General features: G+C 44.0%; 1 protein-coding gene across 1 annotated transcript; it reads left to right on the forward strand.

Moving 5' to 3' along the window:
* The first annotated feature begins 27,749 nt into the window (after positions 1-27,749).
* On the forward strand, positions 27,750-55,084 carry SDR16C5 (short chain dehydrogenase/reductase family 16C member 5). Its single transcript, XM_065399788.1, has 6 exons — positions 27,750-28,079; positions 36,688-36,819; positions 47,040-47,139; positions 49,202-49,346; positions 54,179-54,301; positions 54,955-55,084. The coding sequence occupies exons 1-6, from the start codon at positions 27,750-27,752 to the stop codon at positions 55,082-55,084; spliced, it is 960 nt and encodes a 319-aa protein (XP_065255860.1).
* Positions 55,085-72,089: the final 17,005 nt, after the last annotated feature.

Genomic DNA, 72,089 nt, shown 5'->3' on the forward strand with positions numbered 1-72,089 from the left:
TGTCTGCATGAGTTTTTCTTATTAACTCAGAAGTCTTTTCTTATCAAGGGTTAAATCACTCTCCCTTAGCAGGCATTCTGTAATTTTGGGTTAACTTCTTTACATGTGTCTGAATACAAATTACTTTGCCACCTACCCTATCTGCCTGCACATAGAGTCTTATTTGTGCCAATGGTACTATAGGCTATACAGAAATCTCAGAATCAATCCTCTATAAGGAGTGTAAAGGCATTTTTTGTTAAAAGTTGGTAACAACTTTTTCTAACATAAGTTGAACCTGCTGAATGTTGATGATTAAACCCTCAAACGTGTAAATAATATGGCTGCCAAAATTCGCCATAAATGTTTGATATACCAACAGCGTGTGCATGAACTTGTCAGCAAAATCAAATGGATTGGCATAATTCCTTTTCAGTCTACTAAGAATAGAAATGAGAAGTATTAAACCCATGATGTGCATCTTATTGTACCCTAATATTCAATTTTTATAGCATTTAGTCATTCATATATTGTAATATTAGAAATAAATTAATCATACACAAGTTATTTTTCCTGCAATATGTGAAATCATTTTCTTGCATGCTTAGTATTTTATAGTACATAATGCAATGCTAAAATTGAAGTAATGGTGATGGTATTTTTTGCAAATAGAGCAACTTTAGAGGAGATGGGGGTTTATGACACTCCTATTGGTTACAGTTGTAGGAAAACTATGGAACCAGTAATAAGTCTCAAGAGATCCACACCAGTTTCCTAGAGTGCCTGCAATATTTAAAATAAAGATGTGTGTGAAGCAGGTGAACAGGAATTGCATAGAATAAGGGAAGGAACAGCCATTAGAAAGAAACTGCAACATGTGAAATACAGAGAGGTCATTGACAGAATTGAGTCCATCTTTCATTCAGAACAGAAAGTATCACTCATTTGACACAGAAACTGCTATGCCCAATACACTGACAAAGGCAAAAATCCAGAGGTTATAGAAAGCAAGAGCATCTGCAATTGATGTACCACATATGGCAAGCTGCAGTCATCCCAGTATAGAGACCAGTGTCCATAATACAAGACAGTCCAGTTCTGTGAAACCTATGGACTGGAGATGCTGCATGTTTTGTGCATGCGAAACAGAGACTCATCTCTGTAATTACATTGAAGATGAGTGAACAGCTAATGAAGTCAGCTGTATTTGACCACAAAATGAATGTTTATTTAGCTGGAATAAATGACCTCATCGCTGCTGAAGGCAAGTACCACCTGACTTGTTACATCCTGTTTATGAGATCTATGACCAAAAAGAATGAGAGCACCAAAATTACTGACACAGCAATGCTTTGGCTCCAAAATGAGTTTCAGCATACAGCCAATCAAGGCCATGTTTGGAGCTCTCTGATGTTTGGGATTGTAACTGCAATCATGCAAAGGAAACTGGCACTGAAATTCCACACTCCTACATCAGTCATAGATTGTCATACAAGGAAAAACTCCAAACTCATATTGGGGATTTATTTCATTTCATTGTCTGATCAGTCTCCCGCTGAGAGACAAATACTTTTAGTTCTAGCCAAGTCATCTCACAAATGACTGATTCTTGCCAAGATGATGTGATGGCCATCCGCACTTACCCTCCCCAAGAAGACATGTTTCTGTCACTGCTACATGTATTGAAAATTTGGGGAGACATAGTGTCACACTCTGTCAAAAAGGTTTCAATGTCAGTGAGGATGATACAACTGCTTGCATTCCAGATGGCCTGTACCTGTTCCTCCACTTGCTATATGAAGGTCAGACTTTTCTTGTGGGTGATGCTGATGAAGAGAACCTTGAAAAACAAGAATCAGTGAAATTCAAGGTGTTTAGTGTAGCTCAAGACATTGTATTTGGTGTGAGTGGTGGACACCACAACTTATTGGTCTTGGGCAGGGCCGCCAAGAGCGAGTTCGGGCCCCGGTAATTTGTACCAGCTTCCCCCCCCCCACCTCATCGGCCCTGGTCTTGGGTGCACACTCCATAAGGCAATAAGGTCAAAACAACTTGTTCAGCTTTTCCATAAGGCTGGCCACTGCACTAATTACCAAGGAATCCCACAGGTGGACAGCCTTAGCAAACTATGGATGCTGAGAATGGTGCTGTTATTCCTCGCAACCTGGCTCCCAGGAAGTTTGTTCACTATGCAGTCAACAATGCTGACCTAAATAATGCTTCTCAGGATGTCAGTTCGTACTTCACAAAGATTTCAAAAGACTTCAAAAGTGAAGGTGGTGTGAACTTCACGTTGTGGTGGCAGTACAGGGAAATGGTGACCCTACTGCTCATATTCAACCATACCCAGAGAGAAGGATATTGGAAGCTGCATCTCTTCACCTTCAGATGTATGCTGTCATTCTCCACGAGATCTGACCACACAAACTATGCAAGGTGGGCTGCATCGCAGAAATGCATCAACTACTGTCTGAAACTACTGTCAAGGTATTCCAGCAAGGGAACTTTGTTGTCAAGAGATCATGTCAGAGCTTTCAACCAAGTGGACCCTGATCAGAGCAAGAGTGACTTAATGGCACAGGAAAGAAAGGAGATGAAATTGTAGGTATTACCAAGACTTGCTCAGCCCTTAGCAGCAGATTGTCTTTCAATGGGCTGGAAACTGACCAATAGGAGGTACGGGGGCAGCGCTTGCAGGCATGGGCAGCACAAGAAGACATGCTGTTCCCCTCCTCCCAGGGGCTGCAGAGACGTACTAGGAGCCAGCCACTTCCAGGAGCAGCTTGGGGCTATGGCAGGCAGGCAGCCTGCCTAAGCCCTGCTGCGCTGCTGGCCGGGAGCCACCTGTGGTAAGCGCCTCCCAGATGGAGCCTATACCTCACATCCCCTCCTCCATCCCAACCTCCTGCCCCAGATCAGAATCCCCCTCCTGCACCCAAACTCCCTCCCAGACCCCAATTCCCCTGCCCCAGCCCCCTCCTGCACCAAACTCCCTCCCAGGAAAAAGACTTGTATACAGGGGTCCCACAAAATCTAATAGCCCCAGGCCCACAGGAGAATTAATCCGGCCCAGCAAGTGATACTCTTTTCTTCCACATACAGGAAACTTATTTCCAGGCACTAGTTTGAAGACAGGCCCACTGCCCAAATCCAATACTTCCTCTTCTAAATACAATAGGCTGGAAACAGGAGGATGGAAGTCTGGTACCACAGCTCATATCATTGCCACTAATACCAGCAGACTGCACGGAGGCAATAGTCTATGGCTGCAAAACAGGGTGCAGAAGTCAGCGGTGCAGGTGCAGGACAGTACGAGTTATTTGCACAGGAGCATGCAAATACAGAGAACTGGAACAAGGTGGTGTCAATGTACCTGAAACTTAGTACTTAAGGACAGTATTATCAAATAAGTAGATGTGTTGTCCTAGTAAAAAGATGATTCAATCTGCAACTGTATACCAAAGTTTCTTGAAATAGTACAACATGTGTTCTTAACTTGTGTGCATTAAAATGTTTAAATAATGTTTTGTAAAGACAGTATTTTCACTTGTTTTAAAAACAGGTATTTTCAGATTGTGTTTTATTTCTGATAGGTCAATCAGCTTGTATACTTTTGTTTCAAGGTGCTAATGCTTGTTATAAGAGCCATGCTCTTTCATGGCTGTATAACACATTAAAATACCTCTTGCAAATAAGAAATTGAAATTCAATAATTTTATAAAAGGCTGTGCATATTATTTGATCACTTTTATTACATCCTATAGCTCATTAAGATCACACCGAAATATGTTAATCCTAAACAAAAAGGAAATAAAGATTTACACTTCAGCGATTTCCTTTTGTTACTTTGTTCTCTTTGTAGAGGCCTTTAGACATGACATGCAGATTGGTAACAACCATATTTGGATTCAGCACACTCTAATTATCTTTAAAAGACCTGTTCCCAACTTCTAACTAAAAATGCCTCTAATAGTTAACTTTTCTGCAAACCTGACTAGTCTATTACATTTCGTACTTATGAATTCATTCTAGAATTCATTCTCCAATGCAAACAATATTCCACAAAAAATTAATCAGAGAGCTAAAGTGCTTGTCATTTTCAAAGTCTGTATAATCAGGTGGCACATCTAGTTTAGTAGATAAGTTCCAAAAGCCTCCCATATATTAGGTGCCTCGGTGTTTCGCAAATCTCACTAGGTGCTTGTCTGCATCGTTAGGTGCTTAAATACTATTGAAAAATTGACTTGTCTGCATTGTAATGGCATTTCCTTGTCAATGATACTTTTCATGAGGCCATCACTTAGATCCCACCAGCAATGCTGACTGATTAATGCATAAGGAATCCAGAATATGCTTTAAAAAGGCAGACCAGATTTTCGTTGCCAAATAATGTTGCATTTGACTGAACTAAGGCCTTATCTACATAGCAAAGCTTTTTCCCCCCCCAATATTTTTTTCTGTGATTATACAGAAGTAACTAAACTGAGAATGTATCCACACTGATTTGTTTAAAGCAGTTTGAGCTACTTCCCATGTGAATCACAGAATCCACATACCACTTTACTTTAAAAAAAAAAATGCACACAGCAACCTGGGCAGGTATTCCAGGATGCAATATTGTGCCACTGGACTCAAATGCATATGGGTTGATGGCCTGTAGGGTACTTACTGGAATTCTAGGGTTTGGGGTCAAAGTTTCATGATTCTTTCCAAAGTTTCATGATTTCCACTAGCCAGTACCATTTTGAAACTGTTTCAGTTTCAAATAAATCTTTAAAATACTATCAGGTAGCATGGTGGTACCACGGATGAGCACTACAGTCTTGACTATCATTAATATGAACAGGGTGTGCCAAACATACTGGTGACCACACAGACTGGTGCCTTTTAGGAGATGGACTATTGCCAACCATCATAACCACATGATAGGATGCTGTTACTGCCAAGGAGGATGAAAACAGGCAGCTCTGGAAAGTTCCCAGACCCCAAGTCCATTACAAACCCTGAGTCCATTACAACCACCATGTTCTGTGCTTTCCTATGGTTGAGATCATGGATTTCCTTGATCTCTGGAGAGGAGCACATTCAGTCTCATCTTTTCAGTAGTTGCTGGAATATGATCTAGCAGCTGCTAGAGGAGCAAATGCAGAAGAAGAGAAACTCCTGGGACATATACTAGTGCCATGCCAAAGCCAAGGAGCTGTGGCAGAATTACAGAAATGCCAAAGACAAAACTATCACCTCTGGTAATGATCCCATGACACATGCACACTATAAAGACCTGGATGGGATTTTCTCCCAAGAGAAAATTTGGCCAGTTTGGCCACAGCTCAACATGAGGCAGAGACACCTCCAGAAACCACACAAGCAATCACTGACCCTAAACTGGAGGAAATTCCCCCAGACTGCCAAGTTCCTTGGCACACCATACAACTAGCCAGAGACCCAGTTGGAGGTTACACCACAGACGTTCCTAAGACCCCGCCAGAGCGCTAGAGTGGCACTGCTGCAAAGGGGATCTCATCCAAAAACTATTAATGCTGTATTACAATTATCTTTCCCATTAGTACCTGCTCCAGGGAATTTGGAATGGCCTGGGATCTGATAGTACCTTGCAGTTGAAAGTGAAAGGTAGGCTCCCAGGATACATGGGACAAATGTAAGACCTGGGAGTTCAAAAGACTATATTGACAATGTGCCAGATAAGTACAGACTTCTGGGACAATAAGTGTTAAGTGGATTTCCTGGGGAAGTCCTAGGAAGAGATTAATTCAAATTACCCAATTCTGATTATGCAAGAACCCAGCCTTTTGAAGCTATGCCCTGAGGAGATGGTGATTGTCTGCTGATTATCTCTTAGAGAAGGCCATACATAAATCTGTGGGGGACATAAATCCTGTGCATGCGCAGTGGCGCAGAATCCTCCCAGGAGTAGTAGCAATACAAGAGAATGTTAGTCCTGTGTCAGGTCTTCCTTTCCACAAGGAGGCTCTGGCAGGCAGCAGTCCTTGACATGTTCCTGGCACCAGCAAGGCCTCTATCACCGAATCCCTCCTGACTCAAGCAGAGAGAAGATTTGAATCCATCTCACCTATCTTCCCAGGTAAGTGCCTTAATCAGCAGACTATGGAGTCATTCTCACTCATTTGCTTTTTGTCCCAAAGAATACTTGCATAGTTATACAAAGTGAAACAGTTTCAACAGGAGAGAGTGAGAGAGCTCTTGCCTCAGAATAACCTATAGTGTAGCAGTCAGGCTGCTCACCTGGGACGGGGAAGAGCTGAATTCAAGTCCTTACTCCCAAGCGGGGATTCAAACATGGGTCTCCCATATCTCAGGAGAGTGGGCTAAAAGGACTCTGTCTCTCTCTGAGCTGGTCCTGAACTGATTTTTTCCAATTAGCTGACAAATTATAAACATTTTCAGAACTGATTTTTTTCAGTTTGATGGGTGAACCAAAAAAGTCAGTTATCAGCTCAGCTCTACCTATGAACTCTGACAAGCTGGGCTTAAATTCTGCAGAAAAGTCCCTGGATTCTGTGGAATGCCAGTGCAGCAAGCGAGTCCTGAAGGCTGAGGTGCACCTCCTTGCAGAGTCAGGTTCTAGAGATGGAGAGAACAGATCAATAAGACAGATTTATGCAGGACTATTTCTAAAAGGGCTAATACTTTGGAGGCCCCTGAGCTGCTGGCAGTAGCTGAGGATGGAGCTGTGTGCCCTGAAAAGGAGTATAGCATTGTGCTGGGTGATAGCTCCATGCCTGAAGCTCCCAGTGGGATACTGCCTCCCTTGTGGTACGATAAGCCCTCAAGCCCCTGAGCCTGTATGCTGCACTGATGGTGCTGGGTCCAGCCTGGCGCTGCACTGTCCACCACTCTTGGGGAAATAGCTAAGCCAGCTGCTCCCACTGAATCTCTCCCCTTTGTGAATGATGAGAGTACAATAGCAGGTTAGTGTTCTTCAGTGTGGGTGAAGTCTGAGGGAGATGAAAAAGATGATGATGATCTCTCTGACTCCTCACTGGTTCCTGATGTCCCAGCCAATCACCTAAGTAGGAAGGGTGGATACAGTGCAAAGGAGATCACTGACTTTTTGGATAGCACTACAGGGAAGCGGGGAGTTGAGGTGATTTCGCCTTCCAGTGGCTCATTTTGTTCAAAGTACTTCCACTTTCCATTGTTTCTCTCTGCTGCTTGGCTCTGTCCTTCTAGTCTCTATGATGCTACTGCTTGACTTTGGCTCTCTAAACATTAATGGATGCCTGAGTGGTCATAAAGGGCACAACTCTTTGAATTTCTCAGACAAAAACAGGCTGATGTTGTCCTTTTAGAAGAGATGCACTTAGACCCTAATAATGAGGAGAATTGGTTGAAGGAATGAGAAGGTGAAGCTTTCTTGAGCCATGACTACAATGTCATTGCTGGTTAGCTGTTATTTTTTTTTTTTTTGGCACGGTGCAGGAGCACAGATTTTTTTACTGGCACCTGGTCGATTACAGTCTAGATTTACCTTCATTCTATAATGGTCTCTTCAATGTCTGGCAATTTCTGCAAAGTGTGCAGCCAGACCAGTGTAACCTTTATTTAAATTGAATTGATATAGTAATCATTAGTTCTGTGTTAAACCCTGTGTCTCTAGTGAGTGAATCAGTCGCCGGTTTTGCTACAGTTTCAAGATCAACAGGGGGAGAGTCACCCTGAGGGACTTCCTTAGGTCAGGAGACTTTAGGCATACATGAAGAATGAATACAGTGACCACAAAACGCCATAAACTGTGGGGTGTCCTCCTTTTCATAGGTTGTCCTCGTAGTTCCCCTTATTCTCATTAATATCTACATATGCACCTCCCCATGGTAACCTGGGGTTACAGCAGAATTTCCCACGATGTTACAATTGGGTGTCTTGTGGTCTAGATGGGCACACTGTGGCAGCTTTCCCAAGCATTACCCACTGGCACATTTTTTACAGTAATCTTGTAACTTTACCGGTACAGAGTTATTGCTGGGTCACCTATTTATGTCAACCCTCCTGAGGTCTAGTATGGCTAAGCTGAAATCTTACAGGCCTCAGCCTGTAGGCCTTGTATTACAGCCTTACTTTACATATGTACTAAATACACATTCATCACACATTAATTGATTATTCTTAACTACAACAATAAATCCTCTCAAAATAATTGGCTACACCAGGCTTTTTCCAGTTTATGGCTCTTGGAAGAGCTGATGTTTTTTAACCCACTTTTTCCTGTTGAGGCGCTCTCTCCTCCAGAAGCCTGTTTTCTGCTTTTACCCAGGCCAGGTTGACTAAGCTGTCCCACCTGACTGTTCCTAGTTGATCAAGGTGGAAGTCGGTGATGGCTCTTGCTGTTCAGACCAGAATCCAGTCTGTGCATCTTTTTTTATGGAAAAGATCCTCACTGAATTCCAGGCAGCACTCCCTCAGTAGGCTACTTAGTATTTGCAGAAAGTTTTTGTAGGTAATGTCCTTCCAGGAGGAAATCCTCAGTTCCTCTCACTAGCTGTCTCCCCTTCAGTGGAGGAGATCCTTGTGCAGCAAGGAAGATTGTTGTCCTGGAAGGATTTGGTAAATGTTCCTTTTGCAATCATGAGCAAGAAGTAACTCTATAGTATGCATGTCAAGGTGCGACCTTATGCCACCCTCTCTAATCTCCCTGATATAGCCTGGAGTATGCCTCTGCCACTGGGTGACTCTACGTCCCCAGCTTGGAAGATGTTGCACAAACCTCTTCTTCCTAGGTACTCTGGTGACTTGCAGTGGAGGGTCCTGCATAGCATTGGAGCAACCAATCATTTTGTGAACCATATAACTTCTGAGGTGTCTTTATAGTGCTTTTTTCTGTTCGGCTATGGACACAGTTTTTATTTTTTCCTACATTGCCCCTGTTTCATTCCTCTGTTTGTAGCAGCTCTTCAGGTTCCAGATTCATGGTTCCAGGAGACCCTCTACAACCATGCAGATGACTCCATAATCAGTGATGCTCAGACCTCAGTGGTTCAGGAACCAAATTAGCAATCAGCATTACCCAAAAGTGTAAATTCATTGTTTCATTTATATATATATACACACACACACACACACTATGTATATATATATATATATATATATATATATATACACATACATACACACATACACACACCATATATTTTTTCTCACAGCAAAATGACTGACCAAGTAGTATTATTTTATCAACTACAATTGATTAACAACATAGTAAAAGCATCCTGATTGGTTAATAACCTAGACTGGTTAATAATTAATTCACACAGTGTTTTAATATCATGTGACGTAAAGAGTGGAAGGAGAGACATTAAAGAGCCACTTGTGGCTTGTGAGCTTCAGTCTGAGTATTACTACCATAGATGCAACAGCAGAAAACCTCCTATCTGATTTCTCCACCTTTGGTTTCACATAGGTGATCTCTGGACATACTCTGGGCTGCATCCTCAACCTGAATGTAGCTATGAGAAGTGTAAAATCTTTTTCACTGAGGCCACAGGCCACTTTCTCCTTTACATAGTGATCAGAAGATGCACTATCATGGTAAACCCCCAAAATTCCTAAGGCCTGACAAATTCCAAAACTCACTCATACACTCAATCAAGAAACAGGGGTGTAGAAGAATTAGTGCTCCATTAAAGCTGCTTCCTGATTGCGAAACAGTACATTCGGGTACAGCAGTGATCCTTCACTCCTGACTACCCACACAGAACTCTTTGAGATTCAGGCAACATGCAACAGAAAACAAGCTCAGCTCAAACAGTGTTGGAATAAAATGTGTTCTGGTGTAAAGAGGAAATATTATTAACCCAGTAACATGCCTAAACCACTGCCCGCAGCTGGAATACCAATTGTTATGCTTATTGCTGAAAGCAGCTATAAGGCCTTTGTAACAGCCTTAGCACAACTAACAGACCAGGAGGGGAGGGGGAAATGAATGGAGGAAACATATTCTGTGCCCTCCTGACTTGAGCTTTTTGCCGAAGCAAGATGGAAAGTCTGGCGATAATTTACTGTTGCTATGTGAAATACAACTGATTAACTGATGGAAAACTACAGGCTGGAAAATTCCACACTTAGCTTCTACTCAGCAGTTTTGTTGATGAACAAGTTATGTAATACTAACAAATTGAATATACATAGAGGAAGAAATCTGAGCTCAGTGGACACTTGGATACCTCTCAAGTCCCCCTGCAGATGGAAGGCTGGGCATCGGACATCTACAGTTATCCACTTGAGATCTCCTTAAGACCCTGGGTAAATATGAATCTGGAGGTAATTTGGGGTGCTCTACTAACCTGTTGTGGACATGTGTAAGTGCTGGAGACTAAATGAAGTAGAAGCTTTAAGTGAAAGCACTTTTGTTTGCCTGCTTGCATCAACTATCTATTGGCTGGATGGCTGTGTCCCCATTGATTTGTTTCCTGCTACCACCTTGCAAAGAGTAAAGTTACCAAGAGCTTTGGTTTCAGCAAAACTCCAGGTAACGCTGGCACACAGACTTCCTCTAAAACTATACCACCACAGTGCTGGACGCTACAAGAGCTTGCGTCTCATCTGCCGTAGAGGCAGGTAAGTCTTTGCCTTCATTCAACACCTAAACCTAACATCTCTCACACTAAGGAATTATCCAAGATGATCCAACGAAACTCCAAAAGTAGCAAATCAAATCCAGTGCTAGAAACACAATGCCACCTTCCCATGAATTCAGCCTGTTCACAAAAAGTAATGACAGAAGCATTGACAAATGCAAAGTACAACACTTAAAAATTAAAAATCAAATGTACAACTACAAAATGGGGAGTAACTGGCTAGGTGATAGTACTGTTGAACAGGATCTGGTGGATCACAAACTGAACATGAGTTATACAATATGATGCAGTTGCAAAAAAGGCTAATATAATTCTGCAGTGTATTAACAGGAGTGTTGTATGTAAGACATAGGTGGTAATTGTCCCACTCTCCTCGGCTCTGGTGAGTCCTCAGCTGGAGTACTGTGTCCAATTCTGAGCACCACACTTTAGCAAAAATGTAGACAAATTGGAGAGAATCCAGAGGAAGGCAACAAAAATTATAAAAGCTGACCTTTAAGGAAAGGTTAAAAAAAATGAGCATGTTTAGTCTTGAGAAAAGAAAACTGAGGGGGGACTCTCAAATATATTAAGGGCTCTTATAAAGAGGACAGTGATCAATTGTTCTCCATATCCACTGATGTGTTTGCTTTTGAGCTGCCAGGGGGTCATGAATAGTTGCGAGGGAGCTGCGACCATCTTGCCCTTCCCATGTTGCTAAATGGGAAGTTTTGAAGAGGCTAAGATTCCGGTAAGGGGGTCCTGGTGTGGAAAAGGATGAGAAACTATGATTATTCACAACCACTGGCAGTATGATTATTCCCACATTCTCGATTTCTTAACTATAGAAACTATGTTCAGAAAGTGGCCTCATCTCAGTTTACGCTGGGATCTTCAGTGATGATGATACTGTTTCCTCACCCTTCACGTGTTGCATAACTGTTCTATAAAATCGATATCTAGGTTTTCACATTGCACTTTCTGCCAATGCATCTTCAAATCTTAGAAAGCTAACAAGACAAGTTTTACAAATGTCTTAGAGTTTGTTTTTCTCTTGTCCCCTCCTACCACACAGGAATTTTTATTACCTTCATCATGGGAAAGCAATGCAGATATGTTCGTTTTATTCTGAGGGCAGTGAGTCATGAAGATTTTAACATATTTAGGGTGTGACCTCCACAGTTACGGGTCAGCTGCCAAAAAAGCTCTGCACTTCCTACTTGCAAGTCTCCAACTATTCAGGCTCAAAGTTACCAACATACCATCTTCCTAGTGAAGAACAAGGTCTGAGAAAGGTAAGGCATTGTGGAGTTCCCCTTGCCCCAGTTCCTGTGATAAAGTGTAGCCCTGAGATCCTTCCCTGCGACTCTGGGATTTTCCATTTCCTACTTCTGGGGACAATTGATATGTAAAGCTCCTTGTCTCTGCAATGAACTTTGATATGGAGTAAGGACTGGTTGCCTCCCACTGCACTCTTCGCAGCCCATTGACTACTTGCTTTCCTCCTCCACACGGACCCTCCCTACTGAAGGTGTAGATGCTAGGAGGAGAAGGGAGATGACAGTTGAGGGGCAGCAAAATGTGCTCAGGATGCCCCCACCCCCGAGGTGCTTCTCAGTCATGATGTGGTATATCTTGACTTTAGTAAGGCTTTTGATACTGTCCCACATGACCTTCTCATAAACAAACTGGGGAAATGCAACCTAGATGGAGCTACTATAAGGTGGGTGCAGAACTGGTTGGAAAATCATACCAAGAGTAGTTATCAGTTGCTCACAGTCATGCTGGAAGGGCATATTGAGTGGGGTCCCGCAGGGACTGGTTCTGGGTCCGGCTCTGTTCAATATCTTCATCAATGATTTAGATAATGACATAGAGAATACACTTACAAAGTTTGCGGACGATACCAAGCTGGGAGGGGTTGCAAGTGCTTTGGAGGATAGAATTAAAATTCAAAATGATCTGGACAAACTGGAGAAATGGTCTGAAGTAAACAGGATGAAATTCAATAAGGACAAATGCAAAGTACTCCACTTAGGAAGGAACAATCAGTTGCACACATACAAAACGGGAAATGACTGCCTAGTAAGGAGTACTGCAGAAAGGGATCTGGGGGTCATAGTGGATCACAAGCTAAATATGAGTGAACGGTGTAATGCTGTTGCAAAAAAAAGCAAACATCATTCTGGGATGTATTAGCAGGAGTATTGTAAGCAAGACAAGAAGTAATTCTTTCCTCATTGGAGGGAAGAGAGGAGTGGTAACTTCCCTACTCCGCACTGATTAGGCCTCAACTGGAGTATTGTGTCCAGTTCTGGGCGCCATATTTCAGGAAGGATGTGGACAAATTGGAGAAAGTCCAGAGAAGAGCAACAAAAATGATTAAAGGTCTAGAAAACATGACCTATGAGGGAAGGTTGAAAAAACTGGGTTTGTTTAGTCTGGAGAAGAGAAGACCGAGAGGGGACATGATAACAGTTTTCAAGTACATAAAAGGTTGTTACAAGGAGGAGGGAGAAAAATTGTTCTTCTTAACCTCTGAGGATAGGACAAGAAGCAATGGGCTTAAATTGCAGCAAGGGCAGTTTAGGTTGGACATTAGGAAAAACTTCCTAACTGTCAGAGTGGTTAAGCACTAGAATAAATTGCCTAGAGAGGTTGTGGAATCTCCATCATTGGTGATTTTTAAGAGCAGGTTGGACAAACACCTGTCAGGGATGGTCTAGATAATACTTAGTCCTGCCTTGAGTGCAGGGGACTAGACTAGATGACCTCTCGAGGTCCCTTCCAGGTCTATGATTCTATGATCGCCTTCTTACCACCAGTTTCTCAAAAGACAAGGGAAAAATCACTAACAAAGCTTTGTTCAGGGGAGCTAAGGTTGCTTAGTAGTGCCTAATACCCTTCCATAACATGAAAGTGGACAGCCAAAACCAGCAACCACTGAGGACCAGGAAACACTGATCCACAAAATACACAAACATTAGAAACCAGGAAATGCACAGTCACGGTCATGTTTTCCCACCCCATGCCTCCACACATGCAAAGTCTGTCTTTTGAAATGTTTTCATCTTGCAAAATGCAAGGATTTGCTATAGGTATTTCAAAATTTTCCAGGGAAGAAATTCCAGACCCTGCCCCCCATTTTTAACTCCCCCCTCCCCCAAAATCAACACAGATTCTCCATTCATGCCAAGTCTGAAAGATGCTGGGTGCAATTTTCAGGAGGCCAAAAAATAAGGGTGGAATCCATGAAGACTCTTAGGTGCTGTGATGCTAAGTGTTTCAACAATAATTTTTAAGCATCTAGTAAGTCACAGGAACAATACTGCAATCCACAAAGCCAAGTTAGACAGCTAGGATCCTTATACAGTGAATGGGAAGAGAGGGGGATTTTCTTGTCCTCACCACAATGGACGACGTGAGGGCACAAATACAGTTCACAGTGGCCCAATAGGAGGCCACCCAGGCCCAGATGACAGCCCAGCAGGAATCAATGTGGTTGTAGCACAAGACCAACCAATTACTGATGAGTCAGGCGACCCAGGACTGAGCCCTCCTGCAAGAGGTGATGGACCAGCTGAAAGCCCTGACCACCCTAGCCCATGGGCCCAATGGGACGCGAGCCCTGAGGGCCACCAGTTATCTACTAAAGATGACTGTGGAAGACGATGTGGAGGCATACCTCTTTTGACAGGACCACATTGCATGAGGCCTGGCCCTAGGACCAGTGGGCCAGCATCCTTGCCCCCTTTTTGTGTGGGGAGCCCCAGAAGGCTTACCATGACATGCCTGCAGAAGTTGCGGCTGACTACCCCCAGTTGAAAGCGGAAATCCTGGCCCGATCGGGGGTGTTGGCAGCGGTGCAGGCCCAGAAGTATCATGAGTGGAGGTACCAAAAGAGCAAGCCTCCCTGGTCCCAACTATTCGACCTCACCCACCTCACGTGGAAGTGGCTGCGACCTGAGGCCCATAGTCCAGAGGAAATTCTGGTCATTGACCAGTACATGACGGGACTGCCACCAGACCTCTGCAAATCGGTAGACTAGAACGACCCCTCCTCCTACGACTAGGTGGTCACACTGGTGGAGAGATGGATGATGGCCAGGGAACTTTCCCAACCACCCAGGGAAGATTCACTCCAAATCAAACGATCAGCCCCGATCTTGGGAGTTTGGACGACCGACCACCCAGGAAGGTCTAAGTGGGAGAAGAGGGGAGCCAAGGACCAGCCAGGGGCCAGGAAGGGATGGCGTGACCTGGGCAAAGAGGACCGTGGATTAATTAGGACATCTGGAGCCAATCAAGGGCCTGCCAGAACCTGTTAAAAGCCTCCCCTCCAGCTGGATAGGGGCACGCAATAGGAGCTGAGGGAGGAAGGCAAGCTACTGGAGAGCTTGGCAGTGCAGACACTGACAAGTATTAGGAGAGAAGCAACGCAGGTACAGAGGCAAAGGGCAGGAGAATCCCTGCCCAACAGGGCAGACAGCCCTTCCATGCCCCGGATGTCTGAGAGAGGAGATCCTGCCAGAGGAGAGAGACTGAACTGGGTGTCTGGTCTGTTGTCACCATACCCAGAGGGGCTACCAGAGACTGAGAGGCTTCCCTCCCCGTCCCCCTGTCAGGGAGGTTGAGAGGAACCCTGCTCCGACAGGGTGTGGACTGTAAACTCAGGGGTATGGGGAAAATTCTGAGGGAAAAGAGGAATACCCCAGCCCGCTGCTAAACAGAAACAAGGGACCCACTGAGGCGGAGAGGAAGCTCTGTCACAGTACCTAAGGCACATCTTGTGGGACTGAGTTAGGTACACCACACAAAATGAGAGTGGGGGGAGGAGGAGGAGGTGGTGGTGCCGTCAACCTTATAACTTTTAGTCCAGTGGTTACAGCTCTCACCTGGAATGTGGGAGTCTATATACTGGTGGTTCTAGTCACCAGCTGGGAATAGATAATCAGCCACACCCAGGTTAGTCCCTGTGACGTTATTGATATAATCTGGGACCATATAGATCATTGTTGCAACCAAGGTCCTGTAGTGGCACCCAAATCTTGTATAAAGGGGGTCAAATGGGGTGTCTAAGACAAGGTATTGGTTTACTGGTTATGATTAGGCTGTCTATATGTGTGTATCAATTTTGTAGTTGAAGTTATGAATATTGGCTCTATACTGTCTGTATTTCAAACTTATGCTATGCTGCTGGGTGACATCCCAGACAAACTGGTGTTAGCTCTGCCTAGCCTGCTTGATGGCCCATTAAGGACCATCAGCTATACAATGGACCCATTGAGAGAAGGTAAATATGCCTTGAGACTCAGCAAAGTATGCAGGAACTTGCCCATGTGACTCCAGACTCCATTTTGCTGTAATTTTCCACAGTAAGGACAAAGAGGTGTTCTTACACCTGGAAAAGACTATATAAGGCTGATGCCTCATCTCCATCTTGTCTTCAATCCTGCTTCTTACCTCTGGAGGAACTTTGCTACAAGCTGAAGCTTTGAACAAAGGACTGAGGACCCATCCCAGCGGGGGATGTATTCCAGAGACTTGATTTGAACCTGCAGTTTATTCTATCGCTGCTGCAAGCCTGAACCAAGAACTTTGCCATTACTGTATGTAATTGATTCCATTTAACCAATTCTAGCTCTCATCTCTATCTTTTTCCTTTTATGAATAAACCTTTAGTTTTTAGATTCTAAAGGATTGGCAACAGCGTGATTTGTGGGTAAGATCTGATTTGTATATTGACCTGGGTCTGGGGCTTGGTCCTTTGGGATCAGGAGAACCTTTTTCTTTTACTGGGGTCTTGGTTTTCATAACCATTTGTCCCCATAACAAGTGGCACTGGTGGTGATACTGGGAAACTGGAGTGTCTAAGGAGATTGCTTGTGAGACTTGCGGTTAGCCAGTGGGGTAAGACCGAAGTCCTCTTAGTCTGGCTGGTTTGGTTTGCCTTAGAGGTGGAAAAACCCCTGCCTTGGGCTGTAACTGCCCCGTTTGAGCAATTTGTCCTGAGTTGGCACTCTCAGTTGGGTTCCGCCAGAACCGCATTGTCACAGTCCCTTTCTTCAGGGTTGTGCTTATTGCCTCCACAAACAAGAAAAGCAAAGCATGCTACTTTTTGTACAAACAACAGTCTGGTTAGCGGTTCAGATTGGGGTCCTCTGATATCTATTGGGTAGGGCCCTCTCTGACCTTGCAGTGGGCTCCAAGTAGTTACCACTCCTCTCTCCTGGTTTTCCCCCTTTATACTGCCCAGCTGAGAGTGTGGGCCAATCATATGATGATGATCACCTGGGTCACCTAACTCCCAGTACCTGCCTGCTACAATTCTCTCTGATTGCTCTTCCCTCTTCCCCACCCCTCAGGCTATTAAAGGGGCAGATCTTCCTGTTACAGAGACCCACATTCAATTCCCCCCTCTCTGCCAGAAGCAGGAGAAAGGATTTAAACAGGGGCCTCCCATGAGCATGCTCTAGCCACTGAGCTATGGTATATTCTGTTGTGCAGGCTCCCTCAATCTCACTTGTTGAAACTGTTGCACTCTAGATAAGTAATGAAAGAGTGATTGGAGCAGGGGAACTGGACCCTGGGTCTCCCAGCTCCCAGATAGGTGCCCAAACCACTAGACTACAAAGTCATTCTCTATCTTCCTCCCTAACAATGATTGTTTCACTATGGATAAATACTTAAATAGTCATTAGGCCACAGCAAGAGAGAATACAATTCTGTAGTCCATTGGGTAGGGAACATGGTGCTTATGGATGATTTTCTTTCCTGCAAAGTACCATGCTACATTCGATTTTAGCATTAATTTTCTCATGTGTTTGTACCATGTCCTGTGTTTCCTTCTACCTAACCATTGCACTGGCTCCTGCTGCTGCATCACAGCATTTACATTGTCAAATATCCATTAACCCAGATTTTCAAGAGTAACAAGCGAGTTTGGGTGCCCTGATTTTTTTTGGATTCCCACCCTGAGATAGTTTAATGGGGCCTGACTTTCATCCACTCATCCTCCTGGACCTCTCTGCAACATTTGACACTGTTGATCATGAGAGTCTGCTGCTTACTTGAGAGAGATGGCAGAGGTCCAAGGTAATGTGCTAAAATGGTTTGAGTCCTTCCTGGAGGGATGCAACACACAGTGATGGGAAACTGCATCTCCTCCACTAGACCTCTTGCTTGTGGAATCACATAATGATAAATTCTCTCTCCAATCTTTTTCAACACCTACATGCAACCACCAGGTGATCTGGTCAGATGATGTGGACTCAAATGCCAGCAATATGCAGATGATACACTGCTCTACCTATCTTTCATCACGTACAATCACATCACTACCACCAACCTGGCCCAAGGCGCAGTTGAGATCAGCTCTTGGATGAAGAACAGCTGACTTAAGCTGAACCCAGGCAACACAGAGGTGATGCTGGTGGGCAGAAGAAAGTACTCTGAAGAGCTTTCAGCCACAGTGAAGTCTCTGTTGATTATACACAGCCACAAATGGTCCATTCAGTCTATAGTCTAGGAGCACTCCTGGATTACTCACGGACACTGAGCTCCTATGATGCTTTCTGCCATCTCCACTTCGCTAGAAAACTCAGTTAGTCATGCTCAGTCACCTCTCGGCTGGATCACCTGCGCATGAAGCCTTCAGCCCTTAAACTCCAACTAGTTCAGGATGCTGCAGCGTGTCTCCTCAGCAACACAGGCTACTGAAAACATATCAGACCTGTCCTCTGCTCCCTACCCTGGCTTCCTATAGAATATTGAATCTCAAGTTCAAGGTCTCAGTCCTCATCTTCAAAGCTTTCCATGGCTTGGGCCCAGGATATTTAAAAGAACATCTCAAGCTCCAGGACAAAAACCATGGTCGACAGCTATGCTCCTCTGGCACAACAGAACTCTCAACAGTAAGAGTAAATCTTGGCTGCGTGGGAGACAGAACTTTCTCCAGGGACAATCCAAGACTGTGGAATGAACTCCCCCAGGAATTAAGACCATCACAAACCTCACCACTTTCCACTCCAAATGTAAGGTGCATTTCTTTGACCTTGCCTTCTCTTACATAAATACACGGCAATATTTACATTAAATTAAACCTCCACTGCACACACTTCACTCTTTGTGGAGAGGTTGAGAGATGACACAACATGTGATAACTGTGCAATAACATCGCTTAATGCACCACTGGAAGGTGCTGAGATGCTATGGTGATGAGCAAAGGATAAGAACCTGAATAGAACAGAAAAGACATGCCTGCCTTCTGCCACAGTAAGCAGATAGGATGTAGGTGGAATGTAGAGTGTTTATTTGTAAATCTCATTAAATACCCCCTATGCAAATATGCTATCAATGCTTAGAGAGCAGAATTTGCCCTTACATTTTCAAACTTCAATTACATCAAAACCCATTTGATTTAAATATTTAAATATTTGAAATGAAAAATATCCAATGATACTGCATAGAAAAGGCATATTATGGAATTCAACTTAATTTTAGCACTTTTTTTAAATCCACTCCCTCTATGGCCTTCCTCATGACTGTGTAGGGAACCAGAGCACTTTTATTCAAAAATGGAAATCTAGAGATTGAAATAACCTTACTTACCGCTTTAAATAAACACAAAAGGTGTAAACATTAATTTATACCGTGGAAGCTGTTAAAATGATCATGAGGTAAATAGGCAGGAAGCACATGTGTGGACAGAAGTTACTAATGTTCTACACAGTAAAATTGGAGAAGTTTAGGTGGGTCTATCCACCATATGTTTGATCTTCTTGCATACAAATACTAATTAAAGTGAATTAAACTAGTTTTAAAAGGACTGCTGGCTAGGGCAAGGTATGTAAAATGCTAAATTAAATTAAATGTCATAGAAGCATTCACATAATTACTAAGCAAAAAGGAATAGTTTTAATTAGGATGCAAGGAAAACTGACTGCTATGGGTGTCTCCTTAAAGATCTGAAACAAGGGCAAGCTAGTTGCTTTGCTTTAGATGTATCTTTCAGTGTTGCAAAACCATTAGCATACCCTTTATTGTGTTTAGCAAGTTCAACTGTAATAGTTACTTTACAGATCTCTCCATGGTTGTCCTTGAACCACTGTGTCAATGGTGACTGGCAGTTTCCCTCCTTATTTAAAAATATATGGTTCCCTCTCCCCTGCAGATCTGAATGCAGCAGACCAATATACAACTCTACCCCAATATAACACAACCCAATCTAATACGGGTTCGCATACAACGTGGTAAAGTTCTGACACGCTGCTCTGAGCAGCGTGTTAAGGGTGCCGGGCCGGGGCCAAGGGGTTGGATAAGGGGCAGAGGGTCTCGGGGGCGGTCAGGGGCTCCCCCCCCCCTCCAGGGTCTAGGAAGCAGGAGCTTTGGGGGGGGCAATTTTGGGGGCCCCAGTCCCAGAGTGGCCCGGGAGATTAGCGGGGGGCCGGGAGCAGCCCGCTCCGCTTCCCTCACCCTGGCCGTGTCTCTCGGGGGAGGGGACTTGGGGGAAGGGATCCCCCCGCACTCACCGGCAGCGGTGAAAGCGGAGCAGCCCGGCCCCAGCCAGCTCTACTCCGCCAGTTCCCAGCCACGGTGTTCCGCTTCCCGCCGCAGATGAGTACAGGGGGCCTCCTTTCTCCAACCTCCCCGCACTCACCGGCAGCAGGAAGCGGAGCTCTGCAGCTGGGAGGTGGCAGAGTGGAGCGGGCTGGGGCCATGTTGCTCCACTTCCCGCCGCAGGTGAGCGTGGAGGACGTCCTTCCCCCAACCTCCTCGCACTCATCGGCAGTGGGAAGCGGAGCAGCCTGACCCCAGCCCGCTCCACTCCACCAGCTCCCAGCCGCGGCGCTCTGCTTCCCGCCACAGGTGAGCGTGGGACCTTTCCCCAACCACCCCACCAGCGACACGGCCGGGGCCGGGGCAAGGAAAGCGGAGCAGGCTGGGGCCGCGTTGCTCTGCTTCCCGCCGCAGGTGAGTGCGGGGGGCGTCCTTTCCCCAACCTCCCCGCATTCACCGGCTGCAGGAAGCGGAGCAGCCCGGCCCCAGCCCGCTCTACTCCGCCAGCTCACAGCTGCGGTGCTCCGCTTCCTGCCACAGGTGAGTACGGGGGGCATCCTTTCCCCAACCTCCCCGCACTCACCGGCGGCAGGAAGCGGAGCGCCGCGGCTGGGAGGTGGCGGAGTGGAGCGGGCTGGGGCCACGTTGCTCCACTTCCTGCCGCTGACGGTGAGTGCCTGTCAGGGGGCGAAGGGTGTGGATAGGGGTCGGAGCAGTCAGGGGACAGGGAGCAGGGGGGTTGGGTAGGGGGTGGGGTCCCCCTGGGGGTGATTAGGGATGGGGGTCTCTGGAGGGGGCAGTCAGGGAACAAGGAACGGGGGATCCAAAGCAAGTTCAATATAACGCGGTCTCACCTATAACGCAGTGAGATTTTTTGTCTCCCGAGGACCGCGTTATATTGGGGTAGAGGTGTAGTTCTGTTGCATGGGGACAAGCTGTACAATAGGGGTCAAAGTGGGGGAGAGGATGATAGTGGTATTCTTTCAAGTTCTGTCCACTTATGATGCCAAAATGAGACTCCTCTCACTGCTCTGGTGTTCAGAATACAAACATGTACTTTCCAAGCTCTGCTGGGCACCTCAGTCTTGGCTTCCCCAGGGTGTAACCAGGGTGTCATCTTTGACTTGGACCTCTCTCGATGGCCTCACATCCAGGCTCTTTTTAAAACTTGCTGATTCTTTCTGAATAATATCTCTAAAATACAGCCTTTGCGATCCATCCACACAGCTAAAATTCTCATCAAAGCTCTCATCTTCTGCAGTCTCAATTACTGCAATATCCTTCTCTCTAGCTTTAATCAATGTAGTCTCGCCCCACTCATATCCATTCAGAATGCTGCTGCAAAGATAATTTTCCTATCCCATCACTTTGACCATATCAATCTTCCCTTTGAATCCCTCCATTGGCTCCTCCTTCTCTATCACATCTAATACAAACTCCTTATTTTCACTTTCACGGCCCTTCATAGTCTCCACCTTACCTATCATCTCTCATTCGCTACCAAACTGTCGATTCTCACCTCCAATCAGCACATGATGCCAGCTTCCACTGCCAGCTTGTTAAATTTTCAAACCAACATCTTCATACTTTCTCCCATGCTGCCCCATGTGCTTGGGAAGTGCTCCCCATAAACATCCACAAAACTAACTCATTACACTCCTTCAAAACCCTCCAGAAAACTCTCCTTTGCTGTGATGCCTAAAAACAATTGGCATTGGTTAAGCTGTGGGTGTGCTGATACCACTGCCTGTCATGCTGACCAATATCATGCTGACCTCATTGTTTCCGTGTTCTCCCCAGTCTGTCTGTATCTATGTCTCTTGTTTTATATTTAAATTGTAGGCTCCTAGGAACAGGAACCATGTTTTCGTTCTGTTTGTACAGGGCCTAATGCGGTGGCGCCCTGATCCACGGTTAGGGCCCCTAGGTGCTGTGGTAATACAAATCAACAAATAAATAAATTTGCAAGTGGCTACTCTCTATTCCAACTTGATCTCAGAGCTGGGGTGATGTGCAGGTGCACTGTACTCACTCACTGTGGCAGTAGGCAGCCTTGTTACAGAAAGGCGGGCCTCCTATCATATACCAAGAAGATGGACAGGCCAGTAACCAGTACACCAGAGCTCACACTGCATTAGAGAGGGCTCCAAAGTGCTCACTCGTAGCTCCAGCAGCCAGACGCAGTCTGAAAGGACACAGGAGGTCTCCAGACAATATTATATAATGCAACTGCAAGACACAGGTCATCACAAATGCTGAGGAAATTAAGCAAACTCAGGGTTCACAACCTATTGCAGGCAGCCACTCCATGTAATGAACGGCATCCTTGTCATCGGATTAAGCATAACAACCATGTCGGCAGATTCATGTGGAAATAACTGGGTGAACTGGCAAAGGATGCCAGGTTTGCTCACTGCCCCACCACAAAACTATACTCTGCCAATAACATGGTCAGGAGCGCAAGCCTGTGACACACTCACCCTGCAGCAGTGACTCCTGTCTTGCGGGGCTGGACGTGGTTCCCCTCTCTGAGCATTGGGACCGGGCACACAGGGTCACAGCACCACTCAGGTTTGGCCAAGAAGGCCCTCCAGCATCACTGAGCCCATGTGAGTGGCACTGCAACCCCATGCACCAGGTCGCAGCACCTCGAGAGGACAGCCTGGCCCAGACCCACAGAACAGGAGCTCTTACTGTACAGTGAGTGTGAGGCATACTTGTTCTCCAGTCCTACTCCATCCACCCCAAGGCCTCCCCTCCATCCAGGGATTAAGGGCAGGTGGTCAGAGCCCCCTCAGCAGTTTTGTAGAGTGCACCCATTGACTCAGGAGACTTTGTCTACCCCAGTGAGAGCCCGGATGCAGCAAGATAGCATAGGAGGACTCTGCACCTCTGCTCGGGGTACCTCTTTGCAGAGCAGTGTGGAGGGTGGGATGAGGGCAGGGGCAATGTCTTGGCCCTGTCTGCCTTAAATGCAAAGCTGGGGCTAGCACAGTGTTGGCTAATACAACTCCTCAGACCCACCGTCCAGCCCGCTGTAACTTTCTAATGGTAGCAAGACCCTGATGACCCTAAGGCCCCTTGCTGAGGAACCCTCTCGTTACTACTCTTTTCAGGCACTATGCAGCCACCTGGGACAATTGCCAGGCACACAGCTGCCTCCTCAGGGTATGTCTACACTGCAACATAAGCCCATGCTTGAGTCCAGGCTCAAGCCTACCCCCCCTTGTGTCTACACTGCAATTACGCTAACCCAGGACTCAGACCCAAAGTCCCAGAACCCTGCAGGGCTGGACAGGGGTGGCAGGTTTGTATAATTTTTGGTGGTGGCCAGAACGGGTCCAAGTCTCCCTACCCCCACCTGCCTAAGGCTCTGGGAGGGAGTTTGGGTGCGGGAGGGGGGAAGGGTCGGGCTCTGGGAGGGAGTTTGGGTACAGGCTCCGGGCTGGGGCAGGCAACTGGGGTGCAGGAGAGGGTGCAGGGGATGGGCTCTGGGAGGGAGTTTGGGTGCGGGGTCTGGGCTGGGGCAGGGGGTTGGGGTGCAGGAGTAGGTGCACGGGGTGGGCTCTGGGCTGGGCCGGTGGTTGGGATGCGGGAGAAGGGCTCTGGGAGGGAGTTTGGGTGCGGGAGTGGGGAAGGGTCGGGCTCTGGGAGGGAGTTTGGGTACAGGCTCTGGGCTGGAGCAGGTGGTTGGGGTGCAGGAGTGGGCTCTAGGCTGGGGCAGGTGGTTGGGGTGCGGGAGACGGGCTCTGAGAGGGAGTTTCAGTGCAGGCTCTGGGCTGGGGCAGAGGGATGGGGCGCAGGAGAGGGTGAGGGGTGCAGCGCTTACCTCAGGCAGTTCCCGAAAATGACCCGCACCCCCCTCTGGCAGCAGCTCCTAGGCGGGGGGCCGGAGAGGTCTCCTCGTGCCACTGCCCGCATGCAACGCCCCCACAGCTCCCATTGGCGGCAGCTCAGGGCAGGGGCAGTGTGCAGAGACACCCCCTACCCCCCCCCCAGGGGCCACAGGAACGTGCGGCCACTTCCAGAAGCGGAGCAGGTGGGCAAGCAGAAAACCACCTTAGCCCCGTTGCGCTGCTCGGGGTGGCGGTGGGGGCCCCAGGCTCTTTTAAATTGCCTGGGGACAGCAGGCCGGGCCAGGGGGAAGACCTGGCTCTGAACTTTGGTGGAGCCAGGCCCCCGTACTCTCATATTGGTGGAGCTTGGGCACATACGACTCACCGCCCCTGGGGCTAGAGACTCTGAGCTTGAGTTAAGCCATGACATAGGGTCCAAGCCCTATTGCTTTGCAGTGTAGATGCAGCCCCACCTGACTGAGGCCCCAGGAGTCAGTCAGAAGTATCCCACAATTCCATAGGGCAACTTCCTTAGTCCTCTTTATCCCAACAATATTCAATCCACTCTATTTAAAACAGAGGCCACCCTTTGCAAACAGCACCAGCTCAGGTCAGCATTAACCCAGGCTCTTCTGATCACTGATCTGCAAGCACACTGTCAGAGAGTCTCCTGGGTTTACAATGGGAATGAACTGAACAAGCCTTTTACAAAGCAGGCTACTTCCTGGTAATGTGCTTGGCAAGCAGTAAAATTTTCCTACAGTGCACCACAGTCCTAGGGCTAGAGCAGCCATATTCTGGGGGGCACTAGGGACACTGGGATATGGTTACTTTTTTTGACTCACATCTGGGCACTGCAGTTTAGACACCAGAGCTCTAGGTTTGAGCATGGGTTAGAAAAGTGTTAACGTAGGGTTAAAAGACAATGTAGATGCTTAAGCCCAGGTAGAGTGATCAAATAGCACGTGTAAAAAATCGGGACACTTTTTTTGTGGGGTTGGGTGGAGAATAATTGCCTATATAAGACAAAGCTCCTAATATTGGGACCTTTGGTCAGCCTAAGCCCAGGGCTCCCTAACACAGCTCAGCTGACTCAAGTCCCATTAACCCTGCACTTAAACTGCGGTGCAGACTCACCCAAAGTGGCCACTGACTCTCCCGCCTGGTTTTATAACACCCCCACCCCCGCTGCGGGCGATAGTTGGGGGGAGGGGGGCACACTGGAAACTGCCCCACATCGATGCACCACCCGCTCCTGCTCTCTGGCGCAGACCCCTCGGTGCCCGCCCGCTGCAGGCTGCAATCCCCGGCCAAGCGCCCTCGTTGGGTCAGGGCTGCTGGCGGGCAGCGGCCCGGGCGGGGCGGCCGCGTGGGGGCGGCGTGGCGGGGGCCGGGGAGCTATTTACCCCGCTGGCGCGCTCGCTCCGCCCGACACTGGACGAAGCCCGCGCGCCGCAGGGAGCTGTCCGCGCGGTGAGTGGGGAGCGGAGCTACGCAGTCTGCGGGACCGGGAGGTGCCGGGGCCCCCTCCAGCCGCCCGGAGCCAGGCGGCGGCGGCGGCTCCCCCAGTGGCGCTGCGCTGCAGCTTCGGGGCGGGCTTCTCCCCGGCTCGCGGCGCTTCCCGGGATGGCCGGAGCCCGGGGCGTCGCTCTCCGGCGCTGTGCGCCGCGCGCGGGGCAGGGCAAGGGGGAGCCACCCGCCGAGGCTGCCGCCGCCGAGCGAGCGCTCCCGCGGGGAAGACTACACGCTGGCGGGTGGAAATCAGCCCCTCCCGTCTGTCGGCAAGGGGGGTGGAGGAGCGGGTTGTGGGGAGTTGTCTGCTGCGGATCTGAAAGGAGGAGGCAGGAAAACTTGATCTTTCCAATTGTGCATGCAGTTGGTGCCCACAGTTGGTGCAAACGTGTGTCTTGTGGGATCTCCTGGGCTGGGAGGAAAACTGGCTGCAGGCTCTGTGAAATACAATAGCTACAGCAGCTGCGATTCTGTCAGAAGACAGTTAAAAGTGTGCAGAGAACTAACAAACACCTTGTAGCTTTCAGTGGTACCTTAAAATCGCGTGTTTCGCTGCCTTGTACAAGGGAGATCTTCCGTCCACCCCCCCCCCCCCCCCATCCCATAAAGTACAGGTCTTAGAAATGCAAAATCTGAAAAGTGCTTTTAGCCTTAGGCATAGTAGCGAGCAGTCCCCCTTAGATCTAGCTTTGGACTACTATTTTTCATATATATCCTCTATCTGTCATTATAACATTGTAAACTAAATCCGCATAAGCCTTGGAGGGTTGAAAATTATTCACAAAAACGTTTGTACATATTTAATGGCCACTACAACAAATAAAAGAAAGAGGGGGATCAATACTGTACTTTTCTTATATATGTGGTTGCTGCTTAGGTCTTGTCGATTGTTTTAAAAAAATATTGTTAGTACTCCTTTTTACTGTATAGTGTCACAGTAACTCATAACTTGCTATACCGAGATTTTTAACTGGATTTAAAGGGACAGAGACAAGTAATTTTTTCTTAGTTCATAATTCCCATTCAAAATAATTCACAGGTTTTCACAGTAAGGGTAATTAACTATTGGAATAATTTACCTAGGGACTCGGTGGATTCTCTATCACTTAGTCTTTACATCTTGATGGGATATTTTTTAAAAACATATGCTATAACTCAAACAGAAATTATCTGCTGGATGCAGTAATTGCTAGGTAAAATAGGGCTTGTCTTATGCAGGTCAAATTGGAAGATCATGATATTATGATGATCCTTTCGGGCCTTGTCATCTCTGGGGGGAAAAAACTTATTTCCCAAATTACTGCTTTGTTCCATTTGGCAAACATTATTTTCCATCACATCTTGACTGATGCTGGAAAGGGTGAGATTTCACCCATTTGTTCAAAGTAACTACAAAAATCCAAGATAGTTTTATCACAAACTAACTATATAGCACTGTCTGTTTAAACACGGCAACTTCAGAAGTGAAATGTGCCAAATTTATAACAGGTCCCTAGAATTAAGAGCCTACAATTTAAAGGCACAATAGATATGTACAACAGAGAACAATATAAAGGAAACAGAATGATGTGATGTCATAATAAAATTGTAAGATTGTAATTCTATGCTGCTCAGGAGCATTGGTGCACCTTACCATAACATAAAACACTGGGTGTGATTTTTTTAAATCTAGGGCTCCTGGGTACTATGAAAATACAAATAATAATATCAATGGAAAATTTGCAGTGTTTGGACAAATCATTATCTCCTGTGCTTTGAAACTGTGATGCACATTTTCTCTTGGGAGAAGGAAACTTTTTTAGCAGTCTATCTTCTGAGGTTATTGCATTCTGAGTGTTCTGGTGGCTTTCACTCCATTTAAACAAACTACTACAAAAACAATCTATTATTTGGCAGAAATGTGAACAATTACACAAAATGTGTGTATACAAAAGTCCACTTATATATATTTTATAATGTCATTTAATATACATTAAATGACATTATAGCCAATGGAAAATAGAGTGTTGGAACGAAGTGAATAGGAGACTTGTGGGATCTTGCTCCTCTGGCCTAAGCAATCTTTAGCAACTGGCACTATACCATGACTTCCTAGGAAAATCTAAGAAAAATATGTAGCGATAAAATGCATTTTTGCAGAAAAGAATTGTGACCTATTAACTAACTAGATCCTTAGAATTAGCTTGTACCCTTTTTTTTAACTCTAATATCTCTGAAGTTTCAATGCAGCATTTTTGTTTTATCTTTTTAATTAGAAAAATATCTGAAAATCATGTGCAAGTTAAACAGCATCTTGGAGACTCTCGAATTCCTGATTTTAGTAGGATATTACTACTTTGAGGCTTTCATTCTGTTTATTTGTCCTCCATGTAAAAAGAATGTTGCTGGTGAAATAGTGCTTATTACAGGAGCTGCAAATGGGATTGGAAGGCAGATTGCCTTAAATTTTGCTCGTCTTGGGGCTACCCTGGTTTTCTGGGACATTGATGAAGATGGTAACAAAGAGACGATTAAACTGGCCAAAGAAAATGGAGCCAAAGGAGTTTATGCCTACAGGTGTGACTGCAGCAATAGGGAAGAAGTCTACAGAGTGGCAGATCAGGTAATATTTTTACATTGCTTTTCTTTCCAGTTTAATACTGTATCTGATTAAAAGATATCTCTTTCAAAGAATTAGTTTTAGAAGCAGTAATGTTTGGTAAAGGGGATTTACCACTTATATCCATTTATTGCAATTTAACAAAAAAATTGAAGGTATTTGTAAATGCTTAATCTGTTTTTTGTAATAAAATAATTGGGTTTGATCTAATGTACTGTGGAGACTGAAATACTGTGAGTTTTCCCTCTAAAGGAAAATAGTTGCTTCAAATCAAGACCAGGGTAAAGCATATGGTTGTAGTTGACTTCACACGTTCATTGCTGAGCCTCAAAATTTGCAAATGTTACTGAGAAACAGTAAAACACAGTAAAGAGCTTTTTCTGCTATTTGTCCATGTGATCAGTGAATTATAGTTAAGTAAGGATGCCTTGGGATATAACCATTTCAAAAAAGCAATCAGGAGGGTCTCATCCTAGTTTCCCTTATGTACAATTTGGACTTATCCTTCACTCAGCATAAGCTGGAAAATAAGACATCATAGGATCTCACTACAAACTTAACTTTTGTTGCCCTATCTTAAGTAAACCTGTCAACAAAAGTCAGGTTTCGTCAACAAAACAGTGGAGGTGTACACACTGGAATGTTCCTTCTTCCAACAAAACTCTCCTGCTTGGCCAACAAAATAAAACTACCTCGACGAGAGGCATAGAGCTTTTTGCGGCAAAATTATATTGACAAAGTGTCAATGTAGACACCACACTTGATGACGTCACTGTAAATGGCCTCCAGGAGATGTCCCACAATGCCCATCCTGATCACTCTGGTCAGCAGTTTGAACTCCGCTGCCCTGCACCCAGGTACACAGGCTTCTGTCCCTCCCCCTTTAAAGTCCCAGGAATTTTTGAAATTCCACTTCCTGTTTGTTTAGTGTGGAGAGCTCACATTGCATCTGCCCAGCTGACCATTGCAGCTCCATGCAGCAAACACTTTCCTGCTTGGAGCACACCTGAGTTGTTGGATCTGCTGACACTGTGGGAAGAGGAGGCTGTGCAGTCCAGCTCCGCTCTAGCTGTAGGAACTTCAATACCTACGGTCAGATTTCTCATGGCTTGTTGGATAAAGTCTATGCAGCTGTGCTGTGTGAAGATAAAGGAGCTGAGGCAGGTGTACCAGAAGGCAAGGGAGGCAAACCATCACTCTGATGCTGTGCCAAAGACCTGCCACTTCTATAAAGAGCTGGATGCTATCCTTGCTATCCACCACCAGGAGCCGTGTGGATACTCAGGATGGGCTGGAGGCAGTGGGCAGTGGCCTCAACCCCAAGGATGAAGTTGTGGATGAGGAGGTCAAGTTGGAGGACAATGTGGCGAACACGGCAGGATCGTCCAGTGGCGTGGCGAGTCAGGACCTCTTTTCCACTCCAGAGGGATCTAGCCAGTCCCAGCAGTCCATCTCTGGCGTGCATGATGCAGGAGAGGAGAGCCCTGGTAAGTGATGTTTTTGAATTGATGCTGCTCGGTTATATGAGGTCAAACTGTCCTTTGCTCTGTATAATCTAGAAGTGGGTGAAAGGATAGCAACATACAAGATTAGCTGTGTTTGAGTGTGCTCCACATTCCCCTGTGCAGCTAAGCAGTGCGGCGGAACAGTGTGTTAATGCACACAGAGATTTCATGGGAATCTTCCAGAGAGATCTCTAGGAAACTTTCCTGGAGGCACTTGACAATCCTCTGCCGAAGATTCCTTGGCAGAGTTGCTTTGTTCCTTCCCCCATTGTAGGAAATTTTCCCTTGGCAATCACTTATGCAGGGACCAAAGCGGCACACAGGCGAGCAGCATAGGGCCTGGGTCTGAAGTTGCACTCCTGCAGAATTTACAATATTGTCCCTAGTCGCGTGCACTGATCCCCTTAAAAAACCACCTAGACCCTGTGCTCCATCTTGAATGCCCAACTCCCACCCAGGCTGAACTCACCATTTTTAGGGTATTCGTCAAGATGTGTGCTTGCCAAGGGACGTGAGAAAGTGATTCATATGTTAAGAGGTGTATTTTACTGTAATGATTCAATGCTGGGCATGAACTAACCATCATGCTTCTGTGTATTGTTTCTTGTGCTTCTGCAGATGTGGACTTCAGGGGAACCCACTGTACACCAGCGGAGTCCCTCTGCCATATAAGGAAGCGACCAAAGCAGAGCAAGGAGGACATGTTCCGAGAGGTGCTCCAATCCTCAGAGGCCAAAAAAAGAGAACGCAGGGAGTGGAGAGAGACTCTGAAGGAAAAATTTAAAATAGAAAGGCAGGACAGAAAGGAGAGCGAGGAGCGCATTGTAACGGGCCAGGAGTGGCTGATAAAAGTGATGGAGGATGAAACAGAGAAGTTCCTAATCACGCTTGAGATCGAACACATGTGTGTTCGCCCCGCCTGCAGCCAATACAGAACTGCTTCCCATACTTTCCAAACTCCTCCCACACATTCTTTGCAACTTTCTGGAACGTCTCAGTACCCCGTTCACTCCACCCCTTCGGACAGCTTCCAAAATGACAGCTGGACTTACACACAGCTATGAGAGCCTACACTGCCCTGCACTGTTATCTCCCTTCCCATCAATCCTTTTGTGTGTGTTGTTAATTGGTATTTCATAAAAACAAACTCTCTGAAAGATAGCCAATCTTTATTTGTCTCCTACACAGGTGGTTTCTACTGGTCATAATACATAGTGGCTGTTTGATCATATGCTGACTACAAATCCCAGTTTGGAATCATCACAGTTTTCATGCAAGGCAGCAAGTTAACAAAGCATGGCAGAGTGCTGTATAGAAAGACACATTACTGGTGTTCATTATCAAAATGTTGCCTCCAAAGTCTCCCTGATTTGAATAGCCCCCCATTGTGCCCCTCTAGTAGCCCTGGTATCTGGCTGCTCAATTAAGCTGCAAGGCAATCCACCTCTGCGCCCCGGGGGGAACTTTTCACCCTTCGCCTCACAACTATTATGGAGCACGCAGCAGGTTGCTATGACCATGGAAATGTTTTCCTCATTTAGGCCTAACCTGCCATAAAGGAAGCGTCAGCGCACTTTTAATCTGCCAAAGGCACATTCCACTGTCATTCTGCACCTGTTCAGCCTATTGTTGAAGCACTCCTTGCTGCTGTCCAGTTTTCCCATGTAAGGCTTCATGAGCCATGGAAGTAAGGGGTTCGCTGGGTCTCCCAGGATCACTATGTCCTTTCAACATCCCCCACTGGAATCTTCTGGTCTGGGAAAAAAAGTCCCTGCTTGGAGCTTTCTGTACAGGCCAACGTTCTTGAAGATTCGTGCATCATGCACCTTCTTGGACCATCCCGCGTTAATGTCAGTGAAACGCCCATGGTGATCTACAAGCGCCTGCAATACCATAGAGAAGTACCCCATCTATTGATGTACTCTGTCACAAGATGGTCCGGGTCCAAAATTGGAATGTGTGCGCCATCTATCACCCCTCTGCAGTTAGTGGATGGCTTTGTGACAATGGGATTCCCTGTTTCATGCACATTGCCAAGAGTCGCAGTCCTTCATTGCCGGATGCAATTAATGGCCCTGCACTCTTACGTTGGCACAGCCCCAATGGTCAACTTTCCGACTCCAAACTGATTCGTGACCGACCAGTAGTAGTCTGGAGTTGCCAGCTTCCACACAGCGATCGTCACGCACTTCTCTACCAAGAGGGCAGCTCTCATTTTTGAGTCCTTGTGCCACAGTGCTGGGGCGAGCACCTCATACAGTTCCTGGAAAGTGGCTTTCCACATCCAAAAGTTCTGCAGCCACTACTTGTCATCTCAAATCTGTGTGATCCCAATGATGCGATCCCACCACTTAGTGCTTGTTTCCCGAGCCTAGAAGTGACGGTCCACCATGCTCAACTGCTCCGTGAATGCCAGAAGTAATCTGGTATTGTTTCTTTCCATGGCAGCAGGTCAGGCAACTCTGATTCCTGTTCAGAGTGGGAGCTCCTGATATATTGCATGACCATCTGCAATGTGTTCATAACAGTGATGTCAACAATAGAGAGCAGTGCGGGATCCATCCTTTCAGACAGAGAAATGCCACAAAACACAGTCAGCCCCATTCATCTCACATCAAGTTGTTGATAAACAACTACTCTCAACTATGCACATCATAACTAGGACAATTTGACCAGCCCCAGTACCATGGCTTCCTGTGTTAAGTAACATCGCTTCTCCTCACATCCATTGTGAGGATGCTACGTACAGAATGGTTGCGAAGATCAGGCAAACCCAAGCCTATCACTTTACACAGACCTCTTCCAGTGCCCAAGAGTGTGCTTATTGAGGTACCTGTTGTGGGCCTACTTGACACTATTTTCTCTGTGATCTCAGTGTGGAATGAAGAATGGTCTGCCATTGACGTCAGAAACCAGTCTCTTATAACTAACTTGACCACGTGTGTATCTGGCTTTGATTTGCCATTCTGCTCATGGGCCCTTCTGAACCAATTTTGAATAAGCCTGGGTCAATGTGCAGCTAGCCTTCACACCTGAGGCCAACGAGAGGATCCCACACGTGTCTGTGGCTAAAGACAGACAACATCACTGATGACTGGATTTGATGGTGGTCTGAGGGTTCTGCACTTCACTGATGAGGGCTGCTGCAAATTGGCTTGGCAAGCTCCACATACAATAAGATCATTGGAATAAAATGAAGTAATCAATTAATTAGAGGATTTAACGAAGTACAAATAATCAATCCTTAGAAATTCTAGAGAGTTTTTAAGAAGGTGGCTGTCTATTTGGTTATAAATCCCAACTAAAGAATTTTACCAACTTTAGTCAAATTTACTACTTGGTACCTGCTGGAATCTTAATACTGAAACCAATGTTTTATCTGTCTGAACTACATCCTCAAAGCCAATTGTAAAGATTTCTTTTTAGAATTCTGTTGCTATGGGGTGGATAATGCTTTCCTCCTTCCATGCCCTAAAGAGACATCATAGTACAGACTTTAACAGAACACTCTTCATAAGCAGAAGTTTGAGAACACTTGCTTACCCGAAATTACAGAATACAATTTCAAGCCAATGTAAGCCAGGACATTTAAACATAGAACACACTTTAATGAGGTTTTATGAGACAACTTTTAGGGCTGTTTAGACCTGAGGAACTTACTTTCTGGTGTCTTCTCTGTTCAGACTTTTTGGGTATTTATACACAGGTGCATGCACACAGCCACATTTTCACACTCTAAAATGAAAATGTAAAAAAAGCTGGACTTTCATAGAGTATGCAGTGTTGTTCTAGCCATGTTGATCCCAGGATATGAGAACAACAAGGTGGATAAGGTAATGTCTTTTAATGGACCAACTTCTGTTGGTGGAAAAGACAAGCTTTTGAACAGCACAGAGCTCTTTTTCTGGTGAAGATCTCTGTGCAGCTCAAAAGCTTGTCTCTTCCACCAACATAAGTTGGTCCATTTAAAAATACTACCTCATTCACCCTATCTCTCTCTCATAGAGTATGCAGTCAAGGAACCAGACGATGTTACCAGCACAGCGCTTCTTGCTAGCAAACCTCCTTCAGGTGTAGAGAGACTGATCAAAGGCTGGCATGGCCTGTTAGTTGATGTCTTGACTTCTTCTCTCCAAGGTGGCTGGGTCTTGAGGATTCAGGAACATCAGTCTTCCCTCAGGTGACTTGTTGACCCAAAAGGTAAAGGCTTCTCAGCCTTACCCTTGATTCTTATGATTTTCAAACTTTGCCTTGCAGTGCCTATCTTTAAGGCCGACATATACATAGAGTGTGAGACCTATCTTAGAGCCATGCAACTTGGTTCAATCAGGTTTCAATTAGGTTACCCTAAGCTAGCATCTATATTGGGGAAAGTCCCACTTAAATCAGCAATTTAAAAAATATTTAGTGTTTCACATGCCACAGAGACTGTTACACTGTGTCCTTCACCCATGCTCCTCCACCCCTCCAAAAAACCCTGAACACAAGACTACTTTTGAGGAAGATGACATTGTCTTATCCAGGTGAAAAGGTCTTATGATGATATGGAATCACCAGGTTACAAAAAGTTCAACAAAAGTCCTATAAAATTGGCTGATTGAAATAGACCGTAGCAACAATCAGTCACTTAACATTCATCCATCAGTAAATTAAAAATAAGTTTAAACAACTAAGGATCAATGGCGTCATTCGTCTTGCAAACAAGACAATTTACAGTAATCTTTCTATTTTGAAACTGGGCTGTACATCAAACAGCTTATCTTCTGGAATCGTCATCTCAGAGTTACTTTAAAACCTATCAAGATCAAACCATTTAAGAAATACAATTTAAAAACTGATATAAAGTCTGAATTTCCATATACTCTATTTCTCTTGTGAAAGCATATACAAAAGTGGCAGTTAAACTGGTAGATGCAATCTTAACATTAGCATTTCCTAACTGACTGCTGAATGTAGTGAGTGGCGTTGGGTGAATAATGTATTTTTTGGGTTTGCTGGCAATTCTGAAAAAAAATTGTTTTTGTCAAATGACACTTTTCAGCAAATCAAAACATTTAAAAGAGTTGACACCATTTGGTAATGTCACATTGAAATGTTTTGTTTCATTTTGACCCAAAAAATCCATTATGATTTGCAGGCATTTTGACAAAAGCAAAGTATTCACAAAACCACTGGACAAGGAGGTGATAGTGTTGCCTCTCTTTATAAGTTTTAGACCTGTGGTTAAAGCACTCACATGGAAGACCTGTGTTTGTTTCCCTGCTCTGCCTGATATGGAGAAAAGATTTGAACTTGGGTTTCTAGCACTACAGGAGAGTCCCCAGCCACTGGACTATTCTGGTGTGGGGCTTTCTCAGTCTCTTCTGTTGAAGCTTTTCCACTTTTCCATTAGTCATTGAGCAAGGACTTCAATTCGGGTCTCCCATATCCTACATGAGTGTCATAACTACCAGGCTATAGAGTCATTCTCAGTCTCGTTCCCGGGCCCAAAGACTTTTCTATGACTATGAATGACACTGGATACTGTGGATGACAATGGATAGTCATTGGGCCAGAGAAAGTGAGTAAGTATGACTCTATTGCCTGGTACTTAGGGCACTCACCTAAGATGTGGGAGACCCAAGTTGAAGTCCTTCCTCCATGACTATTTAATTATTGATACTAAGGTCTTTTCTTCAAGTGCAGCTGCACCATTGTAGCACTTTAGTGGAGATGCTACTACACTGACAAGAGAGCTGCTCTTGTCAGCATAGTTAATCCACCTCCCTGAGAGGTGGTAGGTATGTCAAGGGGAGAAGCTCTCCCATCAATATAGCACTGTCTACCTGGGGGGTTAGGTCGGTATAACTACATTGCTCAAAGGTGTGGATTATTCATACCCCTGAGCAACATAGTTATATAGGTCTAGACCTGGCCAAAGTGGAACAGCTTCAACAGGTGAGATTAAGAAAGCCCCATCGTCCAGTGGTTATGGTGCTCTCTTGCAATGTGGGATACCCAAGTGCAGATCCCTTCAACACATCAAGCAGAGTGTGGAACTGAAGCCAGATTTCCCACATCCTAGGTGAGTGGCCTGACTGCTAGGCTAAAGCTTATAAGGGAAGCACCTCCTCTTCTAGCTACTTGGTCAGTGCTTTGCTTTTGTCAAAATGCCTGAAAATCAAAAGTATGTTTCAACATTATCAAAACATTTAGACTCTTTCAGCTCAGTTGAAACTATTTGGTGAGCTTGACGCAAATTCGGAAATAGTTTGGGTCCACCCAAAACGGCATTTTTTTTATGAATAAACTACTCATCTGAAAAATGTCATCCAGTGCTAGTAATGATGTTGTTTGTTTTTTTGTTGTTGTTGTTTTAAATGGAATATAAGAATAATCATATGCACACAGTACACATTACCAGGTAAGCTAATATATTGAAATTATCCCAGGTCCATATGAAGTTTCCAACACATTGACTCTGCCAGCTAAACATAAGAGGATCAAGCACCTTGAATTTTCTGTGTTCCTATGAGCATGAGTTATTCTTAAAAGTACAGACTTAGGGCTTGTCTACATGTGGAACAATGTGCGCTAGAGGGGTGTAATTTCTAAAGTGTACTAACATGTTATGCACTAACTGGCCCACGTAGACCCTGCTGACACAAATTGTACATTCCCTACTGCACATTAATGTAGTGCTTAGTTCTCACCAGCAGGGTTTACATGGGCCAGTTAGTGTGCAGCACTTTAGAAATCACACCCGTAAACTACAGGCAGAAAGCTGTTCCTTGAAGAGTTTTTTCATACTCAAGTGTTAGAAGTTGGTTGGTAAACTACCATCAATCCATTAACTCCTTTCTAGGCATGTACACTAATTGAAAAGTCATGTGTGAATCTGAAAGTAATCCTCTGAGAGTATAAACTCTTCAGGATGAGGGATTGTCTTTCTCTCTGTTTGTAAAACACCTACCAAATGTAGTCTGCTTCCACAGTATTGGTAATAAATAGTAATGGCAAATATTCAGGCAGTACATAGAACAGATCACTACATGGTTTTTATAAATGTAAAGCACAAATAGCATGAATATCATATAATAGTTTGGTTTTCCCTTCTTTCCTTTCAGGTTAGAAAAGAAGTTGGGGATGTTAATATCCTAGTCAATGATGCAGGCATAGCAAATGTGAAAACATTTCTTGACCTTCCAGATGCTGATATGGAGAAAACTATAAGGGTGAACATCATGGCCCAGTTCTGGGTAATATATTTTTTCCATGGATAACTGTGAAAGTGTGCTAGCACCCAATTTCTTCTGAAGTGGGCAAAATGTGTTTAACTTGGGTTGTCTAGTATTCAGAAACTCCATTTAGAAATGGAGCATTGTTTGGTTTTGGTTCAATTTGTGACAAATGCCAGACTGAAAAAGTACTAGCTTGCAAGCTCTGCTCCTCTGTGAGGTATGATTTGACTAGGAGCAGGCACCCAAACTGTCCTCACCAAAAAATTACATGCACTGATGTTAAAAGCAAAACATGACAATGCTCTTTGGTGTAAATCCAAAGGCTTTGTATTGCTAAGTCAAGAAACAGAACTCTCTATAGTAGCTGTGACTGCAGTTAGTGGTGATAGAATTCCTATTCTCACCCTTCATAAAACACAAGCTGTTACATATTTAAACTACACTACCTACACCAGTCTGCAGGACTGCACATCTGTAACTGGTATTTTTCCTTTGCTTTCCATAAATTTCAAATAGAATTCTGGGTTGTTGTTGTTTTTTCTGGTACCATCTGTCCTCAACAGATTTGTACAGATCCTTTATTCTTAGGGTCTGAAAGCACTTTTCAATGGTTAATAGATAATTGTCCCATTTTAGAGATTTGTGGAGTCAGGGAAAGACACAAAGTGGTGAGGTGTCAGCTTTTGAAAAGTGTCGTCTAACTCTGGCGCATATTTTTAGAACTCTGGATGCGACTTGCAAAACAGCTCAGTGTGCGGAGTGCTTTTAAAAAAAAAAAATCTGGCCACTTATTTTGGTATTTGAATGGGAGCTGATCTGTTTTGAAAATCTGACCCCATTTTTAGGTGCTGAGGTCCTTTTGAAAATCTGTACCCTAATGCCTGATCTTCTGAGTTGCTGAATACTCACAATTTCCATTGACTTCAGCTGGAGTTTTCCAGAAATCAGGCCATAGGTGTGTCAAGCTGAGCACCCAAAAACTGAGGCACTCCTAATTAAACAACAAAATTGAAAATTTAGCCTTAAGTGACTTGACTTTTGTTGGACAGGAAATCATTAGCCACAACTGACCCCATACAGTCTTGTAGCTGTAGTCATCCCAATTTTAAAAAAAAGACTGAAAACATAAGGGGCTTAACTGTGAACAAGGATGATGAGCTTGGGGCTAAGACACTGGACTGAGACTTGAGGCAATCTGGGTTAAATTCCTGGCTCTTTTACAGATGTCCTGTGTGAAATATTTAATGATAGTTTAATGTTCAATGCTTAATGAAAGTTAGCATTACTAAGAGATGTTTGAAGCAGCTTTCTGCTTTGTAGGCAACAGGTTATTAGGGTACAGTCATTCACTTGCCCTAGGATCTGCCCCACTTCTCAGTTACATTCCACCTGTCATAATTCATTCCCACACACCATTGTGACCGTGAATTAGTGGATGTGTGGATGTTGAATAGCTATTAATATTTAAACAATTAGGATACGTCTTGGTCATAAGCAGAAGTTTGCATACCAGTTTCTTATCACATGGCACCTTCTTGCATCTTGTTTTCGAGAACATCTGTTTGCGATTATCAACAAATTGTTGCAAGACACATACATACTGAACTGGCATCTTCTATATGACTTCAAGATCAAGGTGTCAAGTCATTGGTGCACAATGAACTATAGCTGACATGCTGGAACCCCTAATTAGACAAGAGTGTCCCAGGGCTGAGTAGAGGAGTCACTGATCCAAAAGATGCTAACCATGCAGAAAGAAGGTGGGGCTCTCTCACATCACACAACACCCAAAGTTGTATCATGCTTTGTTCCCTGGACCATACATCCAAAGAAGAAGAGGTGAAAGACTCTGACCGCCAGCTAAGCCAAGCCTGAAGTCTACAGCTGAGAAATGAGACCAAACTTTCCTCATGACATGCGAAAGAACTCCAAGCTACATTTTATTAATAAACATAGTTCCAAACTAAGACCAATCATATGAGCTAAAGACTTTGAGAAGAAGATATAAAAATCCTTCTGTAGAGCAATTCAAGGACACTCAAATCGCTCCAATGCCCATTAGTGTGTGTGTGTGCACACGCATGTGTGTTGCAACTACCCCTCAAAGTAGACACTAAACCCCTAAGTGTTATCTAACATGAAGAGTTCCTGGGTCATAGCAGCTTTAGAATGACACCGGTTTAAGTATAAGTCTCTAGGAAACTTTCTATATCTGTGTATGACTGGCAGAAAAATGCAGGTATTGTGTTCAAGTGGGGAGGGGAAATAGAGTAAGTAAACAGAAGCTTGATGTGATTTCTGTGAACACGAAGCTTAGCAGGAGAAAGCAACCAGAGGAAGAAGTTACTAAGAAACCATTTTAAGAGCTGTAATTCCTCAAAATAAAGACAAGAAATAGCCTCTGCCTTTAATGGAACCTTAGCTAAAGGGTTAAAATATAAGGTAATAGCTTCTCCCATTAACCTTCCTGCAGAATCTTAACAGAATTGTTTTCCTTAACTTGTTCACTGGCAAAGTAGATAAATTGAACCATTGAATTACTGATTATGTTTTAATTACAGCCTTAATTTGACTGTTGCATTACACCATTGTAAGTTAAGTTAGGAAAACTTTAACTTAAATTAGCTTGTGACATATGTTGCTTAAATTCATATTTGTTCTATAACTGCTTGCTTAGTCTTTTAATACATTTATAGAAGGTGCACCAAACTGGTTTATTTCTCACCGCTTCAATCCAAAGTAACCTATATAGAGGTAAAAATCATTAAATGTTATTCCTGAGCCCCTCCTATATTTTAATTACTTAAAATAACACCCTATTTTCCCTACAATGAGAAGTTACTTAACTTCTTTTTACATCAGTTCCCAATAATAAAATAGGGATAGTAATACTTCCTTTCCCCTGTGCTTTTGTATCTTATCTATTTAGATTGTAAGAGACAGATTTTCAAAGGTTTTAGGAACAATAGGTGCCTAGTGAGATTTTCAAAAATAGCTAAGCAAGTTACATATGCTCCTAGTGGGCACTTAGCCAGTTTTGAAAATTCCAGTAGTCATCTGTTTGCACCTTTAGACACCTAAATACCTTTGAAAATCTACTCCCAAGTTCTTTGCGCAGGGACTGCCTCTCACTATGTGTTTGAACAGTACCTAGCACAATGGGCCTGGGTCTTGACTGGGATCTGTAGGTGCTACTGTAATAAAAGTTGTTAATAATAAAGTAATAATACTCAAGCTGCATATTTTTCCATTACTGCTCTAACTTCCCATTCTCTATATTTAATTCATTTGCAAGTAAGATTTAATTAACTAGCTTATTCCCAATGCATCCCTGTCTCCTTTAGAATTGGCAGACACCTTTAGAAGACACAGGCTCAGATCTTCCCTTGCATTGGAGACACATTGTAATGTGAAAACCTACACAAAATACATGGCTATGGTGGCTTTGGGGCCACAAGCCAATCACCCCAGCACAGGGGATCCTCCAGTGGCTTAGAATTGGTGTAACAGCTCCTACAGCGACCCATCCCTGCCCTGATCCACACCGTAACAGCCCTCTGCGAATTAATGAGGTCGATAGTACTATCAGTAACTTTACTTCTGAGTTCACTAGTACTGAAGCCATTTGCACTTCCCATCCAAGAGTTTTCTCTCGTTCTGGGCCAATGATAATTATGACTTTGTCCGCATTAGAGCTGGAAGGTGTAAATATCAGCTTGAGGAGACATACCCTTGCTAGTTCCGATGAAGCTAGCATCCTAAAAATAGAGCATAGCTGAGGTGGTGTGGGGAGCGGGATGGGCAAGCCGATCCACACATGTACATGTCTGAGATGCTTAATGTGCTCAGGGCAGCTCTCCCTTCCCACTTCTCACACCAACATGGCTACACTCTATTTTTAGCACACTAGCTCAATGAGAGCTAGTGTGGGTATGTCTCAAGGTGGAATTTACACTTCCAGCTCAGCGAGAAGCTGCCACTGGGGGAAAGCATGCTGTATAGTTCCAAACTTGTAGCCCTCCAGAGATAAAATGTTGTGACAGCAGTAGCTGAAATAATGTGGACAGTGAATGCCTTTGATAGAGAAGCTAATTGTGGTGGCTTTATGTGCACATAGAAAGGAAAGGGAAAGGAAAGAGACACCAAGCAACTTCACAGATGTGCTAATATTATTTTCAGTAGAGAACTCTCTCATCTCTCAGCATTCTCCTGCCTGTAGAGACAAAGCAAAACACTCACTTATCCACCTTCAGTGCTTGGTTTCCAGTAATGAAAGATCCAGTACTCTACAGAGCCTCATTGCAAACAATTCCTTCTCAGAATGTTTCTGCAGGTACCAGGTGAGGAAGAAAATACCTGGAGAATTTGGCCAATTGAGGCACTGGGATTTTGGCAGATTATTAGTCACAAGATTTTCTTCCACAGGGAAAAATCCTGGTCACTGCACAAAGCCTGAGTAATAGGAGAAGAAGCAGAGATTACTTTACAGATTCCATGAGACCATCATGGGTCGCCTCCTCCTCAGACCGTGCAAATCTCCTTACTCTGTGCCTCTCTTCCTCCATCCCTTTGTGCTGGACTGCAGAGCACATCTCCCCAGCATGTCGGACTCGTGGATGCTCTATGCTGGGTCCTATAATACTACGTCTCCCAACATATGCAGAGGGTCCACACTGATTCTGCGGCTGTCACTGACCTCCATGGCCCTGGAGAAGCTGATGGAGAGGATTTGCCAAAGAGTGCTTACTTTACAAAGAAGAATGAGTCATAATTGGTAATCGCAAGTTTCAAAGCACTCTGTACCTATTTAACTTTGGCATGCTTGCTCTGACAGAGCACTTTTTATTTTGGTTATAGATAATCCATCTTGTGTCTTCCTGTGTTGGAAGCCAATCCTCATGTTTCAAAGTTCTGGAGAGGGGTTATGCAAAGTGTTCTGCTTTGTCTCCACCTGCTGAAAAATAGAGAAATGAAACAGGGCAGAGCATAACTGAATCTGTTGGTGATTGTGGAAAATCATCTGACTACCAGGTTCCTCTATTTGATTGATATTTAAGGGCAAAATGAAAAATAGCTTCATTACACTTAGAAGCTTTTACTCCGAAGGTTGCTGCGACTGAGCTCTTCATGGGTAGGAAAATTATAGCCTCATCTAAGCGAGTGGCAGGCACCACCAATTTGGTCGACTTAATGTATCCTATCTACACACATCCACATTGTACATAATTTAAAAGCTTATTATGTCTACTTAAATATGAAGTATGATGTGGCGCTGTCAAGTGGTGCTGGTACCATAGCAACAGGATCAATAATGACACCATAAACACGGTAAATTGACCAGTTTGAAATATTTGCATTCGTTTCTGTTAGCTTAATGACACTATGTATTATTTCAAGACATAAAACTGGATTTCTTTGTGGCTTCAAAGCATCACAACAACAGTTTAAAGAGTAAAACAAAATCTAATAATAAATTTGTACAGATACAATTTGACATTTCTAGTCATCATTATCATCATGATCTCTCTCAAGAGTATGTGAGTTACCACAGTTTTATTGCCTTGGCAAGTACACAGTTCTGTGCAAGAAAGATTTTCTGACTACAGACACAGTTGATTGTGCACCAAACCCTACTGGTACAGGCACAGATAAGGTCTTTTAGAAGCTCAGGTGCCTTTGGGCCCATGAAGAATACAGAAAGTAGTTAATCATCCACATTTTTCCATCCATGTTGCAATGACGATCCAATGTCTCGTTTACCTATGTGTGAAGACATCCAAATCTTTGTTTTGTGAAGATGCTCTTTTGAGATGCTCTTCAAAACTGTCCTCAAATGGTGAGGAGTTTGGCCCGTGACTTGTCCTTTTTTGATGGCTAGATTCAGGTCTCTGAGTCTCCTGTCCTTTCTCACTCTGATCATACAGCACTGCTACCAACTTCTTTAATGAAGAAATTGTCCGTCAGTCTCTCCCTATTTGGCAAGATCTCTGAAGAAGTCTGCTTCCTTTGTTTTGACAACATTAAACATGGATTTTTTTTTTCCTCCCTATACCAGTTAGGGATGACACAGTCACCTGTTAATGCATGTAAAGCAGGAAGTATGTTGCAGAAGTCAGGAGTGTGTGCATCACAGATTGCATGTGCAGCTATAAAGTTACACTTGTCCGATGTGCTGGTAATGGTGCCTGTTTCAATCCACATGTTATCCATGTGTTCCATTTTTGGAAAGTAGTGAACCGAAAGGTCCAAAATATCTGTATCAGGTGACATAATTACTATGGTTCCTTTGACGCTAAGAGATCCAAAAGCTGTACTGGCACATACACATGAAGAGTGTCCTTGTGTCCACCTCCTCTTGAGTACTGTGCAAACTTGGGCTTCTTCGATACTTCTACTTTGCTACTTCACCATTGGAAAAGCCTCCAGCAAGAAGGCGTGTTTGTGTTGTATGTGTCTCTACACTCTCAGCTGCATTTTGAACCATACATTCACAGAGGAATTTTACAAGTGACTGCTTGTTGGATGCCATGTTTAGAAACTTTTTCCATGGATGTACAGGACATCCACCAATTGCCTGATATTTCTTGCAGCCAACCTTAGATCCTGTCTGACGCTGTTTTTTCTGCAATTTTCACAGGGTTACTGTTGTTATATTGGTCAGACTTTGATTGCAGAACTGGCTTTGTCAAATTCTTTTAGGATCTGCCTCAAGTACTCAGCCAGTTCATCACATGTGTGGATCTTGTCTCCTGCCATCACTTGTATGACAGCCATAGCATCTCTGATGTATACTGTAGTTTCTCTGTTGCATGATCTTAGGTCATGGATTCTTTCAGCCTGAGCTTTCAGCTGATGTCCTAATTCAGTTTTGTATGTTATTCTCAGTGGTCCATCAGCATGCAAGAGGGATGTAGGCACAGGTCCTATTGAGTGACTAAGAACAGTTGCCATTGAAATATCATCTCTGCATCTTGCTAAGGACAGGGATCTTCAGAAAACAATTTCTGGACTGATAGCTGCTGTGAATGTCCTTCCCTTGCCAGACTTAAATTTGGTTTTCTTGGTCATGTCAGAAAATGTTTTGATACCAGATCAAGTGCCTCTCTCATAAATATCTCCATTTGTTCTTCACCAACATCTTCTGTTTTCAGTAGAGTCTTATACATCTGATGTTACATATACTCCACTAGATATGTTGATAAGGACCTCTGGATGTGATTCAGGGTCAAATGGGTTTGTCATATTGTTGTGGATATGGTGGTGTGATGGGGCTCCTGCCCCGCACTGGCCCTGAGAGGGTTAAAACCAGCCTAGGGAGGCTGAGTGCAAGGCAGCCAAAGGAGTGGCTGCAGGGGAAACAGCCAATTAGGGTGGTGGCTGCGGACAATTAGGGCGACGGCTGGACCAGCCAATCATGGAGAACCTGGCCCAAATAAAAGGAAGCTGCAGACCAGACTGAAGGAGTCTGCTGCAGGGAGCCCTAGGGAGACAACTGGCTTCCTAGAGGCAGGGCCGGCTTTAGGCCGATTCCCCAGATTCCCCGGAATCGGCCCCGTGCCGAAGAGGACCCCGCGCCTTAGGCGCCTTTTTTAATTTTTTTTTTTTACTCACACGGCGGCTGTCTGGGTCTTCGGCGGCACTTCGGCGGCGGGGGGTCCTTCACTCGCTCCGGGTCTTCGGCGGCATTTCGGCGGCGGGGGGTCCTTCACTCGCTCCGGGTCTTCGGCGGCATTTCGGTGGCGGGGGGTCCTTCACTCGCTCCGGGTCTTTGGTGGCATTTTGGCGGCGGGGGGGTCCTTCAGTGCCGCAGAAGACCCGGAGCGAGTGAAGGACCCTCCGCCGCCGAAGTGTTGCCGAAGACCCGGACCGCCGCCGGGTATTCGAATCGGGTCCCGTAGTTCCTAAAGCCGGCCCTGCCTAGAGGGTTCCTGGCAGGCTGCCAGGATTTAAAGGCTTGAGGCCCTGGGAAGAGGGCAAAGGAACTGGAGCCAGAGGCAAGAGCCGAAGGAACTGAGGCTGCGGGGAAGTGGCCCAGGGAATAGAGACAGTGAGCTGGAAGGAGGAGGCAGCAGGAAACTGCTGTTTTCAGGGTCCCTGGACCCGGGGCCCAGAGTAGTGGGCGGGCCTGGATCCCTCCGCCCCACTAGCCGCTGAAGGAGCAGCCCGGCTGTGGACTACCAAGCTGCTGCGAGGAGCAGCTGGACTCTTATTGGAGGAGTCTCCCGGAATGGGGAGAAACCAGATGGTGACATGGCCGGAGGGCTCTGCCACGAAGCAGACACTGAGAGAAAGGAGCCGTAACGGGTCTGCAGGCGGAGGCGAGGACAGGAGAGCCACCACCACCTGAGGATGCACCTGCTGGGATTGAGCTAATTCCTGAAATGTCCAGCAGGAGGTGCCAGTGTGGTGAGTGACCCCGTGACAGGTGGTAAAGCTGTAACATGCTCTTCACCCCCCTCTTCAGTGCAGAGCAAGGACTTTTTTGTGGATTTTGTTTTTCACTACTTTTGTTATATCACTTCTTTCTCTCATAGTTTTTGCATATTCATAATATGAAGCTATGTATTGTCATCTCTAATACTGACCTATGCATAAGTCAATTAAAAGGCTAGTTTATAGAATATTTCAAAGGCTAGTACTACATACATAGACAATTACAAATGAAAGCCTTCTACCAGGCAGACTAGAAGCTACACTGTATGTACAAAAGCTTACTAATGGTGAAGCATTAGGAATTCTCGTACATTTATATCTATCCACTCTGCAGTACAGGCTATGGGCACACAGCCTACTGATACCGGTACACAACCTTCAATGTGAGAATGACCTGGTCAGCAAATTTTAATCAAAAATACTGTATAGAAACTTTATAATCTACGGTGAGATGTTTTCACATCACATATTCTTAATTGTCGACGTATTTCTTGTTAGCAAATTGCAAAGTGTTGATTTTCACCATTTTTGCCACATGCTAAACAGCTTCATCACTTCTGGGGGGGGGGGGAAACTTGCCCATGCAAAACCAATAAAAGTCTTTTATTAAATTTTCATTTGGTAGGTTTGACCAATAAACACCACAGTAAGGTGTTGAAATTAACTTAAACAGTAGCCATGTTGCAGTGTTTCTGGAACAGTGCAAAAAAAAAAATGCACTTTCTCATTCTGGGTACCATTGTTTCACCCGGCCTTCAGGCTTACGGCACCACTTGACAGCTTCACATCATACCTCATCTAAATGTATTGTGGCAAAATCAGACCAGACACCTATAAAAGAGTGGTGGAAGGCAGATATATCAGCCCTAGAATGGTAAAGGCCCTTTTCCCTGTGAACTGAAAAGAAGTTCTCAGGTTAGCTAGAGATGCCTGAACCAATTAAGGGCCTCTGGTGATCCTTAAAAAAACCCTCTTCTGGAGTGAGGGAGGGATGAGAAACAAGTTGCAGGAGGACTAGTGGCAGCAGGGAGGCAAGGCTTTTGCTGGGTGGAAGACTGCTCTCCTCCCCATAGGGGAAAAACCCAGGTTAACTTCTGTTTGGGGAAGAACTACCAACAAGAAGTCAGCGTAGTGAAGCAACGCCACGGAGAGGGGGCAGGGAAAGGTATTTCTTTTTGCATTGTGAATTTGGTTTTTTGTTTTGCTCAAAAGAGCTCCTCTGGCCTACTCTGAGGCCCACCTTGTAAATATTGAAAAATAGACCAAAGTGAGGAATTAAAAAAACTGCCAGAGTGGGACTGATTTACAGCAGCCAGAGGGAGAAACACCAAACCAGCTGAGGTGAAAAGTGTCTTGCCATAGTACATAAAATAAGTTTTCAAATGATGTATAATGTGGGGGTGTTTAGGGTAGACGCATTAAAATCCAAAAATATGGCCCTTTTTGGAGAATTGCCGCATGGCTAACAGGCCGCCTCTGCCTGCAACTATCCTCCTTTTGCCTCCATCTGCCTGACAAGTTGGCTTCTAGCTCCCCCTAGTGGATCAATATGACTGGAAAAACCCAATTGAAAACACTTCAGTGAGTCTTGCAAAGTCAAACCAGAAGGAAACACTAAACGGATGAAATAAGAATAATCTCTGTGCTGATTTTAGGGAAAAGCTTACTCCTTGAAAAGTCATTATCTTAAGTCTCCTATTTTCAAAAGTGAAGCTTTGAAAAGTAATTGAAGTTGTAAAACCTAATTATAGAATGAACTAATTTTAACTGATGCCTAATTGTGTGGTTTCTTATGTGTTCCTTAGACTTGCAAAGCCTTCCTTCCAGCTATGATTGCCTGTAACCGTGGACACTTGGTTAGTATCTCAAGTGGAACTGGACTTATTGGTGCCAATAAACTGACAGGTTAGTGTGCTATAGAGCTATTCTGAATTAATTTAAATGTACACTCAGAGTTAACCATTTTACTTCTGAAATCTCATCCAGCTTTTTAAAGGAAAGTTGTCTTAATCTCTTATGCAAAGATAGTATAAACTCATGAAAAGCCTGCAAGTAGTTGTAAAAAATGATGAGCAGATTGAAGGAGAGAACTATGATGATTATACCTGTTTAGCATAAACAAGCCTCCTGCAGGCTTCAAGGACTGGAAAGAGCAATACGCACCATCGCAAAGCAATAATTCAATTATTACAGGGGACACAGCGGTGATCTCTGTAGGAACATTGCCTAATATTTCCCATTATCATTTTTCTGACTTTTTGAAAAGAGCTCTGTTGCCTCCATGGTTTGCAACGAGAACTTTATATTTAGTAGGGGGATGTTCTTGGTGTCATAGAGGTGCCTTTTATGATCCCCATGAAAATCCATTCTGGTTCAATGAGTTATAAGCTGTTTAAAATGCTCCATTTTCCTTTTGTGTTTTTCTCAGTAGAGCTTGCTATTAAAATTCCTGAACAGACCATCCGCATGTTATATGCTTCCCAACCTCTCACTTCTGCATTCCACACAGACAAAATGGATCATTCAGCTCCGCATATTTCCTCTCAAAATACCATTGCGCTAACAACCAGGCAATTAGGAGCATGTCTTGCTTCTTCTATTGATTGGTGTTAATAATTCTGTGTTCTTCCCAACTTCTGTTAGGCAAGACCACATACTTCATTGAGAATCTGAGAATGCAATCATGTCTTTAACATGACCGACCTAACTCTCAGCCACTTAATTACACTTCCTGTCAGCATATCTGAGTAGTTAAATTTGGCAGAATCTTTCTGCCTATAAAAAGGGGCTACTCATGCACATGTAACACACAGTTTCAAAAAATAAGACTATACCTGCTATCATTTATTGAAGTTAGTCTTCTAGCACAAGTGGAGGGAAAGGAATATTACACTTGTGTATAATATAATTTTTCTCCTTTTTATTCTTTAAAAAAACTTGTTAAAAGAATGTTGTTAAAGTTGCAAAGACAAACACCAAAAGTTAGGAATAACCTGTATTAAGGATGTTTGTGGAACCTTAATGACATCCACATTGCAAGCCTGGGCAATGGAAGGATAATGGAGTTGCCGTTGGTAATGGAGGAAGATGACATGGGGAAGGATGAGAATTTCAGTTTTGGAAAGATCAAGTTTGACATGCAGAAGGACATCCAAGAGGAGATGTCTAAGATAACTAGAGCCACAAGACTGGACAAGAGATAGATAGTTAGATTTGAGAGTTCTTGCTACCAGAGGATAATGATAATGGGAGTCTTGGGAGCAGATGAGTTTGCTGAGGATATATCAAGGGAATTGGACATGAAAGAATTGGGGATTAAGAGACACCAAAGGAGATTCTGAGGGAGTAATGGGTGAGGTAGGGGAAGAATACAATAATGAGAACCTGGACGAGAAAAAGTGTGATTTGTTGGATGAAGGGTCTGAAGGGAATCATCTGTGTTAAAGGCAGCATTGAGGATGTAGTGCCCTTAGAGTTTAGCAATGGAAATAGTTTCTGTTCCAGTGTAAGCTTCTTGGGGTAGTTCTGGATCCAGGTGTTCTGAAACTAATAGGATGTTTGGTCTGTTATTTGCATGTAAATATCCAGGATGCTCTTTCCACGCATGCCAATGCTGTACCTGAGCTCCAGTAACACTGAAATGTTTCAACATCTCAGCTACTCTTGTCAGAGTATGTTGTCAGATTATAGGTCTTATGCTGTGCAAACTAATGGTCCAGTTGTGAAAACCTTGCTCACGCTAGTGAGCTCTTGCATGAATAGGTCTGTTGAACTCACATCAATAAATGCTCACCAACATGAGTAAGGGTTGCACAATTGGGCCCTAAGACAAAACAGAAAGTAGCATAGCATAACTCATTGTTACCAAAGTTTAAGTATTTTATTCTAAAAATTTAAATTCAGGCAGTAACACTTGCTATGATGCTAATGATATGTTTTGAATATTCCTTTTTTCTTCTCTTTACAGATTATAGTGCAAGTAAATTTGCAATAATTGGCTTTCTGGAGTCATTAGCTTTTGAGTTGCAGGCTGCAGGAAAGAAAGGCATTAAAACCACCATCGTCTGTCCTTCTTTCATAAATACAGAATTATCTACGGGTATTCGTGTCTCGTAAGTAAAACTTCTTATATTTTGCATATTAAGCAATTGCATCTGGAATACTAAAAATGGTTGACTTTAGATCTAGCATTTGTCAACATTCAGGGCAACTGCCCTCTCAGTGGTCTAATTCTCCCTCAGTGGTCCAGCCAAGGGCACCCACTCTCATGCTTCCAGCTCCCCAGCTGTTGTATTTCTTGGGTGGAGACCCACATCTCTCTCCCTTCTGACCAAGGTATTTCCAGGCAGCACAGTTCCCTGCCTTCACTCTGTTATTCCCAGCATAGCAAGTTGCCCGAGGACACCTGCTTGCTTTCTCCTCAGAGACAGTTAACAGGTATAATTGCTACAGTAATAAGGTACCACACAACACTTCCTGTGCACGGTTACTTTATTCTTAAGGTAAAAACACTACAGAGAATACACGTTAAAATCAATAAAGAACCTACACGCATGCTAATAAGCTTACCAAAGATCTCCATCCCCGCAATCTTAACATGGGCTCTGGCAGCAGCAGTCCTTCAACACCACATCCAGGGGTTTCCTTTGTGGACACACGTTCATCACTGCTTGAGTTCAGAACAAGCACAGTTTTATGTGGCCTCAGTTTGCTCAGCCCTTCCAACCCCACCCTAAAGATGGGGGACCTTCGTGGACCAGAGGTTCTGTCAATTTGTTGGATCAGGAAGAAGGCCCGGAGCCAGTTGAAAACCAAGTTATTTATCCAAAAACCTTTTCTTTGTCTGTTGGTCCCTGGATAATCCATTTTGAACTAGTATATATGAGCCTCTCCAGGGGAGTGGTTTCTCTGAAAATGTTATAACCTGAGTGCATTTGCCTTATCAGCCCATGCTGTTCTCCTATTTACTCTTCCTATGGAAATACATGCAATGCTACAATAACACATACACAATTGCATTTTTAATATAATGGACCCCAAAGGTATTAACCTAATTCAATATGGTTTAACTTAATTCAATGAAATTCATTCAGAACATTGCAGGAAATTGTCAGCCCGTCACAGCGTGTATGAAAATATAATTAGTATACAGTAGAAATCATTTTTTCAGTCTCCAGCCATTTTAAGGTTGGCTTTGCTTTTTAATACAATTTGTATGGCTTATAAGTGCACAAAGCCATGAATAATGAATCCACTTAAGCACACATGACCAGTAACTGACATGAGCACAGACGGCACAAAAGGCTTACTGGCTGTGGACTCTTACTCAGAAATGCATTTCTACAGCATGTATGTGGTCCAGCTGACTTACCTGTAAAGAAGAGGGACACTGCTGAGGTGGAGGACTAAGTGCCTGAACCAAAGCCCGTTGACTTAAATTGGCTTTGGATAATGCCTCAACTGGACACTTCTTTCAGGCAGGTGAAAATTAGGCATGGTAGTGTGTTGATGACCAAAGGCTTGTCTACACAAGAAGTTAAGCTGAACTAACTAAAAGTGTGAATTCAAAGTGCATTAGTTAAAGTGCATGATACCCTGATGTGGATGCTCTCATTAAGAAGTAAAGTGGCCTTAGTGCATTTCAGTTTATTTCACTTTTTGCATCTGCCTGAGAAATGCAGAACACTAACCCTCGGTCTACACTTAAAACTTGTACTGGCCTAGCCATGTTAGTGAGAGGTGTGAAAAAGACACCTCTGGCAACTTAGCTCTGCCGATAAAAAGCCGCAGTGTAAACACAGCTATGCCAACAGAAGAGTTCTTCTGTTGACATAGCGAATGACGTTCAGGGAGGTAGTGTTCCTATGCTGACAGAAAAATTCCTGTCAGTGTACGCTGTGTCTGCACTAGGGGGTTATGCAGGCATAGGCTCTTTAGCATAGACAAAGCCTTAGTGCCTGAACTCATGTCCAAACCTGTATAGGAGTATGCAGGAAGACGAAGGGGGAATGTTGCATATAGGAGGGGAAGCTGAGTCTGTTTTAGGATGTGGAGTGACCCATAGATGGCTCTGGGAAGACTGCCGTAAGTCAGAGCAGCCCTGGAGCTGTTCCGATTTACATCGGAGGCCATTCCAGCCCCCAGAACAGCCCAAAATGTGAGAAATACACAGGTGTTGCCTCCCGTCCTCCTGAGCTACGCCTTAGTGCTGCTTTTTCTGGAAGGTGAAGCACAGAACTTAGTCAAATTTGTTTAAGTCACCCCTTAAAACATCTGTAATTGTCACAGAAGTCTAAACATGTACTGGTGTATGATGTTACCTACACTAGAGAATATTGTCCTTGCAATCACTTTCCCAGCCCCCCTAGCCACCTGTAACACATGGCCACATACAATCACTACCAATGGTGCACAGGTGTTCACACTATCATTGTGATTGCTCTTCCTCTGAGCAAGACTGACAACTGTGTCATCCACCCTAATGGCACTGCACCATTGCAGTGCCAATGTAGACAAAAAGCACTGGTCTAGCAGCTTCAAGCAATGCAATTGTTGTTCTCGGTTTTTCTGTGCACTACCACAATGGCTCTGCTCGTCAGTCAGTAACGATTCTGACAGTTCAGAGTGCTGTCTGCATGCAGGCCTAAGCAGCTGAAGTAGTACTTGGCCAGTCTGGGGCTCTGCCCAATGTCCCCTCCAGAGCTCTCTCCCCAACCCCCAGAGTAGTAAAGGGAGATGCTGTCACAGGATAACTGACGCCTGCAGGCCGAGTTGGTCCAGCTTCCCTGTGTCAGAGCAGCTGTGGCCAGTGAAGCCAATCAGAAGGGGTGCGGCTACACCTGGGCCTCTAAAGACCTGTCAGAGGACAGGAGGAGGGGGAGTGACTAGGAGAGAAGAACCACAGTGGAGTGAAGTGAACTCCTGTGGTAGGGGCCAGGTGTTCAGAAAGGGTGTCCTGGAGCTGCTGTTCCAGAAGAGTAGAAGAGCTGGCTGAGAGCAAAGCTAGCGAACAAGGAGTGGCTGAAAAGGGAGCTGGCTGGGCCTGGGAAGCTGCAAGAAGGAGAATTACCAGAGACCCCTGGGAGGGGAGCCCATGAAACCGTAGGGCATAAGGTGAGCTGATGGACTGTTTTGTTTTTTGTTTTGTTTTTACTTGCTTACGTTTGGATAATATACCTACTTAAAGGAGACTGGGCATGGCAGTATATGCTTGGAAACTAGGGGAAAGCCCTGCAATGTCAGACACACAAACATTCCAGCAGGAGCTTAGGTGGGGAGCTTCCGCATAGTATTTGCAAGAGTGAGGGCTCAGCAGGGTTTAGTCCTGATAACTCGAAATCATCCACTGGAACAAATGAGAAATGTGACATGTCCAAATGTATGGTATATACAATAGATAGATCTCATTATGTACGTGCCTAAGGCTTGGTCTACGCTTAAATTATACCAGTGTAGCTACATCAGTCACGGCTGTGGGGGGAAAAAATACACCCCTGACTGACATAGCTATGCCAACAAAACCACCAGAGTAGATGCAGCTATGTCAACAGCAGAGTGCTTCTGTCAATGTAGCTACTGTCATTCACAGAGGTGGTGTTCCTACACTGTCAGAAAAACTCCTTCTGTCGGTGTTGGCTGTGTCCGTGCTGGGGGCTATGCCGACAGAGCTATGCTGGCATACGATCCATAATGTAGACATAGTCTAATAATACCAGACACTGTGGGATAGGTACAGTTCACAGACCCTGTGTTTGGACACCATGCACTGTGTGCACTCAAACATGGATGACTAGCTTGGATTTGGTAGCAAGATAGGGAGCCTTATCTTATAGATCACTATTTCAAATTCCATCTCAAGCTGTATAGGGACCCACGTCAATTCAGTGGCCTACTTGAAATAAAATTTTGCTCTTGAATCAGCCTGTAGTGGACACCTTCTGGCATTACAAACTGCCCTCACTCAGGCAGGCAAGAAGCCCTCGTTGGCAGATGTGGTGCTGAGGAAGTTATTCTACAGATAGAACTTAGTCTTTAGAGCTCTGCCACCTGTACAACTCACTAGCACTAGACTTTAGCTCTCTCTATAAAATAACGAGTTTATGCAGACCCCAGCACTTTGTGACACACAGCTGGGAAGAGCGCACAACTCAAATGGTCAGTGATAAGACCAAATGAAAATCAGACCATAAAAGGCAACCAGTCTGATGTAGGGGCCAAATTTTGTGACCTCTTTGTGTGTGAGTGCATAAATTGCCCACACAGTTGTATATGTAACTGCAGTAAATTGCCCAGAGTTGATGGGTGCATTTGCACATACAGAGATCTGACAACTTAGCCACAAAAGAGCATTATTTGGTAAACATTTATCATATAAACTTCTATGCGTAAGACTCCCATTGACTTCAGTGGGCTCCAGAACAGGCCCTGTATGAGTGCTATTTATTAGTTAAAATTTCACAGTTATCAACAGATTTTACTAATTGCTTTACTTACAGCGGGACTCTAAAGCTACATCTACACTACAGGTGCTACAGCAGCACAGCTATGGTGCTGCAGCTGTGCCGCTTTAGATCCTTAGCGTAGATGCTTCCTACAACAATGGAAAGGAGATTTCCATCATTAGTTAATCCACCTCTCTGAGAAGCGGTAACTAGATCACTGCAAGACCTATGGAAGGTCAATATAGCATCATCTACACTGGGGGTTAGGTCAGCTTACCTATACTGCTCAGGGGTGTGAATCTTTCGCACTCCTGAGTGATGTAACTAGGTCAGCCTAAATGTTGTGTAAACCTGGCTTAAGAATGGAGAATCTTTACTTATTGCAAGAAGCAAAACTTTCCATTTGAAGTGGGAGGAAGGAGGGAAATTATCAGTTTTGAAATAAGTGATTCCAAGAGTAAAGTTTTACAGTTTTGTAACAGCTACATGTCCTCTTTTACTAGGAGGCCACTTTTACTTCCTATTTTGGATGTAGAGTATGCAGGCAGGAAGATTGTGGATGCAATTCGCGAGGAGAAGTTTTATGTGTTCATGCCTCTGACCAATTGCATTTCTGCTTTGAAAAAGTAAGAATGGGACTTCTCTTCCAGCATTTCTTCCCCCTCCCCCCACCGCCAAATACCTGGTAGCTAAACAGAATGCAAAGCTAGTAAAAATGTTCAATAAGATATGACGCTAGGCTATCAATTTTCAGACTAGTTACCTACAGAACTATGAAGAAAGGGTGGTCTCAACTACTGCCTCCAACACACTTCTCAGATAACTTTTACGTGTGTATACATTTATTTCAAGGATTTCCTCAAGTTATAAGACGGTGTGATTTGCAGGAAGGCACTCGGGGCCAGAAGTCAGGAAGTCCCAAGTTCTAAAACTGCCTCTGACACTGACTAGCTCTGTGCTCTTGGTCAAATGGCTTAATATCTCTGCTTCTGTTTCCTCATCTGTAAACTTGGAATGTTAAACGTGCTGTGAAGACTAATGCTGGAGATGTAAAGTATTATGTCGTGGAAATGTAGTGTTGGAAGAGACCTCAAGAGGTCATCTGTATCATCCACCCATGCTGAGGCAGGACCAAGTATACCTAGATCATCCCTGACATATTTGATTTTATATTTATATGTAGTATTAATTTATTTATGTCCTTGTTAGTTAGAATTAGTGGGTGGATGGTATTTTTTTAACTATCAAGACTCACTAGAAATGCTGTTTGTCTCCTCAGCTTTGTACCTAAGAAAGTGCTACTCCTTGCTGTAGAGTATGCTGGTATTTTCAACAATCTGGATGGTGTCCGAGACCGGAAGAGAAGGGACCAAAACCACACTGCTCCGAAGATGTCCGATACCAGCTAATCCAAATTCATGTGTAACATTTAATGGACATAATGGGTTATTTCTTGAGGTTTATTTCTTCCTTAGATCAATTCTCTTCTATATGATACTTTAGGTGTTTAAAGATGTCATAGTTGTTCTGATAGCTGTCTGTTAATCAGTATTTTTCATTCTCAACTGTTCTCTCTCCTTTCCATCAATACAGGCATATTCTCCACTCAACATATGTACGTAACTCATTAAAGCAAATAAAAGTTAATTTAATGATCTTTCTCAGTTCCATAGGTAATGGGTATCCAGGTCACAAATTAACATAGCTAATATGAGTCAGCAGTGTGAACACAAGCTGAATATGAGTCAACAGTGTGATGCTGTTGCAAAAAAAGCAAACATGATTCTGGGATGCATTAACAGGTGTGTTGTGAGCAAGACACGAGAAGTCATTCTTCCGCTCTACTCTGCGCTGGTTAGGCCTCAACTGGAGTATTGTGTCCAGTTCTGGGCACCGCATTTCAAGAAAGGTGGAGAAATTGGAGAGGGTCCAGAGAAGAGCAACAAGAATGATTAAAGGTCTAGAGAACATGACCTATGAAGGAAGGCTGAAAGAATTGGGTTTGTTTAGTTTGGAAAAGAGAAGACTGAGAGGGGACATGATAGCAGTTTTCAGGTATCTAAAAGGGCGTCATAAGGAGGAGGGAGAAAACTTGTTCATCTTAGCCTCTAAGGATAGAACAAGAAGCAATGGGCTTAAACTGCAGCAAGGGACGTTTAGGTTGGACATTAGGAAAAAGTTCCTGACTGTCATGGTTGTTAAACACTGGAATAAATTGCCTAGGGAGGTTGTGGAATCTTCATCTCTGGAAATATTTAAGAGTCTATCAGGGATGGTCTAGACAGTATTTGGTCCTGCCATGAGGGCAGGGGACTGGACTCGATGACCTCTCGAGGTCCCTTCCAGTCCTTGAATCTATGATACCTTTATGGGCACTCACAGCTAAGAGATTGTGGGATTTAATGGGCCTGGAGAGATTGACCTAATCTCATATTGTTAAAGGTAGTCCCTCCAGGACAATATTGTATATTATAATCGGGGCTGAATAGAAAAAGTTACATTGCCACTGTCTTTACTTATTAGTTCTGCAGAATATTTCACTTCCATTCTGACACCATGCATAGGCAGAAATTTGAAATGTTATATCTGTGTATCTAAGGCAGTGTTTCCCCAAAGTGAGGGACATGTCCAAGGAGGACAATAAAGCACTAGTTTTGAGGGGTTCATACAGACCTTTCAAATGTTCTTCAGAGTCTGTGCTTTCATTTAAAACAAAATGAAGTCTCTAGCTATTATACTGCAAAGAAAAAAGTTTAAATCTGGAGTGCAACCAAAGGTAAGCTTGGACAGACATCTTTCAGAGCACTGAAGTGTGAACTGAAACAATAGCACTGAAGTGTGAACTGCTCCATGCATTTTGGTGGGTACTAACTCAAATGTTGCTGATCTCACTGCTTATCAAAATATGTATGAAAAGAGAGGAAGTATCATAGGGCAGTGGCTCTCAAACTTTCCAGACAACTGAACCCCTTTTAGGAATCTGCTTTGTCTTGCATACCCCCAAGTTTCACCTCATTTAAGAACTACTTAGTTACGAGATCAGACATAAAAATACAAAAGTGTCACATCACACTGTTACTGAAAAATTGCTTTTTACCATATAATTATAAAATAAATCAATTTGAATATAAATATTGTACTTATAGTACAGTGTATAGTATATAGAGCAGTATAAACAAGTCTGTATGAAATTTTAGTTTGTATTGACTTTGCTAGTGCTTTTTATGTAGCCTCTTGTAAAACTAGGCCAATATCTAGATGAGTTGATGTACCCTCTGAAAGACCTTTGCGAACCCCTTGAGGTACAGATACCCCTGGTAGAGAACCACTGGGTGAAGATCTACCCCAGTGTTTCCCCAAGTAGGGGAATGGGCATGAAGGGCTAGATCATGAGGGACGTGCAGAAGACATCAATTAAAATTGATAGGCCTTTAATAACACATGGCGTAGCTGTGGAGGGCATAATTGGTTTAATTTCCTGAAGGGGGAACTTAACTTTCAGAAGTTTGGGAAACATTGATCCAGGGTGTAGAGCAGGGGTCGGCAACGTTTGGCACGCGGCTCGCCAGGGTAAGCACCCTGGCGGGCCGGGCCAGTTTATTTACCTGCTGACGCGGCAGGTTCGGCCAATCGCGGCCCCCACTGGCCGCGGTTCGCCGTCCCGGGCCAAGGGGGGAGGCGAGAAGCAGCGTGGGCGAGGGATGTGCTGGCCGCGGCTTCCCGCTGCCCCCATTGGCCCGGGATGGCAAACCGTGGCCAGTGGGGGCCGCGATTGGCCGAACCTGCCGCGTCAGCAGGTAAATAAACTGGCCCGGCCCGCCAGGGTGCTTACCAAATGTTGCCAACCCCTGGTGTAGAGTGTAGATCCCCTGTGTAGGCCGATGACACAGCCTAGTGATTTTGTGGTGCTGTGGGAATCTTGATTCTTTAAATTGCTGGGTTTTTAAGTATAATTTCAAACAATGTTACATTAATTTTTTGCATAATCTTCATGTAAGGAAAGAGGTACCAAACAGTTTAAATGAACAGTGTTTCAACCAGCAAGAATTGTAGGGATCCAAGTGTAACAAATATTTTCAAAATAGCATCACTACCACTGTTTTTTGTTGTTGTTGTTTTTTAAAGGCTGAAAATCTAATGGCCCCAGACAGCAAGTTTTACTATTTAAACAGTTGCAAGGATAACGCTTACATGGGGGAAAACAAACAGTTAATGCATCTGGGTGCGACTGCGTAGATCATAGTGGCAGTGAAACAGAACGTTGCTTAGCACTACGAAGCTCTGCATTCCACTCAGAGCCAACGAGGAGAAGAGAGGATGGGGGGGGGAGGGTCATGTGCTGAGTAGGAAAATTGTTGCATTCTGAACCAACTGGAGTGTTTTCATGGTCACTGGCTCCATAGCCCAATGTGCTGTGTAGTTACTAAAAACTGCAAGAGAAGGGCAAGGGCAATAGGTAACCTGAACAGGTGAGTGAACAGCAATAAATGCTGTTGAACAGGGTGTAATGCTGTGCTGTCTCCCTTGCAGGACATAATAGGTACCTACTGCTTCCAATACTGCTGATCTCTGTAGTATGTCTGCAATCAGTAATCATGACACCTAGCAAGCAGGCCTTCTTGCCTATACTCTGTAACAGAAAGAACTTGTGGAATTCTAAAATGCAGTTTCATTCCCCACCCCATGGGAGTAGCTTCCTTCAGCTTGAGCAATCACGTGAAGATTGTTTCTCATTCCCCCATATGATGGTATCCAGACAAATCAGACTCACTGAGGGTTTAGAGTAGCTTCCACCTATGATTGATTGTTCCTGTAGAACTAATGATCCAGATGCAGGAGCCCGACTGGTGAGAGGTTCATGTAAGGGACAAGGCTGAAGTTGCTCCCAGTTCCTTATTCCAAGCTGAAGTTTTTTTAAAAAAAGCATCTGTGTAAATTTATATTTTTAGAAATTCCACCTCAATGAGACTGAACTTTATAACACTATAGAAGTGTGTTTTTCAGAACATGCTTTACAGAGGCACAAGCAAGACCTCAGGCGCCCATTATGTCATTTCCTATTAAATCTGAGTTATTTATTCAAATTGAGGATGTGTAAATGACAAAATACCTCTTGATCACCCCAAATCGCATGTCCCTGCAACCATTAGACCGGGAGTTTCCAAACTTTTTGCTGTCACAACCCCATTTTAATAAAATATTTCCTCCTGGGACCCCAGACAGCATGACCTCACATGCACTGTACATGTGAGCTCACACTGCATGGAGGATGTCATTTTGATCCATAGGGCATGCCATCCTCCCTCGGGCATGACCTCATATGTATAGCGTGTGCAAGGTCACACTGTGTGAAGGATGCTATTTTGTAGAGCAAGTGTGGAGGATCTTAGTTTGCCTTCCTTTTGCTTGAGGGAACACTGCTCCCCTTCCTCTTTGGCAAGAAAGGTGAAGACTCAGCAGGCTGGGAAATCTGAAGTGGGAGAACCATGAGAACCTGATGTCTAGCTGAGGTGTTTCTGGGTATTAGTGGGTGGAGCAGTAGCAGCACCTGACAGGTGTCCAGACAGAAATAGCCTTTCTCCTCTATCTACAATCTCTACAGAAAAATCTTTCCCACCACCTGCTTCCCGTCCACTGCAAGGGGGAAGAGAAAGGAAAGAGATTTGGCACCACAAGCTAGCCACCACCTCCTCTCCCCTCTGGAGGAAAGACAGACCAATAATGTATCGGATATTCTATGCAAAATCTGTCTTTTGAAACGTTTTAATCTTCTAAGATGCAGGAATTGCTCTGATTATTGCAAATTTTTCTGGGAGAATATCCCCAACCCACTATTCTTATCTGGTTTTGCACCAATACACACACACATTTGTTTGGCTGCTTATTGACCTGCTTGTTAGATTTTCCCCAAGATACCATTTGGTGTTTATGCTCTATGGAATGATAGAGAACATGTATTCACTGGCAGTATATGTCTGATGTATTTCTGGTAGATTTAGCAAACAGTTGAAAACCACCCATCATCTTATGTCATACACAGTTTTCATGAAAGCACATGTCCCATTACTGACACTGTTCTTGCAACAGATCTATTGGGTGTGTTAGTTCAGCCCATGTCAATATATACTTGTCCCTCTTTTGATTTTAGTAGGCAGCTGAACACACAGATAATGTCCTGTGAGGATCTTCCTAGTTGGACTGTGCCATGTCTGCAGATATTAGCAATGCTTTCTGTGCGTCATGCTTGGTTGTGTCTTGCCTTTTTTCTATTGACTCGCTGTTAAAATGAAATCTGCTATCATTGGAATGTACCATAGGGACATAGAAGTCTTGAGGAGGATGGATTTATTGCCTGGCGTGGGGACTCTTGTCAGCATGCTGGCATTCAGGGGTGAAATAGCCTTTTGATGAAGTGTGATCGCTTCTTGATGAAGATGTCTGATCCCTTCATTGCATGGCCACAGCCTGATGAGGAGGAGTGGACATGTATCTTCTGTATGAAGTTTTGTTGTAGCACGTCTATCCCAGGATATTGGAGAGACAAGGTGGGTGAGGTGATATCTTTTATTGGACTAACTGCTGCTGGTGAGAGAAACCAGCTTTCTTCTGTGTCAGTTCTGTGTGAAGATTCATTAGGTTTAGGGAACAGTTGTGCCCTGAGGGGCAGGATTGTAAAATGTTAATACAATATGGAACTGTAGGGTTCCTTTTGTGATGATGAGTCTGTTGTAGGAGTTGTGGTCTTTGACATGTGATGCAAGTGGAGTGCTTAGGTCAGTGTGGCTAGTTGAGGAACCATATTTTGCATGCCTATTCTGTGTTGGACTGTGCCAGCTGGGCAGCAAACACATTATATCTTCTCTGATATTTTTATTGTTTATGAGATGCATGTGTTTGACTTCTGGGGACATAGAATGGACGTGTAACCCTGTTGCCACCCTTTGTGATATTCTGTGGTTGCGAATGCACTTTTCTTCGAAATGGTTCACTCAGGATATGTCTATACTGCAACTGGGAGTGTCCTTCCCAGCTCACATAGAGAGACACTCTGTTTGAGCTAGCATGCTTAAAATAGCAGGATAGCCGGGGATTTCTCACGGGGCAGCTCAAGATAGCTGCTTCTGTACAAACCCACCTGGACCCCATTGGTTCATAGTTGGTGCCTAGCCCAAGCCACCAACCATACTCCCCCAGCTACACTGCTATTTTTAACATGCCGGCTCAAGCAGAGTCAGCATGTGTCTGTCTACATGAGCTGGGAAGAATGCTCCCAGCTGCAGTGTAGACATACCCTTAGCAGCCATGCTATCCCTGATATTCGTCAGCATTGTAATCTGTTGATATTTGCTGCAAAGCCAATGGCCTTTAATCTCCTAGGTTATCTTTTGCTCTTTTGAAATTTTTGTGCAGTTTTTAGTAATGATGTAACACTCATAAGGAAGTGTCAGGGCTAGATTTACCTGTGCCAAGACCCCCTAAGGATTGAAGATCTCCTGAGGGAGGTCAAAGGAAATAACTCTGGTTGCAGCAGCAGAAAGGACTCAACCGCAATGTAGCTCGTGCAAGGTGTGTGGGTTTGGTGTTGGATACTAAGTCCTCACTACAAACTTTGGTTGACGTAAGTTACATTGAAGTAAAGCTGCCAAAGTTATGCTATCACTCATCTACATGCACACTTGGCTGCTCGCGTCAGCTCTGCTCCTACTCACCAGGAGGGCTTGAGTCGATGCCAAGTGTGGTGCACCAGGGAGAGAACCCAGTGTGGCATGTGACACCATCCAGTGCAATGCCTTCTTCGAAGCTTTTTCCAAAGTGTTTTGGGATAGAAATGACTTGCCCAGGGACCTCTGGGAGCTGGGGATCAAGTTCTCAGCGTGCAATTTTCCATCCCATAATGCCATCCATAGCCCATCATTTTTGCGTCTTTTTTTTTTTTTTAAATCCCACAAACGCACATAGCACTTTTGCTGTTGCCATCTCTTGCAGAAGCAGGTAGGCACTATTCTCATGAATGTTGCAAATACAGGTAGAACAATCCTCCAGTTTGCAGACCCACGAAAAGAACCACAAAAACAAGGGGACATGATGATTTCTTCAAGGACAGCTTGTTAAGGGACATAATGAAAAACTATTCAAGGTTGTTGGTGGTGTTCCCAGAGCAGCCGCAGATGATGGAGCGCCACTTCTGGGCCCAAGCACTGACTAGTAGCATTGCTGATCAGGGCTTTGAGACTCAGTGCCCTGGATTTTTATTGCAGTGTAAATATACCTTGAAGTCTTCAAATCAAACCTGGGTACCTTTCTGGAAACATTTACACATGTTATAGAAGAGATTGGACTAGATGATCTAATGGTCCCTTCTTGTATTAATATTTATGAATCTAAGTTCTTAACCTGCTTTTGCTACTGACTAACTCTGTACTCTTGGCCAAGTCACTTACAGTATGTCTGCACTTCGACTGGGAGTATGATTCCCAGCTCGAGGAGACAGACTCACACTAGCTCCAATTGAGCTAGAGCACTACTAAAAGAGTGTAGCCATGGTAGTGCCCCAAGTTCACACCCTTCTGAGATTACAGGCATGTAGTCTTGGCAGTCAGCCTCTCCCGCCACTTATGCTACCATGGCTACATTCTGTTTTTAGCATGCTAGGTCAATGAGAGCTAGTGTAATTATGTCTCTTCCAGACATATAGGAGACATAAAGCACCGTGTGTGTACACATTTATTATTTATCTATTGTTGCTCATTGGAATTAGGGGTAAACGGATTTTATCATTTTCAAAACTAACCAGAAATGCAGTGTGTTCTACTCAGCTTTCTATCTGCAAATGTGATATTCCTCCTTGCACAGCACCTTGGGCTCTTCAACAATCCAGATTATTTCGGAGGTCAGAAGAGACTGGAACCAAATGCATTGTAGATATCAAATACCAGCAAACTGAAATTCACATGTAACAATTTGTGGAAATATGATTTAGTATTTCAGGTTTCTGACTTCAGTAGTTAAGCTGCTTTCTACATGACACGTAACATGTTTCAAGATGTTGTATTTCTTCTTGCTAGTTGTCCATGTTAATCAATATTTTTAGTACAAGCTGTTCTTTCTTCATTCTGTGAATAGATAGGGGCAAATTCTCTCTCTTCAGCTACCAAGCATAACTCCCATTGCAGCAAATGAAATTTCAGTTAGTGTTCTCTGTCTTCATTCCTTAGTGAATGGGTATCACGATTAGCCCCATTAGTCTTTTAGCTGGGGTTATCTGTAAAGATCTAATGGGCATGGAAGCTAACCTACTCTCACATCCCTAGTAGTTCTTGACCAAGAGTTTTTAAATATACTGGTGGGGCAGCATGGGAAAGTTTACACTGCTACTTGCCTTACTGTACAAGTTATACAGAACACAAAAGTACTGAACATTCAGTTCTAATGGTGTTTTGGCACCTTTCATAAACACCACAATTCAACAAATACTTTAAAGTATAGATGGCAGCAATTAGTTACCCTATTTATTCTCTTGATTAAATACAATAAATATTCCCTTGTGACTGTAGAAGAGAGATTTCAATAGCTAATGACGTCTGATTTATTTTCCAGAGAAATACAGTTAACTAGTGTTCATCTTAACATAACTAGAGAGTGTGTGAGTGTGTGTATTATTACAGACTGTGGCGGGTTGTTTGCACCCCACCCCAGACAGGAATGAGTTAAGAAGTTGCTATGGGCTGCAATTGGAGCTACTCCTATGCCTGCAAGGCATGTCAGGACTGGAGGAAAAGTTCTCTCCCCAAAAGAGGGGGAGAGCCCAGCTAAATAGGAGGCAGCTCTGGAAAGAGGACAGACTTCTACAGCCCACACAACTCCCAGTGAGAGGCCAGATGTAGAGCAGTACCTGTTCCCATATCTATAGAATGTCTGAGCACCTTGAGAGAAAGGTGGGACAAACTATAGACAATTACCTGGCTTAGGGCATTTTCTGCTGGTTGAACAGAGGATATTGAGTTGGACTGCAGCTTGCCCCAAGACCATCTTGAAGGCAGAGTGGCCAATGGCTTGTTTGGGGCTGGTAGGTTGTTCTTTTTTTTTCCCCCCCTTGTCTTCTTTCTTTTTGTTTTCTTGGAATCTCGGAAGGGCAGACTCCAGAGGAAGTCAGCCAGAGGGTCAAGTTTCTGTCCTCAGTCTTGTGATGTTAACTGCCCCAACCGGGATAATTGGAACCCGAGTGCATGACCCTGTCACAGCCCAATGGGGTGCTACAGAGGGACTAAATCTTTGACACATCCAAAACATTGTTAAAAGAACACTACTAAGGGTGCAAAGTCAAGCACTCAAGTCAAGATATACCAGAATTAAGGTGGTTTGTGTCACTAAGTGTGTGTTCCTCATTTTCTGGAAGTTTGACTTGAGCTCCATGGCCTGATTTGCAAAAGTGCTGAGCAGTCAGAGTTGCAACTCAGGCTACATCTACACTACGGGGGGGGTCGATTTAAGATACGCAAATTCAGCTACGCGAATAGCGTAGCTGAATTCGACGTATCAGATCCGACTTACCCTGTTGTGAGGACGGCGGCAAAATCGACTGCCGCGGCTCCCAGTCGACGGCGCTTACTCCCACCTCCGCTGGTGGTGTAAGCGCGTCGATTCGGGGATCGATTGTCGCGTCCTGACGAGACACGATAAGTCGATCCCCAAGAGATCGATTTCTACCCGCCGATTCAGGCGGGTAGTGTAGACCTAGCCTCAGTGTAAAACGTTTTGAGCATATGCAGCTACGTAATGCCAAGTACTCTGAAAAATCAGGTCCTAGATGTCTCAAATTGGGCACTTGAAATTGGTGGAAACTTTTGACCTTAATCTCTCTCTGCCTCAGTTCCCATCTGTCAAATGGGGATATAATAGGAGGTATTGTGAAAATAAATTCATTAAGTTTTGTGAAGCCCTCAGATACTCTAGTGATTACCATTATACAAAATCCCATGAGGAAATTAATAATTCTATCGTCAGAGCAAGGTTTGAATACTATGCTTGATTCTGCAACCTTAACAATGGTGTGTGTGTGAGAGAGAGAGAGAGAGAGAGAGAGATTATTATAAACAGTTTTGTCTCCAGCCTGTCAGTAGAGGCCACTCTTTCCTCAGGCTGCTGGAAAGTCAGGATGTAGCTAGATTAGAGACTCTCTTCTTTAGCCCACAATGGGAAGCTAGCTTCAAGCTTAATTAATAAGTGGCTACTACTCTTTCATAAGAAACTAATACCCTAGCTTTTTTTGCAGTATTTTCACATAATGATATGTATTTCTTTTTCCTAGATTTCTTAGAAATCTAAAATATGCCACCTGGCAATCAACATTTATTTTCTCATTCCAAGTTACTACGGAGGAATCAGGAGTGAGTCCGTAGTTAAGTTGCATTGAAATTTGCATTTAAGATCAAACTAAATGCATCTGTGTCACATTCTAGTGATAGTGATTTAATTAAATCTTCAAGATTTAGCACAAAACTCTTCATAGAGCAATCGAGTCTTCTATGTAATTTTAGTCATTTTAATTTAGTAAAATATATATTAAAGAAATTACACACAAAATTCACTTGTCCTGTGAAGAGGTATTGTGCTGAATTTGGAGATTACACTAAATCATGCGTATGTGACACAATGGGATTTTAGTCCAGCTTTAAGTGCAAATTTCAACACCACCTTATCTATGGAGAAACTATTGACAATGCTGATTGCCAAGATTGTGTAAGATTTTTAATAATGCATTATGCGAAGTTTTGAAAGAGGGGGAGTATATCATTCAATAAAAGATACTGGAGCAAGAGAGAGTATATACATGTTTATGGAGTGGTAGCTGCTGCCTAATCAAGCTTAAAGTTAATTTCCCATTATGAGCCTGAGCTAAAAAAATCAGTAGACAAGTACTTCCCCAACAACATACTAATTGCCTTGACATTTCTCATGCTAGAATCATATTTATTAAGTTTTGCTGAAGGAGCATTTGAAAAAGCTCTTTTTTTCATATTTTGCCCTGTGCTCTTCACATTCCTTTGGCTTCCTCTCAACAGCTACAAGCTTCATGCACGCACACACATAATCTGACAGCATATGTGACAGTGAATTTTTGGAATCTTACAATTACAAGAATAACTCTGTATGTGTTTAACAGAGCATGCTGGTCCTTTAAGGGTATATCTACAGAGCAGCTGGGAGGTGTAATTCTCACTCAGGTAACTGTACACACACTAGCTCTGCTCAAGCTAGTGCCTAAAAATAGCAGTGTGGCCATAGTGGCACAGGAGGTGGTTTGGCCTAGGCACCCAGGTCCATACCCAGAAGGTCAGAGGGCACTGTATTCAGGAGAACACTGAGGAGGTGCAGGCAAAATGTATTAGCTGTTATTTGTTTCCATTTATGGAACATATAAAAGAGTACCCACCCTAAAAGCTTTCTCTGCCCTGCCATTCCTTAAAATCACTTACAAAATTATACAATAAAATCTCCAATCAGCCTCCCCCACTTTCAGAACCAGCTATGATCAAATAATCTTCAGCAAACTTCAGCATCCCATTTTCTCTTTATCCTAATCAACTCCCAAAGGTCTGAGAAACAGATGGGTCTTGCTATATGCACTAGAAGTCAACAAATTCAGGTAATTTTGACCTGAGCTGAGTCAATTCCAAAGTCAATGGATATGTCTACAGAGCAAAGAAAAACCCATAGCTGGCTAGTGCCAGCCGACTCAGGCTCGCAGGGCTGTTTCATTGCTGTGTAGACTTCCACGCTCAGGCCGGAGCCCAAGCTCTGGGACCCTACCACCCCACAGGGTTCTACAGCCCCGCTTACAGCCTGAGCCTGGGAGTCTACACAGCAATGAAACTGCCCTGCAGCCCGAGCAGCTGGTACAGGCCAACCACAGGTTTTTTTGTTAACTCTCGAATGGACACTACCAGTGCTTAATTTGTGCCAGGGCTTGCCAGGGCCGAGCCACGGCACCACTAGGTTTGCTGAATCGGTTATGAACGTAAAAAAATTGGTTGAGCCCCGGCACCTCTTTTATTACAAATTAAGCACTGGACACTACCCTTGTTAATAATGTTCATGTATGTCATGTAAGTGTGAATTGGGTCAAATTTATGAATTTGTTGAGGTACCAGTTAGTTTTTAAAGCTGAAATGTAACAAACTAGATATTTCAATTTAACTATAGCCAATATCTGAATTGAATTTAGTAATAACCCTTTTTTATCGAGTCCAGGGATCATTAGATTACACTGGTCTACAATTTTTGAGAAGTCGTCTGCTTCAGAGATCAAATGTGCTATTTATTATGTATTTTGATGTGCTGAATTCAAATATGACAATTAAAACAGCTGATTGGCTACTGTTTCTAAGATATTTAAGTTTTTACATTTTATGTCTATGTATATTGTGTAGATAGTAGAGTTTTAATCATAAATTGTAAACCTAGGTCTTTTCATGTGTTTATGGTTGCTTTACATGATAATCTTTCACCTGTCCTGTTTATGTAACACTTTAAAAATCAGCAAAAGGGTTATATAAATAAAATTTATTATGAAACAAAAGGCAAAAAACTATTCTGTACATAGTTTAGTCCTATTCAGTGTCTACTCGGCGCTTCTTGGCTTGTCTCTTGTATTCATTAAATGGAGCATCTCTTGTCATTGTCCAGCAATAGTCTGCAAGCATTGATGGGCTCCATTTGCCCTGATAGCGTTTCTCCATTGTTGCAATGTCCTGGTGAAATCGCTCGCCGTGCTCGTCGCTCACTGCTCCGCAGTTCGGTGGAAAAAAATCTAGATGAGAGTGCAAAAAATGTATCTTTAGTGACATGTTGCAACCAAGGCTTTTGTATGCCTTGAGGAGGTTTTCCACCAACAACCTGTAGTTGTCTGCCTTGTTGTTTCCGAGAAAATTTATTGCCACTAACTGGAAGGCTTTCCATGCCGTCTTTTCCTTGCCACGCAGTGCATGGTAAAATGCATCATCTCGAAGAAGTTCACGAATCTGAGGACCAACAAAGACACCTTCCTTTATCTTAGCTTCACTTAACCTTGGAAATTTTCCACGCAGGTACTTGAAAGCTGCTTGTGTTTTGTCAATGGCCTTGACAAAGTTCTTCATCAGACCCAGCTTGATGTGTAAGGGTGGTAACAAAATCTTCCTTGATTCAACAAGTGGTGGATGCTGAACACTTTTCCTCCCAGGCTCCAATGACTGTCGGAGTGGCCAATCTTTCTTGATGTAGTGGGAATCTCTTGCACGACTATTCCATTCGCAGAGAAAACAGCAGTACTTTGTGTATCCAGTCTGCAGACCAAGCAAGAGAGCAACAACCTTCAAATCGCCACAAAGCTGCCACTGATGTTGGTCATAGTTTATGCACCTCAAAAGTTGTTTCATGTTGTCATAGGACTGCATGACCAACTGGAATTGATGGCAAAACATTGCCATTATGCAGTAAAACAGCTTTAAGACTCGTCTTCGATGAATCAATGAACAGTCTCCACTCATCTGGATCGTGAACGATGTTGAGGGCTGCCATCACACCATCGATGTTGTTGCAGGCTACAAGATCACCTTCCATGAAGAAGAATGGGACAAGATCCTTTTGACGGTCACAGAACATGGAAACCCTAACATCACCTGCCAGGAGATTCCACTGCTGTAGTCTGGAGCCCAACAGCTCTGCCTTACTCTTGGGTAGTTCCAAATCCCTGACAAGGTCATTCAGTTCACCTTGTGTTATGAGGTGTGGTTCAGAGGAGGAGGATGGGAGAAAATGTGGGTCCTGTGACATTGATGGTTCAGGACCAGAAGTTTCATCCTCTTCCTCATCTGACTCAAGTGAGAATGATTCTGGTGCATCAGGAACCGGCAGTCCTTCTCCGTGGGGTACTGGGCGTATAGCTGATGGAATGTTTGGATAATGCACAGTCCACTTTTTCTTCTTTGACACACCTTTCCCAACTGGAGGCACCATGCAGAAGTAACAATTGCTGGTATGATCTGTTGGCTCTCTCCAAATCATTGGCACTGCAAAAGGCATAGATTTCCTTTTCCTGTTCAACCACTGGCGAAGATTTGTTGCACAAGTGTTGCAGCATATGTGTGGGGCCCACCTCTTGTCTCCAATTTTGCAGCCAAAATAAAGGTGATAGGCTTTCTTAACCATAGTGGTTATACTGCGCTTTTGTGATGCAAAAGTCACTTCACCACAAACATAGCAGAAGTTATCTGCACTGTTCATACAAGTACGAGGCATCTCTGCTCACTTTGGCTAAACAGAAATGTGTCCCTTTGCAAAATCAAACACTGACAAATAAGAGAGCATGACACTGTATGATTTCTAGAGCTGATATAGGGCACTTTGTTCAGCAGAGTGATGTAAGCTTCGTTATGATTGCATCATCCATGACTTCTAGGAATAACATGATGCAATTCATATCATGTATGACGCAATACCAGCTTCAGATTGCATCATTCATTGTTTTGCCTAAAAAGCAAGTACTGTCCAAACCCAGTCATAGATTTATTCATAGATCCAGTCAAAGATGTATTTTAGTCATTTCTGGTTTAAATTGAGATCCCTTCCCTTTATAACTCACTTATCCTCCGCCATTCCCAACTCAAGGGTCGTATATACTGACCCAATAGCATATCTTGAAAACTAGAGCCAATCAACAATTTTAAGCATCATTTTCGTTCTCAGTGACCCAGAATTAGTAAAGTTTGACTACATTTATTTCAGAAGCATTTTGGCTGTAGAGCAGTGTTACCAATGTTTATGCTATGTTCTTCTCAGGTCAACTCTTACATTGGACAGTACTTTACAGATTAGAATACTTAGTTATTCTTAACTAACTAATAAAATTATTAAGTCACCAAGAATCCCGTAAGAAAATAATCAGTTATCAACTCTTTAGTATCTCTAATGCATTTATCACACTTCAAGTAATTCTCCAAGATGTAATGTTGCACTTTATCTTAATGTGATCCTGGTATGTCCAGTGCTTGGTTTGCAATGGACTAGATTAAAGCATCAAAAGCTATTGCTTAAAAGTTTTCTTTGAGATTCTCTTAGGTCAATTTACTTGGACTTACAAAGGAGAAACATGCATAGAGCATTGCTTAGTTAGAATCCAAAAATGCAGTTCATTGATGCCTCACTAGAAAGAGTGTAGACTCAAGAAGGTAACATTCAGTACTTATATTAAAGAACACAGAGAGAGGCAATGAAGTCTCACCACTTCTTCTGACTTCTGGTAATCCTGTGAAGGGACAGCCTATCCATGTCACTGGTCCATGTATCTGGTTGCACTTCTGGGTTCTGCAGCTTCTTTGGTGGGTTCAGCAAACTCTGAGGTTCCACATGATGGCCTCAGGTTTTATACCTTGTTTCAGGAATTTGTTGGAAGAGGACAATCCTCCTATTTCTTATTGGATACGTGCCAACGGACTCTCATTTTTGCTTTCAGTTTCTCAGCTATGTCCATCTATATCCAATAGATGGCAACAGTGTATAACAAATGTCTTTGTTCTTTTATCGGGGTCTTTTTATGTTTTATTAATTTCAGCGATTGTATTTCTATATTCACCCAGACTAGTAATTAGAATTTTCCCCTTTTAAGCAGTTTCTTTTAATATTTCAATGTCATACCTTCATATAATCCATTTTCTTCTTATGCCATACAATTCATATCACTTCTAGGGTGCAACAATCATTTTGAAGGAAAACAAACATAATTCTCAATTCCTCCAAATGTTGTAGACATACGCTGTACATTCTCTGAGTATAGCTAATACCTTTCATTTCACATCGTTCAGGGCTTACAAGAGACTTTGTCTTGAAGAAACAAGAAATTATTCACATACAGTAACTCCTCACTTAACGTTGTAGTTATGTTCCTGAAAAATGCGATTTTAAGCGAAACGATGTTAAGCGAATCCAAATTCCCCATAAGAATTAATGTAAATGAGGGGGTTAGGTTCCAGGGAAATTTTTTTCACCAGACAAAAGACTATATTAGATAGATAGATACACACACACACACACACACACACACACACACACACAGAGTATAAGTTTTAAACAAACAATTTAATACTGGTACACAGTGATGATGATTGTGAAGCTTGGTTGAGGTGGAGGAGTCAGAGGGTGGGATATTTCCCTTATGGCTAAATGATGAACTAGCAATTGGCTGAGCCCTCAAGGGTTAACTCTCTCACTCTGCAAGGCAGCAGGAATGGAGGGAGATATGCGCATTTCCCTTAAGTACACTGCCTTGTTAATTAGATCAGCTTGCTGAGAGGGCAGCTGCTACAAGCTCCCTCCGTCCTGAGCCCTGGTCTATGGAATATGGGGTAAGTGGGGTGCAGGAGCAGGGTGGAGGGGGACACCCTGACATTAGCCCCCCTCTTCCTAACCCCCCCCCCCCCCCCCGCACAGCAAGCAGGAGTCTCAGGGAGCAGCTCCAAGGCAGAGGGCAGGAGCAGCACATGGCAGTGGGGGGAGGGACACAGCTGAACTGCAGGCAGCTGCTGCACAGGGAATTTAGGGGAGCGGGGAGCTGATAGGGGGCTGCTGGTCCACCCTGGTTCCAAGCCCCCACCAGCTAGCTGCAATGGGCTGCTCTTTCTGCAAGCAGTAGACAAAGCAGGCGGCTGCCAAACGACATTAGAAGGGAGCATTACTCAACTTTAAACGAGCATGTTCCCTAATTGATCAGCAACAAAACAACGTTAACTGGGATGACTTTAAGTGAGGAGTTACTGTATAGAGAGTTATAAGGCAGACAAATGTACAGTTTCTAATTTGGGGTGAAAACTATATTGGACAGCTTTGGGGGATCAGGAAATATGATCTCTGGAATCTTCAGCTTTCTGTGTCTTTTAGCTATTATATTATAGCTATTCCTACTGGTTTAAATTTACCCTCTTTCCCACCCACCCCTCCAATCTCTGTAAATTGATTAACAGGACAGAATAGACCACTCTGCACTGGAAATAGGGTGTTACCCTTAATTGTCAGCCTTTAGGGTATATCTTCACAGCAGCGTTAGCCTGGGTTCTAGCCTGTGTGCTGCCCTCAACCCCTCTTCTATCCACACAGCGTGCTTTAAATCCAGGCTAGGAGGTGTGGCTGAGGGCATAGGCTTGAGCTCAAATTTCACTTCAGCCCAGATTAGCAACCTGACTACTTTGCAGTGAGAATACAGGCTAATCACGCCTGTGTGCTGTTAGTCCTCCAATACTGTCTCACAAGTCCAACTGAGCTGCATCTTCTTATCTACCTCCTCCCTTAGTCTGCCCTGGAAATCACGTACAGTAGCTCAGTATTTCTAGCCAGCGATTCTCTTTCCTTGCTGCCAGTTGGCCAGAAGCCAACACCAGCCTT

The sequence above is a fragment of the Emys orbicularis genome, chromosome 2 (genome assembly GCF_028017835.1).
Source record: "Emys orbicularis isolate rEmyOrb1 chromosome 2, rEmyOrb1.hap1, whole genome shotgun sequence".
Lineage (NCBI taxonomy): Eukaryota > Metazoa > Chordata > Testudines > Emydidae > Emys > Emys orbicularis.

What these genes read in the sequence shown, in the direction of transcription:
- SDR16C5 (XM_065399788.1), top strand. Translation starts at nt 27,750, where the DNA reads ATGTGCAAGTTAAACAGCATCTTGGAGACTCTCGAATTCCTGATTTTA. An exon ending in TGGTGCCAATAAACTGACAG is followed by an intron (nt 47,140 to 49,201) that starts GTTAGTGTGCTA and finishes TTCTCTTTACAG; the next exon opens with ATTATAGTGCAAGTAAATTT. An exon ending in TCTACGGGTATTCGTGTCTC is followed by an intron (nt 49,347 to 54,178) that starts GTAAGTAAAACT and finishes CTCTTTTACTAG; the next exon opens with GAGGCCACTTTTACTTCCTA.